Source organism: Anser cygnoides, chromosome 3, assembly GCF_040182565.1.
Source record: "Anser cygnoides isolate HZ-2024a breed goose chromosome 3, Taihu_goose_T2T_genome, whole genome shotgun sequence".
In the NCBI taxonomy this organism is placed as follows: Eukaryota; Metazoa; Chordata; class Aves; order Anseriformes; family Anatidae; genus Anser; species Anser cygnoides.
Genome location: NC_089875.1, coordinates 4,453,416 through 4,524,119, shown reverse-complemented (window position 1 = coordinate 4,524,119; position 70,704 = coordinate 4,453,416). Strand labels below are relative to the sequence as shown.

General features: G+C 43.4%; 1 protein-coding gene and 1 long non-coding RNA gene across 8 annotated transcripts; both read left to right on the top strand.

Moving 5' to 3' along the window:
* The first annotated feature begins 23,986 nt into the window (after nucleotides 1-23,986).
* On the top strand, nucleotides 23,987-47,335 carry BTBD3 (BTB domain containing 3). Of its 5 annotated transcripts, none has more exons than XM_013182210.3 (5): nucleotides 23,987-24,071; nucleotides 39,243-39,510; nucleotides 40,035-40,125; nucleotides 40,605-40,723; nucleotides 44,697-47,335. In XM_013182210.3, exons 2-5 carry the CDS (start codon nucleotides 39,368-39,370, stop codon nucleotides 45,727-45,729), a joined length of 1,386 nt encoding a protein of 461 aa, XP_013037664.1. In that variant the 5' UTR covers nucleotides 23,987-24,071; nucleotides 39,243-39,367; the 3' UTR covers nucleotides 45,730-47,335. The 5 variants fall into 5 exon arrangements, with proteins under 5 accessions (XP_013037664.1, XP_066849533.1, XP_013037661.1 ...); XM_066993432.1 differs by lacking the exon at nucleotides 23,987-24,071 and adding an exon at nucleotides 27,612-27,717; XM_013182207.3 differs by lacking the exon at nucleotides 23,987-24,071 and adding an exon at nucleotides 28,108-28,393.
* A 4,034-nt stretch (nucleotides 47,336-51,369) lies between these two features.
* Nucleotides 51,370-67,608, top strand: LOC106036598 (uncharacterized). Of its 3 annotated transcripts, XR_007162173.2 has the most exons (10): nucleotides 51,370-53,033; nucleotides 56,605-56,720; nucleotides 57,551-57,672; nucleotides 58,819-58,940; nucleotides 60,123-60,258; nucleotides 61,310-61,486; nucleotides 62,252-62,663; nucleotides 64,328-64,499; nucleotides 65,580-65,678; nucleotides 66,936-67,608. It is a non-coding gene; the product is annotated as an uncharacterized lncRNA (long non-coding RNA). The 3 variants fall into 3 exon arrangements; XR_010830002.1 differs by lacking the exon at nucleotides 60,123-60,258; XR_010830003.1 differs by lacking the exon at nucleotides 60,123-60,258 and having other exon boundaries at nucleotides 58,819-58,947.
* The last annotated feature ends 3,096 nt before the right edge of the window (nucleotides 67,609-70,704 follow it).

Below are 70,704 nucleotides of genomic sequence, written 5' to 3'. Positions count from 1 at the left end.
TATAGAAAAGGAGCACTGCCTGAGGTGTGTGCTGCTCAAGTTGCCTGAGGATGTTGTAATGGTATTTTTGGCCAGAACCCTCTTGTGGAGTGATTGATGCAGTCGGCTCTGTGAAAACCATGGGGCTAGAGGATTTGTGAAGGGGAACAGCAGCAGCCCCTTAGGGTTTCCAAAGTCCTGGGCTGGTTTTGTCCTTGCCCTGCTGCTGGAGTCCCCAGGCTGCCCTTACATCCAGCCTTAAGACTTCCCAACTTGCAGGGGACAGGTAGGCCTTAACTGATTATAAAGCCTAGCACTCCCCAAAGTGGCATGCTCTTGCTTAGGGCACACTTGGGATGGCACAAAACTGGTGGTTCCATCTCCGGCTCGCAGAAGTATGTAGCAGCAGAGGCCGTAAATAATTTTTCTCTGAGATGAGCTGACACTTGGCTGCAAAACGGGAAACCATCCAGAAAGAAGGCGGCTGCCAGCCTGCTGATATCCTTCCCTGGCCAGCTGCTTTCCAGCAATCCGTTGCTGGGATATCTCATGCGTGTGCTTCAGTTGGTTATAAGAGCATATCTTTCCCAATGTTGTCTTTTAAGACCGTTGTCCCTTTTCTGGTCTCAGTGTTTGTAGCTGAGTTTCTAGGCCAGGAGTCACAAGGAAGGAGATCTAGAAGCCCCTGAGAAGGTATCTAATGAGGCAGATGTGCTCCAGCCAGGTCAAATGCCCAAGTACATCTTCCTTCACCCAACCCTAAGATAACAGCCAGTACTCCCTGGGCCAAAACAAACAAGCCCCAAACTTGTCAGCCCATGCTAGATGCTTAACTGAAACAAACTGGCAGCATCTTGCTCTTGGGGTGCACATTGGTCCCATTTCTTGAGCCCTGGACATCCTGTCAAGTTCCTTTTAGTTGCTCTTAGCTTGTTCGGTCTGGCAAATGTTAAGCTAATCCTAAAAATCTTTGCTTCTTAACAAGCACATTATGCGGCATCTCGATGGAAATTTAACGAGAGGCTGAGGAGCAGAGCTGACAAAGCAGTGACCTTTCCTCCACGGTTAGCCAGACCCAGTTCATCCTGAGGTGCTGAGATTAATAAATATGGTGCTTCCAGCCAAAAGCAAATGGGCCTTATTTATCTCATAGGGCGATTTTATTGGGATGCAAATTTCGTACTGCTGAACTCTTTGCTTGAGAGAAGCCTTGAGCTGAGACAGCACAAAGAATCACTGAGTTATCCACTGTTCCTAAGGCAAGTGTGCTCCAAGGTCATGGCTGGAGCAATCTATCCGAGCCTCGGGTTGGCCATCTGATATGACTTAGCAAATAACTTACTGAAGAGGAGGACAAGTTTTCTGTACTTCGGTTTTCAGCATGAAGTAATCTACAGATATTTTAATCAAAAGAAAAAAAGTTTATACCTCTATATTAATAAAGAGGAGCTGTTACTACAAGGACCTCTGAGCCATCTGTGTCTTGCACACTAAAATCTTCCCATTGTTCATTAAGTGCTGATGTTTAGCCCTTTGGTCTGCAATGTCTGTCCCGTTTTGCTTTAAAGATTTTTTTTTTTTTTTTTTTTTTTTTTTTGTCTGCAACTTATCTGACTGGACATGCTCTAGCCCAGAAAGCAGAAAATCTCTGAAGTTCACTTGATGCTTGTATTTGCTGCAGCGTACTTCTGGGCTCAACGCTGGGAAATGAGAGCAGGGGACTTATTTCTGTGGTGGCTTCAGAGCTTCCTCATTGGCAGTCATTACCCAGCAAGGGGAGCAATGCTGCCAGCAAGCAAGAGTTGGATGGATGGGGAGGGGCACTGAATGGCAAAAAAAGAAAAAAGAGTAAAATAAAAATCCTAGCATGGAACACAAATAGGGGCCAAGAAGACAACACTAAAAACAAAGGGCAGCCCTGAGATTAGAGGCATGGAGGTGAGGTGTGGTGTGAAGGTGGAAGGGTGAATGGGGTGGAAAGAAATCTAGGAAAAAGGTCTTTGTGTACAGAGTTAGTGGGGAAACTAGCATGGGGACAAAGCCCATGGAGTGGCCCAATGGTGTAGAGGCTGCTTGTCTGGTATTGACTTGGGTCAGTGGGGCATCTGCACCAGGAAAAAAAAGTGACCCCTTGTTGAAGTCCTGCTTTCTTAGGGTTAGGAGTTCAAAATTAGCCTTTATTTACTGCGTGCTGCTCAGACCTTGGCAGAGATGGCAAGAGATCAAACAAGAGGGTCAGAGTGGTCCACTTTGGCCTCTTCATCTTCCTGTATGAGTAATTATCTTCTCCAGAAGTCCTTCTTGGCTTTAGACAGGGGTTAAAAAAAAAAAAATCCCCTAAACATCAAAGTTAATGAAATTCTTAATACGTTTAAGAAATAAATTGTTGTATGTGGGGTCAAGTGAGGCAGGATTCCGTGTGCTGGCAGTCGGGAAGGGAAGGCAGCGGGCGGCGATGCTCTGGCGCGCGCTCTTTTGGGTGATGCCCAGCCACAGAAATTGGTGCTGTATTTCTGAGAGGCACCAAAGTGTGTCCTGAGCACGGCTTCATGTCCTGAGCGCCTAATTAAGCACAAGGCCTGTGGTTTTGCAGAGATGATCTACTGCATCATGTACCCTTTCTTTTTAATGGGTTTTACTTCCATAAATTAAGATGCTTTGGGTTTATACATCTTAAGGGAAGTCATTTAGGTGTGGCAGGTCACTTCCAGACACAGCGGTTCTTGTGGCAAGAGGTGTTTGTTTTTTTTTTTTTTTGGGGGGGGGGTTCACAAAGATTAATCTACTCTTTTAAAGTGCTAATCCTTCCATCTAAGCTGATGTGAGGATCCTACTCACCTTCCTATTACACCCCATTACCCAGATACATAAATCTGGGCAGGAAAAATCAGCTTCCAGCAGCTAGAAGCGATTCATTTTTGATGCTAGAAGGGTCCACGCAGGTTTGACATGCAGCTGCAGCAAGGTAACGGGAATTAAAGGGCGCATGTTAAGCTTGTGAGGCACTGGGATATCAGGGCTCTTAACGTTACAGTATAAATAATCTCTTACCACTCCATTAAATGAGAGGCTTTCAGGGCACGCAGCTATTGTTAACGATCACCTCCTAATCCTGATGTTCATGGCTTGGTAATTCAAGGTCTCCTGGTGATTTTTTTCCCAAATGCCACTGTTTGCAAGCGAGGGCTGCGTGGGGAAAGAGGTGCTGGGCTAAATTCAAAATGAGGCCCATGTGTGCAAAAGATCCCACTGCTGTTGCTCTGTGCTTCCTTATCCTACTTGGAGATAGAAGCTGCTGCACAGGGAAAGGAGGGAAAATAAAATAAAAAGCTTTCCCCAGCTTTAGCAAGCCAGCCTTTTGCTAACAGATAGAAATGTCTCTATCATTGAGACAAAGCCAAGTCCAGGAGACCTTGATTTTTTGGTAAGATGTTGAAGTGCTCCTGTAAAGGCTTAATTTCAGGCACTATCTGCAATCCTAATAATCATTTTTCTTCTGCAAAGAAATTAAATAATGATGTGAAGACTAGTTAAATCCAGCAAATATTTGCACTGCTGTAATTCCTTGGGAGGTACTGTGGCTGAAAGCAGTGCGGTGGTGGAAGAAAGCTGATAAATAGTATTCATTTAAACTTGCAATTAAAGGAAAAATCTTCATCTGATGCTTGAAACAGTTTCATGCAGATAGTCAAAATTGTCGGCACATCTTGTGGGTGCTCTTTGCTGTGCAGTGACCATTGTAGGGCCCTTCTGAAGGAAGAGGAGATAACTGTCCCCTTGTCATGCTAAGCATAACTTTTCACCTTTCCCCAAATCCAGCTCTCGCTGCTGTGTCCTTGCAGCAGCCCAGTTGCTGAGGTCCCTCGTGGGGCTGTGCCTGTGAGGTGTGTGTTTTACGGCTGTGATGGCTGTGTTGCTGGGGGACCCTGGTGCTGGCGGTCGAGTGCCCTCTCCTCCCCTTCAAATCATCTCCTCCTCTGAGCCAGGTGGGACAAATGCCTCCATGAAGCAGGGATCCAAGTTATGTGCAAGTCTGCTGGCTTTGCCAGACCTGATTTTATAAATATATTTATATGTATGTATACTTATCTACACATCTTGTTTTGGCTCTGTGCAGGCAGTTTGAGAAGGGGGATGGAAATAGGCCAGAGATGGGATTCGGACACCTCTGCACCCAGGCAGTGGTAGTGCACTGAAACACTCACAGCTCTGTGGAGCCTGGGAGCAGAGCAGAAGGAAAACAGCTCTTTGACTGAGGATACAAAACCCATCTCTGCTTTGCGTGCTCTGAAGGACAGGAGTATCCTGGCTATGCGTGCAAAATGCTGGACCATCGAGTATAGAAATGAAGGGATCATCAAATATAGAAATGAAAAGCTTACTCAGGAGCTGCCTTTTGGGCGATGCACCTACAGGTGTGGAGGTTGCAGCAGCAACCCCGGGGCTGGCCGTGCTGGGTGCCATCGGCCTGCAGCCCTGGCTGAGGTGCCACTGCAGGGTGTGCTTGGTCCAGAAGGTGCCTAAAATTGTGTTGCTGCAAATTCACGTGGCACTGTGTCTTGCAATAACCATAGGGATTTTGATCACAGATGTCATTAAGAACTGCGGGGGAAGGCAGTGTGAAATATGCAGGGGTGATCAGGTCCTGCATTGGGACAGACCAGGTAACTGCAGCAGCAATTATTTTTAATCCAAATCCACTGCAAGTGTCTTACCAATAGCTGCTGTTTGATTTCTCTGCCTTTGTTCGCTCACTTCAGATGAGCATCACTGAGTCCTGAATCAATAAAAAGCTTAATTTAGAAAGCTGGGGCCAGAAGAGAGAGTAAATGCTCTGCAAGAGGCAGAAAGGGTTAGATGGAGCAGCTATGAAATGCAGAAAATTACACACAGCCTTCAGAGACATAAACGTAATGCTATGTCAACATTTTAATTACCCATCTTGTTTTCAGTGTTGTGTGTTTGGATTTAAGAAAAACCAAAGCAAAACTCAATAGGATGTCCTGGGTAAATAAGGTCAGGTCAGGAGCACATTTTCTGCTCTGCAAATGAGTACAGTATAGAAATGTGTCTTCACCTTTGGGCATTTCTGAAGGAGGAGCTGGAGTGGGAGCTCAGCCCCTGCTTGTAGGGAGCACTTCTTGTGCACATCTTCCCCTCTGCCTTTTGGTGGTTCTCCCCCCCCCCCCCCCCCCCCCCCCCAATGGCTTTTGAGCTCTTCTGTGCCAAATGCTCAGAAGTGATGATTCTCAAGGTCTCTTTTCATTAGGTGCTGGGGCTGAGACGGGGCCGCGCTGTAGCCTCGAGCTCCTGTGACAGATTGGATAACTTATTGCAGCAAACAGGAGGCAAAGGTCGTGCGAGGCTCATGGGCTTCTGAAATCCGCCTTGAAACACTTCCTCCCCTCACCTTGCAAAATGCCCTCAGGTCTTCGTTGCAGAAAAGAAGGCAAAAATGTTTTCCTGTAGTGAGAAATATCTGTGCAATATCAGTCTGGAGGAGCTAGACACCACCCTGGTGGAATTTATCCTGTGCTCAGAAGCTGCCCTTTGTATGTAGAAGCGAGGAGCGAAGCCCTCAGTGCTACCATCTGGGCAATTTGACCTGCTGCATGGAAATAGGCTGCTGCCTGCCTCGGCTCTCAGCGGTGTGTAGCGGACAGTAACGAAGGGGATCCAAAGAGCACGCAGAGACCAGCAGTCAGCACTCTGGGTGCTTGTTTTTATAATTGCAGAGCAAAGCACTCTGGGGTTTAATTGTGCTCAGTGATGTTATAGCACCACCACGCTGGCCAGCCATCCCTGCAGAGGGGAGCAGCTCCTGTGCTGGCTCCGGGGGAGCATTGGCAACATCATCTCCCAAAAATTGCTTTTCTCTTCTGGCTTCCTTGAATCCCATGTGTTTCAGCTCAAGGTTTTCCCCTTTCTAGTTACAAATGAGTCTTTTATGAGCCCAAATGAGTTTATTACACCTTCTGAGTTCCTGAACCTCTAAAACTTTCTTATACTGTAAAATCTCCATTACTAAAATCATTGTAAAATCCTAAATTACTGTCTGTAATTGACAGACCTTCTGTTTTGACCATGTTTTTTTGGAGTCCTGGATGACAAGCTGAATTATTTTTTGTGACTTGCATCAGAAGGTAGCAAAACCATCACCACCTCTTTGACAGGTCTGTGTTTAAGTCTAGGCTACCTAATTTCTGTTTTGTAATAAAGAGGAGCACCAGGTGCCTCTGAACAAAATAGAAACGCTGTTAGCTGCAAGTGTGGATGGGAGCTGAGATGCAGCTGGATTTCAAGCACTGGGCATCTCTGCTTAGAAAAAGACCTGCAAGGAAGGAGTGCTGCCCTCCAACCATTCCTGCAGAAATGCAGGGTGAAAGGCATCTTTACCTCTTCCACGGTTTCATTGGAAGCATCTGGTTTAGGGTTGTCACAGTGCAATGCAGCATGGAACTGCCTGACCTAGTTAGCTGCAGACGAAGTGTGGCAGAGATGCTTTATTAGTTCCTGCGCTTTGTGGTGTTCTGTGAGATATCTCTAGGCATCAAATTCAGCAAAACAGGGTGAAATATAAAGCTCGTGATCAGTGCGAGAAGTTCTTTAACTGCGAGCTCAGTGTGCAGCTATCCTTTCTGGGCCAGCTGACTGTTTTCCTCTGAGGGAGTCAGCCCCTTCTGTGGCTGCAGCTACAGCTCGCTGGGTGCTGGTTGCTTTTGGCTAGAGCTGGAGAACAACAGGAACAGGAGCAAACAGCAATGCTCTGGTATCAAAAGCCTTTCAGACCAAGCCCCTTGCCCAGCTCCAGAGGGCGAGTTGCGTTGGCAGCCGGAGGTCTGGGACACCTACTGAGGCCGGAGACCTCATATTTAGGTAGCAAAGGCTAGGCTGGGGTTCATGGCTTCTTACTTGGGAGAGCTGGTGGCCAGAGACCTAGGGCAACTTAAAGTATTTTCTTGTAAGTGATTGTAAATGAGAAAACAAGCTTGTCTGCCTTTTTAAACTGGTTGAAGCTTCCAGGAGTTGCTTTTCAGGCATGTACCTCCTAGTAAAGGATAAGCCATATGGCATTGAAATTTCATTTATGAACCCCCCGAACTTGAAGGGGAGGTTTGATATGTCTCAGCTGAAGTGTAACAGTGTGAGGCTTTCTCTGCCTTCAGGATCCTCAGTTTCTCTCCTGCTATACTTTTCATTGCTGTGGGTAAGAATTCATAAAAAGGATTTGTTTCTATAGGGGAGCTGAATGCAAAGCAGTGGAGGGAAAGCTGAGCTGTGTAGATAAGTCAGGTCTCTGGTCAGATGGATGGAAATGCTATTGCTCCTACTCTGGTTGACTCTGAAGCTTTAGGGGGGCTTGATGTGGAGGGTGAGAAATGCTGGTGCACCAGCTGTGGATCTTATCTTTCACTCATTCTCCTATAGCTGCAATCTTTTTTATTAGTTTGTATATATTTTCTATGTTCCCAGGCTAATATATATGGATTTGTAAGAATTCCTGGGTAGGGATTATCCTTATGAACCTGTAGGGTGTTCATGTTTGAGCACGAATCCTACTGACCGAATGGTGATGCTCTGTGCAGCAGAGATGTGATTTATGCAGAGATGAGGGTCTTGGTTTTGAATCCATTTGGGCGCAGAGGCTCTTGCTGGAGAGGGTCTAGTTGCTAGAGAGATCACCAGGGTTTATATTTGAAGCAGTGCCTCGGGAACTGATGGGGATCGGCAGAGCTTTGCAGGAAAGTCTGCCCACTACCCATTTGCGTTTGTCTGCCTTTAGCAAAAGCTATCAAGTTAATGATAATTTAAATTCTCACTTTGGCATCTGCAGGTATAATTGCATAAAGCACTGTGCATTAAGTTGATTCCAAATCCATGCTTGGATGTAGAGCCTTCAGAAAGACTACATATGTTAGCCTATTTCCGACATACTTCGGCCATTGAAGATAGAAGGTTATTATGTCCTCCTCTTTCACCCTTTTCATTTTTTTTTTTTTTGTCACTTGAAGCGGTAATGATATACATTTAGAGTGGCTTGGTAATACGCTGGTACCAGTTCAGCTGCCAGTGATGTCCCATCAGTGTCCCTGGGAAGTGTATCCCCCACTACTTTTATGAACCATTTTGCTGACAGATCCCAAGTCTGCGGATTACATGGGTTGATCATGCTGGATAAATGAAGCTCACAAACGAATTGAACAGAAACTACTTCGATCCTGGTTGTAACATGCTGTAATTAATCACTGCTGCTGTGTAACACCTGGAACCCAGCAGGAGCCCAAATGCTAAGCAGGTCAGCCAAATCCAGCCTCAAACCTGCATGGAAAGCAAAGCCAGGGGCAGTTCTTACCTGCCTGTGCCTCGTTCTTATGCTGCTGGAGCTGTGCTTTTACTACGCAAAATACAACTTTTAAAAGTGCAACATTAAGGAGAAAGCTACCACTTTCTCAGCTTGAAAAGGGGAGACTGTCCTTGAAACTTTGCAAATTTGATCTTGAAAAATTACTAATTCCTGTGTTTGGCTCTCATCGCAACTGCAGCAGCACTCTGCAAATTTGGGGTTTTCCATTGAAAAGTGTTGTTTTTCCAGTTTATTTCCTGCGCACTGATAGCTGTGTCCAGGGGTTCTGCACTGCTCCAGAAAGCTTTTTGCCAGGCAGCAAGGGCAGCCCAGCCCGTGCCCTGCTGCTCCCAGCGCTGGGTTAATGCCTTCTCCTTTGTGTGCACGGGCATAAATGAAGCTCCTCCTGGGGAGGAGGTTTATGACACTAGTTACTAAATGATCAGCTGAAGAAAGCCGTGAAATGTTCTTTCACTTGGTTTAATCACCTTTGCCAAATGCATGTGCATCCCAGCACTGAGCGTGCTGTGGGAGCTGCGTCTGAAGGAAGGACCTGCCTGTATGTGCCTCCCCACTTTGGTTTTGGGGCACAGTGCTGACCTGAACCCAGTTTATCTATGCCAAAACACCCTGCGTCATTCACGAAAAGTAAAGGGTGGTTTTGACCTGAGGAAGGTGCTGTGGTCCTGGGCAGATCCTGCCTGCTGGGCACGGTATAGGTACTATTGGGGCCTCTCTGAGGAACCCCTCACCTGGGGCAGGTTGTGTCCCCTTCTTTCCAAATGTCCCCGGCCACTGCAGCTCCCCAGGAGCTTGGATGTGGCATCTCAGGATGCCCCAGGGCAGCTGAGGCAGGCAGGGACAGAGCTGCAGAGGCTTCCTAAGCGTGGGTGACGGATGCACAGAGCCGTACCAAATGGGAGAGATGGCACGTCGCTGCCTGTCGCTTTTCCCTTGTCATTCTTTAGTGTCTCCTTTAGAGCTGGGTTACTGTCCTTAAAGCCCCAGCCTTAAGGTTTCTCTGACTTTGTTGGCAAATCTTCTGCCTCGGAGATGCCTCCTCCTTTAATTCCTTCCCTGTCCTGTCAAGTTGCACACCCTTATGTATTTTTAAATCCTTCTTTGGCATTCGAAACTGTTCCCCTGCAAGGCCTCCTCCTACATCCCAGCCCTTCAGAAAGCGCCGGGGATGGGGCTGTTCTGGCTCTGGCTGGGACACCAGGTGCTGATGGCTTTTGGTGAATGGCTTTTCAGAGACTCGTTCTGCTGGCTCTGCCTCTTGCTTTTGTAGGGAAGGATGAATCTGGATACAACAAATCAGCAAGTCTTCTATCTTCTTGGGATGTATTTGTTGTGCATTAATCCCCTCGAGTCATGGTAACTTTGTTCCTCTGCCTTCTCCCCAAGCTACTGCTGCTCTACAGCGCGTTCTTTCTCTCTTTTTGTAGCCTGATCTTGTTTTATTTGGTTATTTATGTTCATCTTTCCCTTTTTTTAAAAAAATTGATATTGCCTTATTTCACTTTAGAACAAAAAAGGCAGATGCTTGCAGCTCAGCCCTGTGTTGTACAGGAGAAGTGGTGGCTGGTGTCGGAGGGGGCTCTCTGCAAGGCTGGAAGGGGAGGCCAGTCTCCACAGGCAGCTTTTGGCTGCTCCATCACACTGATGGGTTTTGGTACCAGTCTGGAAACAGCAAGTCCCTCATTCCAGGTTGGATCTGTTGTCCTTCTTAAAAATGTGCACTTTGGGGTGTACTTATAGGTTTATCCTCATGTCCTCCAGCCTTGGTTCTTACAGGGTTTCCTTCTGAAACCCCACTTTTTGTTGCCCTTTCCCTGCTAACGTCACCCTGTTGGTGTGACTGTGGATAGCCGCAGGTGACGTGATCCAGGTGCTCTTCACTGAGATCCCACTCTGATTTTATGGCACAAAAACCATCCGTGTGTTGTCCCTTCCCTGATAACACCGATGTGGAGCAACACGCGGGCACAGCACACAGTGGGGAGAGGGTTTCATCTGCTGGCGTAGCTCGATGCTGAATGCACGAGGCGGAGCCCCAAGCACTTGATCACCGTGTCAGGGTAAGCTGTGACGGAGCACGCTGACAGCAGCACAGTGGCTACATGACAGCCAGGATCAGCCTGATATACGAAGGGCTTAATACCTCCAGCAGCGACGCTGCCATGGAGCTGAGCCCCAGCCTGTGCCCAAGATAATCCCTGATCCAGGGAGAGCGTTGGTGCTTGCTCCCCGCAGGGTGCTCTCAGCAAGCATTTGGGGGTGGCAGCTGTGGGCCAGAACCCAGCCTTGGCTCCGCAGTACGGGATGAGTCGATGAGGGATTTAGAAGAAAAATCGTCGCAATGTATTTGTTGGCCTTGTTTGAATAAACCCCAAGAGAGGCCCACCTAAGGTGGCTGCTGGTGATTTGTGTTTTTAATAAAGAAAAGCAAGATGTCTTCACTTTATCTATAAATATGTTATTAAGAGGGCTCCAAAGGGAAGATAAATGTCGGGTTGATGTTTGACTAGCTGTTGCTAAATTCATAGATGTAAGATCCGTGTACGTTTAATGCCACTCACGCCTGACTTGGATAGACCATGAACAAACCATGCTGTGATCCTGTATCAGCCATCAGCATCAGGGCTGGATCTGACCAAGTGACACCCCCGACAGCAGAGAGGAGAAAAAAGGGGTTAAACTGTAGGCAGGAAGGGGAAGGCAGGAACAAGGCAGCAAACAATTGGCATCTGGACTCTGTGGACTAAAAGCTGGGGGGAAATATGGCTTAATTGAAAAATCTGCCCATTGTGTGTGGCTGCCGGCCTCCAGAGGGAAACAAAAAGAGAAAAAACAAACAAACAAAAAAAAAAAAACAGTCAAAGTGGGGAGCAAGGAACTGGGAAATCCTGCACAGGCTTAGGCAAGCACTGCCAGCAGCTCAAAGAGCCCTGGGCTTCAGCAGGTGAAATGCTGTTTGCAGCCCTGTGCGGGCACTGAGCCCTCCAAGGGGTCAGTTCTTTCTGCAACGCTACAGGTGTCCCCTGTGTTGCTTACTCTACCTGTTAGCTTTTCGTTCACCCAATTACTGAGCTGCTCCTCATGCGTTTTTATAAAATATTTGGATGTGACTGATTTGCAGGTGTTTTTAAGTGTGTCTCTTTGGGGTGTCTTTCCTTGTGTAACCTTGCTGTTGGACAAAACAAAGTCTAACGTGGACAGTGTCAAAGGCTAGGCAAGTAGCTAATTTTAGACTTTTAATAGTTGAAAGCATAAGACTTTCTCTTCCAAATTTGGTAAAATGAGCATGAAGCAATTGGTTTTGTCTGTTGTAAGGTGTCTCCAGCAATGGCCTCATTAGGCAGTAAATTTCTCTATTTTTTCTATAATGCTTTGGGGGGCATAGTATTTTTCTAATATATTTTTATATGCCTTTTGTAGCATGACTAATTGTTTTAGACATTTTATGGTGCAAACTAGAAGAGATTTTCTTTTGCATTTTCCTCTTCGGTTTGTCTTTGGCTCTGCTAAAGCAGTTGTGCTGATTCCGAGGTTTTCTGTGCACAAAATAAGGTGTGTGTGTATCCCTATTATGCTGGATTCCTCTAGCTGTGTTTGGAGCTGCTGCAGCATCTTTGTGACACTCAGATTTTTTGTCTTAATCCTGTTCTATTAAGCTCACAAGCAGTGCTGTAATTTCAGAGGATCAGAAAGCCTCGGATCAGGTCAGTGCTGCCATTGCACAAGTTTGTAACCCAAGCCCCAGTCTCTGTGCCCTGTGCTATCAAGAGCCCCTTCAAGAGGCTTTACCTTGAACTTCCAGAAAGGCTGCACTACAGTACCCTACCAGGAGGATGATGTTATTAGAAAAGCTTTTAACTAATTGTATTTAAGAGTCCCCAAGAAAAAGGGCTATGGATCACATCTGCTTCAGCACCAGCCCCAGCTCACCACTGGTGCTGCTCGATGGGATCGCTCCCTCGGTCCTCAAGGCATCCTCCAGGAGCTGGTTGGGAGCAGGACTGAGCTTGGCGTGGAGGGAGGGAAGTCACCGCCAACGTGGCAGCTGTTTGTCACTTCAGATGACAAGAGTGAGCAGCAGCTCTGTGGCAGGTGAAAGCAGCCCATGTCCCGCGTGGTCCCGTAAATGCTCACACATCTGCTGAGTGCTGAAAAGGCAATTCTAGCTCTGTATTCCCCTACAAACTGATATGAATGGGGAAATGCATCGACTTGATCTCGTGTGTATTTGCATTAAAAGTTAAGGATCCTCTGTTAGGATGCGATGGTGTGCAGCGCGCAGTCTGAGCATGTATTTTTAATGCAATCTATTTGGCTGTCATTCTAGAAAGTTACACGAAGATGGAGTTAGGGTTGAGCTTGTGTGTAAAGCACACTGCTGGGATCTTCCAGCCCCAAGAAAATGCACACTGCAGATTTTAAATTGAAACCTAAATTTAAGTTTCCAACATTTTAAAGAGAAACACAGAGATGTTAAGACAAATGCAAAAATAAGCACCCAAGCCACCGTAACTCTGCCCTGGAGTAGCGTTGAGTAGAAATGTTGATTTGTGACTAATCTTTTTTCACTATTCTCCAACTAAATTGGCTTAGTCATGGTTACTTGTCTAATTTGTGATGAAGGAAGAATTATGGTGGTTGGCTTCAATCCCAAACCAGAAAAAATGAAGTTGTTCCCAGCTCCCACTATTTGAAAACAAGCTCGCTTTCCAGATTGCCGGGCTTACTTTGCTGTTGGCTGCAGCCTCAGATCAGAGGGAAGCAGAGCTTGCTCTGGAAGGGGGGTGAAAAAGGTGAGTGATGTTGATAGCAGAAGTTTATGCTGGATTATATCAGGTAGAGGCTGATGGGGCAAACTGATCCGCAGCCAACCCAAGTGTTCTGCTTTGCCACAACCTTGTTCTGGGGTCTGGGGGCACCTCTTGTGTGTGCTCCCCCCGTGCTGCTTCACACCAGCTCCCACGACAGCAATCCTGCTGCGTCCCGCCAGAGCCAGCTTGCTCCTTGGAGAGCAGCTGCTCCTTTTAGGAGGAGAAATCACTCGTTAGCTTATTTCTCTCCACAACGTTACATTGCTCCTTAGAGTCTCTCTCTTTCAAGATACTCTCTGCTGCACTGGTACTTATTAAAGAAAAAAAAAATGAAAAATTCATATATAGAAAACTGAGACATAAAAATATTATGAATAACGGTGCAATAGTCTCTTCTTTTTTCTTCTTTTGTCATTTTTATAACCTCTAAAGGAAGGTTTAGGGAGCTGTTTTGTCTTTAGAGCATACAGTAGCCGTCTGCTGTCAGAAGACGTGTGCTGCCTGCATCATGTCGCGGAGACTTTCAGTTTGCTCTTTTGTCCTCAGTGTGAAGGGAAGGGCTGCGTGCTCTGCAAGGCTGCTCTCTGAAGGCTGTGGCAGAGAGCTGAGCTGCCGTAACCTTCCCCAGGTTGGAAGGTTGGTCCGAATTTAGATCTACAGGTGTCCAGAATTGTGGTTCTGGAGTCCACTGACCCCACAGACACCTCCTTTCTTGATTTGACACAGCCCAGGGCATGCACAGGTGTGAGTCAGGTATTGCATTCCTTCAAACCCAGGATCTGGCTCCAGTTGGAGCAAGCAATGGCCACTCTTGCTGTTAAATTCACTCCAGAAGGATTTTTCTGATTTTTACAGAATTCTCATTACTGAATCCTCTCTTCCCTGTCCCTCAACATTTTAATACTATTAACATCCTCCTTAATGTATTCTGTTTTCATGGATCACATCATGAGGTGTCCAACTTTTCTCTTTGGTAGAGGCTGCTGGGTTCCACTCCAAGAACTGTGTGCCTAAATCTGAAGCAATGCAACGATGAAACCCCTGCTTGAGAACACAACTTAATCTCTGCTGTGAAAATCATCCATGCTCTTGTCTTGCTTAATGGGAAAAATATTTTCATGAGCATGAGTGCTGCAAAAGAGCTTGAGCTGAGTGAGGAGGATCAACCTACGCATTAGTCCCTTCTAGCAACACAGCATTCAGGCAAGAGTAGGAACAGGACAATCATTCATGATGCTTCTTCCAGAATCTCTACAAGCCTATTTCAGTCGAGGGGTTCATAGCCTGAAGTGCTTTTCCAGTTCGGTAACTTCCTTGGGATTTCCAGGTGCTTGGAAGCCCCAGATCTTCTCCCTCTTGTTTGAAGAACCACTTTTTTTTTTCTTTTTAGGCTCTTACTAGTGTCATTCAGAGGCACCTCATGCTTGTATTGGAAGAGAAAGTGAAGAACCGATGTCTCTCCACCTGCTCTGCGCCATTCGTGGTTGTGCTCTTGTATTGTAGTTGAGGAGGGCTGGGGAAATGCTTAGACCTTGATGCAGGAAAATGGGTTGCCATTGCCTTTGACCCTTCATTGTTCTCCTTGAGGAGCTACAGCTGTGGAAATGAAGAACAAGAACAGTTATAACACTTCAACAGCTGCCGTTGACAGAACTAATAAACATCATTTTTAAATGCTTCCTGGGAAAAGTAAAAAATCTGTTTCAAGCAGGATGTGATGCACAAAGTGTGGTTTCCCTGAAAAACCCATGACCAAAATCAGGATGTTAAACTTAGCAATATAATTGTGGATGGAAAAATTTTATTAACGCTCTAAGTCTGAAATTTCAACAGAGAATTAGGCAGGGCACTACTACAGGGTCTGCCTGCAAGTGGTTACTAAAATAAAGAAGACATCCAACAGTAAAATGTGAAACTGAATTTTAATCTTTAGACATTTAGTAACTTCTGAGAAAGAATAGTGTTTTTAATTCAGAAATAAGGAGTCTAGTGGTAGTTAGCATCTTTCTTAAAGCACAAGCTGCTCAAATTATAGTTGTTTTTTTTTTTTAGAATGTCAGCTTTCTTTTTTTCTTTCCTTTTTTTTTTTTTTTTTAGGTGAAGAAACACAAGTTTCAAAACTTATGGGGTGGAAAGCTGAAAAAATTACCCAAATATATGATAAGCTTCAAGCGTGTCAGAACATATCCAAGGCAACTCAATTAACTGTTTCTATTTAAGTCACAGCACTTTTGGAGGCTTGTTTTGGCACTACCAATTGTTCCTCTGTGCTTTTTCACCTTTGGCAAAAGCAGTGGGAGCTTTAGCAGTACTGTTTTATAATCCTCAAACAACCTACTAATGCTTTCGTTTCCCATCTATTTGTTGCCAGGCACAAAGGGGTTTAATCACAAAATGATTGATAACTCTATTTAAACAGAGCATTAGCCTAATGACGTATGAAACTGTAGCAGAGTTGTTAGCTGATGTACAAATGTATTCCTTGAAGAGGGACTTAAGTTGCCTTGTCTTGCGTCCGAATCGGTTCACTAATCTCTCTGCAAATTCCTCCTTTGCATTAATCTTTTTGCTGATGAATGCTTGCTGGGCACATTGCAAGCGATTGCTCGGTGCCCACAGACATTAGCGGTGTCCTGGCCCTGAGCAGTACCTGAGAGGTGTCAGAAGGGACCCGGCTGGCAGGGGACAAGAGGATGTCCACGTTAACATGGCGAAGGAAAACCACACATAGCCCAGAGCATCAGCACAGCCTGTGTTTCTCCATACAATACACAGAGAAGCAACAGCATCCTGATGCTACATTTCAGCTTACCCAAAAGTCCCCTAGCAGCAAGAAATTTAATGATGAACTTGGCCAACAGGACAAGGTAGTGGTTGCAGTTGTATTTGGGATACACCTGGGTTCATCTCAGAAGCAGATGTTCTCTGTATGGATATATGGAGCATATAGAGATGTTCTCTATATGCTCAGATGCTCAGAAGCATTGCTCTCTATAGGTACCTTAAAGGAGGCTGTAGAGAGGTGGGGGTTGGTCTATTCTCCCACGTGCCTGGTGACAGGACGAGGGGGAATGGGCTAAAGTTGTGCCAGGGGAGGTTTACGTTGGATGTTAGGAAGAATTTCTTTACTGAAAGGGTTGTTAGGCATTGGAACGGGCTGCCCAGGGAAGTGGTTCAGTCACCATCCCTGGAGGTCTTTAAATGACGTTTAGATGTAGCCCTTAGTGATATGGTTTAGTGTAGGACTTGTTAGTGTTAGGGCTGAGGTTGGACTAGATGATCTTGGAGGTCTCTTCCAACCTAGGTGATTCTGTGATACTGTGATGTTTCTGCTTAGCACTGCATTTACCATCTTTAATGGGAAATGCTCCATGAAAGACTCGCAGCTGCAGTGGAGTCAATCTTTGCCTGAACCAGAACTCACCTGACCTCCATTTGAGGCTGCTGGTACTTTTCCATTATCACATGCTTGGAGCAAATCAGGTTTTTTTAGCCAATGCATTTAGTGAGATTATGCAGTCCACATCACCATTTTAGAAACACTTTTCACTACGCATTTATTTTTCTTCATTCCTTCTAATCAGTATCTGGCCAGGGAAAGCTCCAGCTCCATTTCTACTGCTACTTGTCCCCGGGTGACTTCACACATCACTACGTGGTTATCCTCTCTCCTCACCCTAAATATCTCACTCATGGATGAAAGGATCCCTCTAGGTAGCTGATCCCTGTGCATCCTGACAAGTCAGTCAATCCTGCTCTGTAAAATATGTGTCCATCCCAGATACCCGATGACAACGAACTATGATTGATATTCCCTTTATATCCTACAACAGCAGCCATTAGCCCTGCCGGAGTTGTCCTGTCGTTATAAAGACTACTAGGAGGATGGTTTGCAAGTTTTTTATATCTGAAACATGGCTATTTATATCCTGACTACTGTACAGCAAGGATGGGAAGTGAGTCATCAAAGATGTTTGGATTACATGAATAAGATTCAATTTTGAGTTTATCCTAATGATGCAGCTATTCTTCCCTGGAGATGTACGCCTAGAGCCTCTTTCCGTGCTGGCAGCTGAACAAGGCAGGGCTTTGCCCCTTTCAGCTCTGGCTAATTAAAGAGAAAGACCCCATCAGTAATGTGGTGGGAGACCTCTGGCATGAGGGAGAGCCGTGACTTTTACTCATTGTGTTAACAGATTTTTCTATCCGAATTCATACCAAACCTGCAAACCGTGCTGACCAGGAAGGAAGTCAAGCCCCAGAGGGCTGGAGCCATCATCCATGGTAAGCAAGACAGCAGTGCTTCCTTCTGCTCAGCTTTCTGCCCTGCTCCTACCGTCTTCCAGCATCTTCCACCTCGGTTTCCGTGCTGGTTCAGCTGCTTGTGAAGACCAGCTGAGCCCAGCCTGGGAAGGCAAAGCCATGCCGAGGAGCAGAGCAAGGGCTTGGCCAGCTGAGGGACCTGGGGCCACCCCGAGGTGAACCACAGCCTCCTGACATGGCCGCTGGAGATCTGGGTGGGTTTTCTGTGACTTGAGCCTTCCCAGCACTGATACCCTGCTTTAAGTGTTACTGTAGGCAGGCGCGTGCTGCCTCCCACCACTCCGACTCTCAACCCAACACAATTTTCTCCTTGTGTTTCAGTGCTGCAGAAGCTGATGAGGGGCTGAGATATGGATGCCCCACCCCTGGAGGTGTTCAAGGCCAGGCTGGATGGGGCTTCGGGCAACCTGGTCTGGTGGGAGGTGTCCCTGCCCATGGCAGGGGGTGGAATTAGATGGCCTTTAAGGTCCCTTCCAACCCAAACCATTCTGTGGATCTAGGTTTCAGCCTGAAGCTGGTGACTGCAGGCATGATTCCTATACAGCAGATGTTATCTGCCTGTATTCATAACAGTCACTTGTTATCCTCTTTGCAATAAATTAATAAGACCCCACTACTAGAAGAGATCAAAAATAGGCTACTTCAATATGCGGTAGGATGAATTCTTGTGGGAAAATCCTGAGGAAAGCATAAGAGATATATACAAGATTGCTAGAGGGGCTTGTCCTTCCCCCACCATATACAAATAGCCTCATGCTGGGAGCTTGAGGGGGAGGTCTTTAATTAAACAGGATGATTTATAATATTATCTGAAAACATAAGTCTGGAGATGCTGATGCATCGTCTGGATATTTCCTGCTATTGTCCTGGAACTCGGTCATCTTTAACCTTTAAAATATTGAAAATACTTTAGACAGAAATAAGGAGAGGCAGGTAACTCGCTCTCTGTGTGCTCCCAGGTGGGGAACACCTATATCAAGCACACAGAGCAGGGACGCGAGCTTGAGGTGCAGCCTGTGTCCCACAGTCCCAACACCTTTGACAAACCATTTCCCATCAGTGCCAGGCTATGTCCAAGATACAAATTGATGGCATTTCTATCTATGAGGAAACAATCAAAGTTGTTTTTTTTTTTTCCTTTTAGTTTCACTCCTCCTTTCAACACGCTTGCCTATAGCAAATACTTAATTTCGTTCTTATAAATAGTCAGCATTGTGTTAACAAGATAGGGATGGTTGCTACAGTACAGCAGTCTTTTTCTTGTTTTTAACCCAACTACAGCTATGAGGATGTAACACCTGAAGCCATGTTGACTGGCACCCACTCCTTTTGTTCCTATTTTCCTCTGGCATTTTTGACACACATCCATTTTTTTAACTTTTTTTTTTTTTTTTCTCCCGGATCAGTGTTTCCAATTTGTGTCTCATTGTAGACTAAGCAGCAATGCCTCAAAGTCTGCACTGGGCTCATCGGGAGGTGACCTGGCTGTAAGCAGAAACAGGGAGAATTCAAGGCACCCACCCACGTGTGCCACTGCTGCACGTGTGGCAACAAGGGCCACCTGATTTGAGACAGCTCCCAAACTACTATTTTTATATATATATATATACCTGTTGAGGACATTAGTTGTCCATCATTCTGTGTTTTCTGATTTGTCTCTCTTCTACCATAAAGCTCTGTTTAGAAATAATAATTTAAAAAATAATAAAAACCAAACAAGAAAATAAAAGGAATGCTTGTTTCTGTGGAAGCGTTTACTGCATTGTGCAGGCTGCTGCAGGTCGATCAGCCTGCTTTCATGCAAAGAGAAACTGTTCTGGTGGTGATGTTTCTCCACCTGCCTGCAGGAAGAAAAGAAATCCATTTTGAACTCAGAGAATAGAAAGTCGATGTTGGTTTTACTGGCTGTAGTTCAGCTATAGAAAAACTTCAGCCAAAATCTCTGCAGGTGAAAAGTGATGGAGCTGGCACACTTGTGCCAGCTGGGTTGTATTGCTTTTTTAGCACGGGACAGGATAGTTCACTTGGAAAAAGACCTGCAGAGATCATCGAGTCCGACTGCCTGACCTCTTCAGGGCTAACCAGGAGTTAAAGCATACAAGTGAGGGCATTGTCCAAATACCTCTTGGTTCACCTCCAGCATTTACCGTCCTGTAAAATCCTGCTCATGGGGAGCAGGCAGTGATATGCTACTGTCCTGACCCAGGAGGAAAGTTCCCTGTGACAATCAGGCCAGCCAAAGCCTGTGGGGACCTTTACGGTTTCCCATTCCTCTGCAGAAAACCAGCTCAATGCTTTCCCCGAACCCAGATGAGCAAACTAGGCATTTCTTTGTATCCTTGAAAACCAAACAGAAACTGCGGTGTATCTTCCTGCAGGTGATGAGTACGATTACGATGCTTTCTTTTATTTTCTTCCAAAGCAAAAAGCACCTTTCGCTGCTGAGAACTCGTCCTTCAGGTAGCGGAGCTGGCAGCTCTTGGGAGAGGAAAGCTGCAGCTTGACAGAGGAAAGAAACAGCGAAAGAGCTCCCAGAGCATTGTGCAAAAATCTTAAGATGTTGACCTCTCACAGTAGTGTGCATAATCAAAGAAAAGCAGCAGTATAATGTCTTGGTTTTCCCTGTATCACCAAGTATCCCAGCCCAAGAGTGTGAAGTAATATTTTTCTTGTGATTTTCCTCCAGAAAAGGAGATCTCACATGTTTAGAGGTCGCTCCCCTTATTCTTGAAACCCATTTCACTTTTTTTTTTTTCTCATATAATTTCTTCATCATCTTACACTCTGTTTTTATTAAATTACTTCAGGGAGGGTAATCTGGGAGAGCTCTGGTGCACTTGTGTTAAATCTGTGACCTGCGTGAGAAAGTCTATACCGTAGCATTAAAACCCAAGTAATACAAAAAAATAATAATTTCTTCCTTCTCCTCCTCCCCTTGAGCTCCTTTAGTATTTGGATTTTTCCTCGGCTTTAATATCCTTTCTGTCTATAATCAAGTTCACTTTCAGACCCTGCTGTTCAGCTGTTACTGAAACGTTGTCTTCAGAAACGCCGAGTGGGGAAATGTTGATTTGTTTTGCTCTCAGGGGAAATAATGTAACTCGGTGACAAGCTCACCAACAGCAACTCTTAACACGTATCAAGACAACTTGCACAAAATCACCTTGCTGTTAGGCTGCATACACATATTTAATTGCATTTAATTCTCGAATGCTGATACAACTCATTTCAGCGATACGAATAATGGGTTTTCTGGTTCACTGGCTGAACCAATGCAGACTAGAGGAAAAAAAAAAAACATAAAATGCTTAGTTTCGTTTTTAGGGTCTTTAAACCTCTTCAATACTTGGACTTTTAATTATTAATAATTTTGTTTAATTTTCTGCAATGCTTTTGGGGTATCAGAAGCTCTGCCAGTCAAGAATCATAGAATCATAGAATCATAGAATCATAGAATCATAGAATATCCCGAGTTGGAAGGGACCCATAAGGATCAACTCCTGGCACCGCACAGGTCATCCCAAAAGTTTAGACCATGCGACTAAGTGCACAGTCCAAACGCTTCTTAAATTCAGACAGGCTTGGTGCAGTGACCACTTCCCTGGGGAGCCTGTTCCAGTGCGCAACCACCCTCTCAGTGAAGAACCTCTTCCTGATGTCCTGCCTAAACCTCCCCTGCCTCAGCTTAGCACCGTTCCCGCGGGTCCTATCACTGGTGATAACGGAGAATAGGTCACCTGCCTCTCCACTCCCCCTCGCGAGGAAGTTGTAGACCGCGATGAGGTCCCCCCTCAGCCTCCTCTTCTCCGGCTGAACAGGCCAAGTGACCTCAGCCGCTCCTCATACGTCTTCCCCTCTAGGCCCTTCACCATCTTCATTGCCTACGAAGGGGTTGGCAGGATCCTGCTGTCTCATCACAAGGCTGCCTGATGACCCAGATTACTCTGAAGATTTGTAGTTTGTTTTCCAAAAAACACATTACACTTCTCACACTGTTTTTCTTACGAATGTTCTGTTCTCAGGCCCTGTGGACTCTCAAAGACTTTGAGCTGTGAGTTTGTAAGGCATAATGGAAATGCCATTTTAATTGGCCAGGGCAGAAAATTTGGCGCGCAGAGCTAGAGGCTGAAGCTGCAAAACTTAGAAAACCAGACTGCTCTTTCTAGGACTAGCTCGTAGAAAAGAGCAGGGCTGTGCATGGACTAACGTGCAGCTTACCAGCTTTCTGCTCTCTTATGCAAGGATTTCACGTTATTACATGAGGAACTTCAGGAGTAATAGATGTCTTTCTCCATCTGTCACTTCTGTACCAGTTTTAGTTCTCTTTTTAACCTATTTTATACAGGGAGACGGAATAGCAGGTCCCACTTCAGGACCCCCTCCTGCACATCCTTAACACCACAAAGGCTGAATGCGTCCGGCTTCCATAGCAGGTGGAGCTGAAACATGGGCGCTTCGATACCCCTGAAATCCACCCCAGGGGCAGGTTCTTCCCTCGGGTCTGTCCCCGCTTGTCCCCAGGCTGTGGACAAGCACCGACAGCCCAGGGAGCAGCTGTGAGCTGCCAGGGAGCAGATGGGCAGGGGTAGAGGAGAGGAGAGGGTGGCAAATGCAGTGTGCAGGAATTGGAGGGCTGCAGGACAAAGACGTGAGCTGGCAGCCAGGTTCACGGACCTTGGAGCAGCTTGCTACAAAAGGAAAATAAATAAACTCAGGATTTTAATTAACGTGTGCTTTCGTTCATGCACAAAATTAAAAAACCATCCATCCTCAATCATCATCATCTTTTTTTTTATTTAATTAGGAGGTTTTGCTATACTAATTGTTACATTCGTCCAATTCCATCAAATCAAATCAAACTAATGACAGCCAGATGGTCGCGTCTCTCAAGATGCCTTACTCAGGGCTAATCCGTGCCCTCTGCTGTGCAGACACAAGGAGCAGAGGGAGCCTGTGCTCTTCATCCAGGCACCAAGAGGACAGGATTAAAGATGCAGACTTATTTGGCAGGAGGCAAAGCTGGTGAAGATCGCTGCGACCAGTTCTCCCCATGGAGCTGAGGTTTGATTATCCACCCTGTTTGTATGCTGCAGTCAAAAACACGCAGTGGGTTAACTGGGGAAGAAGAAGCTGATGTCTCTGGAGCAGAAACGAGGTGAATTTGACCTCTTCAATCAATGCAAAGGATGTGAAGATTCATACATGCCCTCTCCCTGTTGTGACGTGTAGACTTCTGCATCCTCTTGCCCACCCCCTAGCTCCTGCTTCATCCCTACCCTACACACACAACATTATTCAGAGCACGACTGGTACCCACGGTTTTTGTTCCACAATAACAGGCTCAAGATGTTGTTCCTGGCACCTCCTGATAATGCATGAGTATTACTAATTACAGCAGTTTATTTAAGAAGCGGTGGGTCAAATCTGTTGTGATCACTTGAACGATACTTGAAAATTATTACAGGGTGCACCCATTGTAAGTTAGGATAATTAAGGCTGCTGGTATTAACACTCTGCCCTTCCTTATTTCCAGCTTAATTTCCTTGAACATTTTTACATCCTACTCCTCGTTCTGCCTTGGGGCTTTGCAGTAAAATTCAATAACCATTTTCCTTTCTAATTTTCTATTAAAGCACCACCTTATTTCGCCATCACGGCTTAAAGCTGAGGTAAGCCTCTCTGCTTCCGTCTGCTCAGGGCGGGCTGCCTGTCCAGAAACCAGGGCAGCCTGTGTAACTCCTCCGTCACGTCCTGCAAGCACCTCTCTTCGGAGTCCATCCCAGCTAATAAGAGCCTCTCTGCGGACTTTGAGGCAGCCGCAAACACCTTCACATTTCAGAAGGGTTGACTATTCAAGCGCTGGAGTAGACTTTTCGGAGTCATCAGTTGGGCTTATTAGTTTTGCCAGATACTTTTTACTAACTTCATCCTGGCGGACACAGCGAGCACATGCTGCCAGAAGGACACCACCAGTCCTATGCATCACCCCCGTACAAAGCCGGGAGTCCTCGATAGGGAGCACTCATCCCCACCAGCACAGCTTACTGGGATGGGGGCTCGCACACCCTGGGCATGGCTTTGCCCCCAGCCACATTGCACTCATAGCCATATCCCAGGACAAAAACGTGCCAGTGGAGTGATTTTTCACAAAAGCACAAGTGCTTGATACAGCTGCAGAAGGACAATTTATTTCCTCATCTTAACAAGCACTTCCCATCCCTGCACAGCCCCAAAACCACCTGCCTGCCACAGCCACGTCTCATCACTGCTACCTTTATCTGGAAAACCTCATTTTGCATCTTTGCCTTTTTTGATGGACAACCCTGTTAGGAAAAAAAAAAAAAAACATATGACCACCAGTCTGGTCAGAAAGAAATATGATTGCCCTCCTGAGACAGATGAGTAAGGGTTAAAGGCACCTGGGACTGTTGCATCTGGGGCCTAATGATGGGGTGCTGGAGCTATAAAAGGCCACAGAAGGAAGTTGAGCCCTTGAAAGGGAGACTTGGAGGTGGTTTCTGATGTAACTTGGCCACAGACAACACAGCTGGCTAAGAGGAAAGGAGGTGTGAGAAGTGACTGTGCCGCTAAAAGTAAGTGATTTTAGTGGGGAAAGGGCTGAGGTGCAATGTCTGTGTGCTGGAGATGTTGGCTGTCTGATAGGAGTCAAAAACTCCTCAGGTTGCTTGTAAAAATCTTTTCTTTCCACAGTGTCCAAGGGAGGAGAAAGTCTCAGAAGCCTCTTTTCTAAGCCTTTCTGTGGTCCCTTGCCAGCAGGGTGGCAGCTGAACCCACAGCTGATCCTACAGGTGTGTGGGGTGCTGGACCAACCTGCTCCTCATGGGCAAAAGCAGGAATTATGAGACCTGTGCCATGGGTGGGATAGCGCAAGGCAGTGTTTGATGCTCCCCATTAGGTATCTTGCAAGTAAACGATGTGTGTGCTGTGGCAGAAGGCATGCAGAGCCTGCATAGCCAGTGCCTGATGAACGTTTATCAGTCAGGGACATCCTGGTCACCTGCCCAGCTGCTAAATTTGGTGTGACATAGTTTGAGAGTGGTGGCAGCAGTTGGTGTGGCTGCAGGGAAAGCTGACGAAGGGGAGAAAACAAGCTGCTGCTTTTTTCCAGGCTTGCAAATAACAATTCTAAAACAAGGTATGGCTGCTCCATGGAGGCTACCCTTTATCCCATAGGGCTCTTGAGCAAGCTGAAATTACAAGATATTAAAGCAGCCTGAGTGCAAGTCATCTTCCTCTGGATTAAGGCCATAATTCATGCTGAGGGTTCTGGTATTTCTGTGCATTTACCTCTCTGTTATTATCTTAGCAGGTGATGACAAATGAATACCTGCTCTGCAATGGACACCCGTATCTACTAGTCCATGTATTTTTGTTTTGGAAAGGCTGATAGCAACTTGCTTAATCCTAAAGGAGATTCTGCCCCAAATCTTTGGTGGAGGGCAGAACTGGGAGAGATGAGGAAAACTGTATGTGCCTGCATGCTAGACTGGAAATCATGGTCTTCTGGCTGTAGCTCCATAGCCTGCATGTCCTGACCTTATGGGTTAAAGGGCAGACAAAATTCAACACCCTCTGCTCTTAGTGAGTTAATACTTAACCCAAAAATCAGGGTCACCAGCCTCAATGAGCTGCTGTAGATAACACAGCATAGATTTTAGAGGCATCTGATGCCTAAATAAATGCAGGGGACATGGCACTGCACTGGGGATGGCAGGATGGGGATGAGCTCCGCTGGCTCGGTTTTGTCCACATCCTTGGCTCTGGGAAAGCTGCTAGTGCATCTCCCTCCAACTGCTCCTGGCTCGGGTGCCCAATTTCTAGCCTGAATATCTGAAAAACCCCTGGGGGTTTCACCCTGTGCTGCAAGGGCCTTGTCCTGACTGCCAAAAAGAGCTAGCAGCAGCTGCAGAAGTTAATTTTACAAGTCAGGTGTCTGCCTCTGACAGGCAGTTCTTCATATCTTTATGGCTAGACATTATTATATTGTTCTTTCATTTGATAACTGCTCTAGTAATGGCTTCCACTTGCAGTAAATCTCTTGTGCTCTCTTTTCTCCCCCTATTAAATATAAGATGATAACCTTTCCGGGAAGCTGTGTGGAGAGACTCAGGGCAGCTTTAAGAGGGGAGGCATAGGGTGGGGGCATGGTCAGCACTAGCAAAGCACCTGGTGGGATGATGCTTTTGGAGAAATTGTAATTATACCCTCCAGCACTTGGGAAAACCTCCCCAGCATGCAAGCTGAACTGGAAAATGAACATTTTAAATGCCTCTTCAATTTAGTGTCTTTGGGAAGTGCTGCTTAATACCTGGAAAATATGCCTGTGACATGAGAACAGACAAGTCTGAATGTGACTCAACACAAATATTTGGTTCCGTTTTCCTACCACCACCATGTAGCAGAACCTATCCCAGTTAAATGGCTTTGCAAACACTGATGAAAATACTTCGGCTCTCCCATGCACAGCTTTACCTTTCTTGGCAGCACTGGAGCTTGCCTGGAAACCTGGATGAGAGCAGACAAGACCCCAAAGCCATGAAGGAGCAGCCCAAAAACCTTCACTGCAGCTGCTCTTGGGCTATGGGTGCAACAGCTTCAAAACGAGGAGAGGGGACATCAACACCCAGCCCCACCAGGGCTAGAAACCCCCCAAGAGCTGTGAGGGCCCCAAAAGTAAAACTAGTGTTACTGGAAGGAGCACTTCATTTAGGGACTACTCAGTGACTTTCTCCATCTGAAAGCCACCTGTGAACACTGAGTAACCTTCAGACTGCCCTGGGGAACTGAAACTGGGAATATGATCTGTACAACATATAACCTGCAAATGGGAAGCATCCAAAAGCAATCAAGCAGTTGCACTTCAGCAGCTGGCAGGCCTGCACGCTGCCAGTGCGTGTTGTACCCCCTTGGTTTACCACCAAGCCGTGACCAAGCTCTAGTAGGCCTTCGCTAGTTCTAGGGCACCAAGGCAAGAGTGAGTTTAGCCCTGGTCTGTAGTGTCCTCTGTGGTTTTTAAAAGAGGACATGTGAATCAGGTGAGCGTAATGAATGACTCCATGGCCAGAGCACACTTCCACTATGGGATCACAAATCCAGGTTGCGAAACAAAGCCTTTCTCTGAACTGGAGAACAGGGCTTCTCTCTGCCACTTGCCTGACTCAATTACCTGAGCTGCAAAAGGGACTTTTCCCTTCCCTCTGAAAACAGGATGGAAAATCAGTGGTTATCTAGGCCTAACCCTGCTGTTTAAATTCAGTTTAGACAATGAATATTTTCATTAGCTTCCCAAGTCCCAATTAAATCATTGTTTGCACGCTATAATTTAAAGCATGTACTCTATTGGTAAAAACCATAAGAGCTATAAAGCGTATACATATATGGTTGCTACTGCTGCTGGGTAGCTTCTTATCTATTTTAATAGCTACAATATTAAAACAGGGAAAGCGAAGCACTGATTATCCACAGATACGCCTAATTTCACTTTGCGAAGGTTATCTGTTGAAATAACATCTATAATGTAGGTAAATGAATGTACATGAGGGACCAAAGCTGGAGCACAACGCTGATTCCAGAAATAATTGTTTCATTGGGGTGGGGGAAACAACACTAAAGCTTGAAATAAAGCCTTTTGTTAGGCTTTTAAAAATAAACGCCAGCAATACATCTTAATTTCCCTTGTGGCCTGGTAGAGCAGTGTTATGAGGAGCCCTGTATTTATGAAATCCTGGATAAGCCTGGCTACTGACCCCGGCAACGCGGCTACGTGTTTCTGAAGGGGCTCGGGGGCTTGGCGGTGGTTTGGGCCCAAGGCCATGCTAGGCTGCCATGTCAGGGCACCCAGGGAGGGTTGCAGCCCTCTGGCCCCTCACGTTTATTTATCTCTGAGGTGGGGCTGGTGCCCTATGGTAAAACCAGCGTTTTTGAGACTCCCTAACCCCGCAGCGGGGTACTTTTCACGTGTGTGGGTGTGTTGTTTTTTTTTTTAATTTTACGATTTCTGTCAATTTTGTGTGTTCATTTGCTACTTTTGCCAAGTTAAAGCCGCCAGAGGCGCCCACCGCGGCCCGCCTCCCCCTCAGCCCGCCATGGAGTTGTGAGGGGAAAGAGGGAGGGAGGGGGGAGCGTGCGCGGCGTGCGCGTGCGCGCGGGGCGGGCGGGCGCGTTCCCGAGGCGGGGCCGCGCGTGGCGCTGCGAGGGGCCGCGCCGGGAGCGCCTCAGGTCGGTCGGGGTGGAGGGGCCGGGGCGGGGGGGGCACGGCCGGTACCGGGCGGTGCCGGGGGGCGGCGGCGCTGAGGGGGCCGGGCCGGGCCGGGCCGGGCCCCGGGGGCCGGGCCGGGGCCGCAGGGCCCCGGGAGGGGAAGGAGCGGAGCGGCCGCACCTGAGCGCTGCCGGGTGTGGGGGGTGAAACTTGGGGGGCTCGAAGCGGGGAGACCCCTGTGGTGTGGCACCGGGAGCGCCGCAGGGGTCCCTGTGCAGCCCTCTGGGGGTTTGGGGTTGGTTTTGGGCCCCAGGGTGTGTGTGGGAGGGGGGTGGGGGTGAACGGGGGGGCTCTCAGCTGCTTCTGGGGAAACGCTTCGCAGTGGGGCGAACCCAAAAGTTGCTTTCTCTCCTTCATTCTCCTTTTTTTTTTTTCTGCTTGAAATAGTGATTTTAAATGATTTTTTAAGCAAAACTCGCTTAACTCTCCATTAAATAAAACTTGCAGAGGAGAGGTTGGTGGCAGTGCCCAGTTTGACCAAAATGCCCTTTCCCTTCCCCTGTTGGCCCAGTGTCCATGTGCTCCCCCAAAGCCCAGCGCCTCGTGTTTCTGCAAGTTTTTGGTCTGAGAAAGTCCGGCGGTGGTACATTTCAGGTGGAGTTTGTAAACTCGTCTGCCTGGATTGTTTCCTCAAAGGTGAGGTGTTTAGAAATAGGGGACTGGGGGTTGTGCTCCCCTGAAGGGGGAAAAGTTTGAAGTTAGGGTATTTCAGTATAACTAACAGGATTGCTAGCGTGCCCACTTAAAACAACAAAGGCTACCTGTGTTACGTCTGAAAGGCTCTGGTGTCAGTTTCCTGTGCTGGTACTGGTCTTTGCAACACTTTCTTTCCAGGGTTTAATCTCTGTCCAACACTTTTTGTTTAGCATTTGCAGAGGAAGGTGGTGTTGGGCTGTACGTGTACAGCAGTGTATTGGAGTCGACTGTAACTGTTCCATGCTTGAATCAGGCTTAAAATAGATTTTATTTTGGTATTTTTATTCTGGTCTCATCGTTTCCTGCAGAAAGGAAGTGCAGTATGTCATAATGTGTTGTATCTTGGCATAATTAGGCTATTTAACTTCGCAAATTAAATATCTTAGGACCTTATTCATTTGCAGTAAGTTCTGTAGGATTGCCAAAATCGAATGTAGAATGCAGTACTTCTTTTTTTTTTTCTTTTTAAAATCCCTCGCAGTAAGTATGCCACAACATAATACACGGTAACTTTCCTCGTATTTCCCCTCCAGTGATCCTCAGCTCTGCCCTGGAGGAAACACCTTTCAGAAGCCATCCGGAATTCCTCTAGCTTGCCTTGTAAGGCTGAGGAAAAGGATGCAACTTGCAGTAGTTTTTGTTTTTTTTTTTTATAGCGTGTGTTCTTGCTACTTAGACTGTGTGATAGATTTTTTTTTTTTCTAAAGTTACTAAATGGGTATTATGTTTATGTTGATAGCTTTAGTGCTAGGGTAGGTTTGGTTAAAGCAGAGGTCTGCTGCTGATAGGCTGTGCGTTATGCTGTCAGAAGAAATTTAGGTCTTCATCTCTTTTGTGAAGTTGTGCAAATGACTAGTTATGCAGCGAGACGCTGTTCATGCCCAGCGTTAGCGTTGTTGGGTCACTTAAGGTAGTTCTCCTGTGATATTCTCTCTACTAGCTCCTGAAACTTTGCAGGCTGTTGATTTGTTTTACAGAAGCATTTAGATACCTGAGCTGGCAGGCAAGCCCCATTTTTTGAGGCACTACATAACTAAGCAACAGTTTTCCTTTCAAGGAGCTGCTGGATAAGGCAAAATATGGAAATAAGAGATGGCAATCTTGTAAGGAAAAGATTAAAAGCTTTGTGCAGTGCAGGTTTTATTCCGTTCTGATTTATTCTGTAAAGTTGAATTCCGGTCCTGTGCCTCAATTCCAAAGTGCCTTATATGTATGCATGTCAGAAAGCTGGGGGAAAGTGTAGGTAAAAGGTCACTTCATTTGTATTTGTGCACTTTCTGCTTTTCTGGCCTGGCTCGTCTCTTTTGTGATCCTACCAGCCCATCTGAGTTTGCTAACTAAGCATGTTGGAGTAAAAAGACCAAGTGAGGGCAACGTCTGCAGAGTGCTTGCTATTTGAAACACTGATGGGCAGATGGGTGATCTGTGAACGTCTGCTGGCCATCCTGGGTACACAGGGTGTAAAAATCACAGAAAACAGGTTTGGAAGGCACCTTGTGAAACCTTCTTGTCCGAGCCTGTTACCTGCATCATGAGGTTACCTGGCATCCTGAATAAATATTTCAGTCTACCAGAGGATCATGTACCACTTGAGTACACTTCTGAATGACTTGCTGATAACGTATGCCTGTGACAGGATGGATATTCATGTGCCAGGTTACACTTTGTGTCCACCCTAGCTGCAGTTTGTCTTCACGATCTGAAGAACTTAAAGGAGTCATTTTACTTCAGAAAATGACATTTTCTAGAATTATAGCTTTGCTGCCTCGTATTTTGCTCAAAGCTTGCTTGGTTGCAAGGATTTTCTGAGAGCATGAGAAGAAAGTAACTCTTCAGTCAGGTAGCACGTTTGCTTGCACCTGGTAGCTGTGGGATTTTATATGTAGGTTTATGAGTGTTGATGGAACAAAATCCCTTTAAAATCTAATCCCTAATGTGCCACACGCTGCTTTCAGTGTGTCACCTTGCTTACTTAGCACAAGCCGTACTCTTTACAGCTGGGGAGGAGCTGAGGCAAGCTGCTTGTTATTTACAGCCGAAACATGTACGCTGCTCCTTTGCTGGAGTGTTTTGCCTTACTTTAGAGTCCTCAGCATACAGTTTAACTCAGGTGAAAGAAATCCCTGCCCTGTTAGACAGCTTGCTTGGTTTCTGTTGAGGCACGTAGCTCACATGAATGCCACGTGACGTTAGGGTAGTGTAATGCACATATAAGGGTGTACAAAGTACACCTGGGTGCATTTGATTTCTTATTGCTGTTTTGACTGTCAGACTAAGGTGATACTGCTGCATATATACGAAGAAAAGGTAAAGGCTTTCATACTACGGAAGTTTCAAAATACGTAAAACTTATGTACATGTGCATAATACAATCCCTTAAAATACCTTTATGCTCTTATGTTTGATTACTTGCTCTTTCTTCATTTTTTTCCCTGTTCTACAATTCTGAGATGTCACAGGGTTAGTAAGACAGCATTATCATGAAGGAGAGTAAGCACTTAGGATGCCCTAACATTGCTACACAAATGTGTCTTGATGCTTAAAAATATAACCTGAAACCAGCATTTGAGAATATACATGTCCACCTTTCAAAACTTTATTACTGCAAAGTAGCTGCCTTTTACTTGTAAAGAGGAGGAGAAATTAATCAAAATGCTAAAGCATGACTGAATTAATAGGCAAGTGTGGCTGAAGTACTTGCAGCAGAGGAAAGTATATCTGATTTTGTAGAACAGTTGATCTGATAAAACTTTGTCAATGTTTTTATTCCCCTGTGGAATCACCATTATAAATCCAAACAGAACCTGCACGTGCTGGGCAAGTCTGGAAACAAAGCTAAGGGCAAGTAACAAGATCCACAGCTGCTGACGTGTGGTCAAAGAAGGTTAGTTGAGTGCAGTGCAGTCTGATGGATGCAGTGTTTGGTTCTGTTCCTTGAAATATTTGGACACAGCTCAAGTTAGCAGTGATCGGTCCCTCATACCTGAAAAGTGGGGTTATTAAACAATTTAAAAAAAAATCCAATAGTGTTTATTCTTGGGTTTTGAGACCCACTTTTGAGAAATGAGAGCCGCTGTGTTTGAAAATGCATTTCTTATCAGATACTTGCTTTGATAAGGGACTAATCTGTTCCTCTCCCAATAACTGGGATAGTCCTTCTCTTTCATTAGTTAAAATGCATTGGAAACAAGAAGCTGTACCAATTTTTCCCCTTTTTTTGACTCATTTAAAATACTTCTTCTGAATGGTTCCAGGTGTGCTCTTCTACTAGTGTGCCCAGTTACTGATCTGCTTGGGGTTTCTAAGCCAGCTATTTCATGTCTGGTGAAGCTTAGAGTCCAACGGATTGATGTAGTTTCATGATGGCAGACCCTCATGATGTTTGTTACAACACCTAACGTTTCAAGTCTCCTCTGTTTTTCTTAACCTCATTCAATTGTGAACTTGAAGCACTTTAGAGCATGGCGATCTCAGGAGACTGAAGGTTGCAGGCTGCAGAGCAGTTACTGCGTGGGTCTTGGCAATATCCTCCTCCCTCTTATGTCCCACAGGGTACTTCCACACTGTGGTTTGACATGAAAACAGGTGATCTGCATGTGAAAATGTAGTCCTTGAATTCTACGTTAACACATTCAACTGGATCACGTTCTTCCTGTGGTTATTCATGGGGTGGATACTCCTCTAGTGCCATCAGCTCTCAAAAGTGAGGACTCACTGACGAGTTGTCTTTATCATTTTGCAGACTTACTGACCTCTGTGTAGGAGAACAAAGACATCTGGGAACCACTGATGTAATGGAACAGAAGCAGTCATCTTTCTACCTGCTCTTTGTAGATCCTGTATTAATTTAACTGTTCAGTTTTTAAAAAAGTAGTTTCTGAACAAAGTTGAAATTGGTATAAAGGTTTGTCTACATAAGGGAGATCTGTCTGTGAGATAGGAAGGGAAGTCCTGTCTCTAGACATCCGATCCCAATCTCCCCGTTGAAATAGCCAGCATGTGTGTACTAATTGTAGTGGTGGTTTCTCTAAAGTGCACTAAGATCACTAGCTTCTTTCTCACAGGGCACTGAATGATCATTAAATGCTAATGACTTTTGATTACTGTTGACCTCGGTCAATTTAGAATTAGTGACCTAGAGATGAAAACCACTGTATCTCATTACCAATTTCCTGAGCTATCTGATCTTGCCTTTGTAAGTCAGTTTTGATAAGAGGCAGAATAGAATTAAAGTTGACCCCTGTCTTAGGAAAGGGTTGAATGCGTTCAGGTTTGCAATATGTTTAGAAACATACACAAAAGAGGCAGCCACTAAGAAAGAACTTATTTTTTGACCCCACAGTTTGTCATGAGGAAAAAAAACATGCAATGAAATGGGCAAGCTTAGGCAGTAGTGATGGGGAAGAAATGTGTAATTTGTTGCTTTTAAATTATTAGAAGAACAGTTTATGTCCTGTAACCTCGGATAGAATTTCTCATTTTTATGTTGAAGGTTTTCTCATCTCACACATTTATTTATAATTCTTGTTTTTACGTTGAACTATCAAGCAGCAAATGAATGTTCATAGAATACATTGCAAATTCTACTCTGGGTTATTTTCTACTTGCAGTTCCTAAACTATGATGCTAGGAAATGTGTCTCGGCAGGTTGGTAAGATCACTTATTTTGTGTTGTGATGAAGCATTTCACATAATTTCTTTTCATATGCACAAAAGGGAAAGTTTCAGTGATAATTCACTAACAGGATCAAATATGTTGTTCACTATAGGCTGTTTAAACATAAGTATACAGGTATGGTTTATATAGAATGTCATTTGTGTGGCATACACGGTATTGAATTGATAATGAAAATTCTGGGGAAACTTAAACATTTTTTTCCTTTCTCACTTTAATATGCTAGCTATATTTTTATCCAGCTGGAAACAAAACCTTTTAAATTTCAAAGCAAAACTCAAAAGTGTAAAGAAGTCTTTTTTCTGTTATATTAGTGTGTTTTGGGTGTAAATACCAAGTTATTGAACCTCTCACTGCAGTTAAATTGCAAACTTTGGGCAGCTATACAAGAAAAAAATGACAGTAGAAAGTGTTGCACTTGGTTTTGGAACAGGTTTATGGTGAGCCAATTCAAATTCACACAGAGAAAGTGGATTGCATCAGGAAGTAAATATAGGGGTAAGTTTTTTTCTTATTCTTAAATACAGTGTTTTGATTTGGTTGCTTTGCCTCAAAAAGGCTATTGCTGTAAAAATCAAAAAGGGGTAATGAAAATAATTGCAGATACAAAAAGGACATTAGAAAGATCAAGGTTGTCTTGATAGGGAGACCAGTAAGAAGTGATGTGTGGAGATATAGCCTCTATGCTAGCAAATAACAGAATAATGGGAGAATAAAAGACAAAAGGAGTTTATTCTTTAAACTCCCGATTTATAAAAGTTTGTATTCACCTGTTGATTGGGCTGCTCAGGTCTTCCTGCTTTTGTTTCCTTTAAAGCATTTCAGGGCGGCTAGGGAAAAAAATGTAAAAGCTATATTTGTGGATAGAATTATGCAAAGGCTTTAAGTCCTCATTCTTTAAATCCCATAATAAGCACTAGGCAGAGTTGGGAGGAATATTTGCCAACAAGGATGTTGCTAGTATAGCATACCAGCTATAGCAAAACACAATTTAGCTTCTAGCATTAGTTCCAGATGCTTTTCTATTCTGATGCTATTCTGTTCTTGGCTTTTCTGAGAAACACTCTCTCCTTTTCTTTTTTTTTTCCTTTATTTTAGCTTATCCTCTGAAGGTCTTCATAATTTTATCTTTGTTCCTGCTCTAGTCTCCTTTTCACCCTAGCAAACCTTACTGAGGAAGACTCCAGGGCCAGCTTTTCCATGCAACAGACAGAAACAGTTACCAGTCCTGGTTAGCTTCAGTGCTGCCAAACAGAAACTTGGGAGAGAGCAAGGAGGTTGGAAAACTTTGTCAATTCTAATGTGTTTTTTACTTGAGGAAGTCGAGAGCAGAGCTATCAGTCTCCTTTCCAAGTGAGCATTTTTACCAACAGAAGAGTTTGAATGGTGAAGGGGAAGGATTCTTCCAAGTGACTAAATAATTCATAAATAGGTAAACAGAATTAGGCTCTTCAGCTGTGTGGGTTGGTTTTCTTGGTTTTATTGTTTATTTGATCTTAGAATTAAACACTGATTAAAAAATTGTGTGTAAAAAGTCAAATTAAATGAGAAGTAGCAGTGGACAGGTAGATTTGTTAAACATTAACACTGTGTATTTATTTTGGTTAATAGAGATGTACCATCTGAAACGTGCTTCACTGGGGAATCCAGAATTTAAACAAAGAATTTTAATAATGCATAGGCATAATGACAGCCCAGGGAAAGACTTGGCAACTTTACAAAAAAAGAAATATATGCATTTTCTCAATGCCTACTTGGAATTCATTCCTCAATTCAGGATTTGGTTGCGACAGACCATTGGGAATTTTGATGAAATCTTGTTTTTTAGGGATTTGTCTAGTTCCTATTACTACATGAAGAGCAGAGCTGTAAATATGTGATACAGGAAAAGCACAACCTGTTAGAAGAAAAAACAGAAAATTTTGGATATGCTTGCTATTGCATAAGGAGAGACTGATGTAATGTGAGGAAGAGTACCCCCATCAACCCTGGAAATTCCATGATTTCTTGAGTGTAAATTACCTTTAGAAAGGCATAATCGTGTGTGTGTGTGTATATATATATATATATATATACACTCACAATTATTACATAATATATATATTGCACCAAGAGTTGGGCAATACGATTCCTGTGCCGGTCCTCACAATGGTTTCAAAGCATATTACTTAGAGGTCTTAGAGGATAATTGAAACTGGGATTGCAGGTATGTTATATGCATTTGGATTTAAACTTAAAAATTAATGCTTCAGTTTTTTTGTTTGTTTGTTTTTAAGAATTTTTATCCAGAAGCTGATTTCCAAGGGTTTATAACTTGTTCCCAATTTGAAAGGATGAAACTTGATGCGTGGTTGGACTTCGTGCTTTGGGACATGATTTAGTGGGTTACATTGGTAGTAGGGTGATGGTTGGACCAGATGATCTTGGAGGTCTTTTCCAACCCTAATGATTCTGTGATTCAGCCTCAGAATATATTTTTTTTGCTAAATTCTTCACATCTGGCGTGAAGGATTTTTGTTAGACCTGTGTTAAGACTTAAGGATGGGATTGCCTGCACCCTTGAAGTTAATGTTTCTGGTTTGATTATTTATAAATATTAATATGTCTGAAGAATGAATTTCCTTTTTTTCAAAGTTATATTTATGAAGTTCTGTTACTAAAGAAAAATGTGAATTACTGAAGAAAATAAGGAAAACATCATAACAAGTTTTTGGAAAGGGATAGATCTTTGGGTAAGAGAAGATCAGTTTCCTTGATCCTCTCACCAGAAACAGACTGATTGGAACTTGAGACTATGACTAGCCTTTCAACAGGGAGAAGCTCATAGCTTGCTTTTACTGATTGCTAACGTTGATTTGTAAAGTCATTAACAGTATGTGTATAATAAAAGAAGAAAACTTTTTTATGGGAAAATATGTGGAAGTTGTTGCCAAAACAGTAAAAAATAGCAAGTACAAGTAGCACCAGTTCTTTGCACGTTTTTTCCCCACTTCACATGGGTCTAATAATTGGTATATGTCACTTCGTTCTGAGCTAATAAAGTTCAGTAGAAGGTGGTATAAAGCTTGTAAAAGGGTCATAACCCAGCAGTTCCTATGAAAAAGTTGTGGAGTCATCAACATTTTCCATTTCCAGCAGACCAGGTTTTGATGGGGGACTTAAGAACTGACAGAGCTGCCAGTTGGGCTTTTTACCTACTGGGGTGGATTTTTATCCTTTTACACAGATGTTGTCTTGTCTACTAGGGGTCTGTCTGACTTTCGGGTTCAGGCAGAACATACTTCAGCTGCAGCTTCTTCCTCTCTTCCTTCCCCATGAGAGCACACCATGCTGTAAGTATGTGTGTTGTGTTTTACAGAAGTCAAAGGTATGCCTGACTCCTGGTTCACATTTACCACTAGTCTTCCCCAAACTGAGGTAGCCAGTGAGTCTGTCTGTCATTCCCCTTCCCTTCTGCAGCCTCCCAGTAACCTTATTTACTATGCGTATAATCTTTGGACTCGTTTGGCAAACTAGTTTGCAAAAGTGTATGAGGACCTTGATTTCTTTTGTATTGTTAGTAAGCGAAATGGATTTGTGGAATCAAAACCAAATCTCCCATACGAATCTCCTAACCTCTGTTACCTTTCTCCTACTGCCAATGGCAGTGCTGAATTTCACTAGATTTTCTGACGAATGCACGGCTATTGAGTATCTCTAAGGTTTTTACTTTTTTCCCAGTGCAATGGCAAACAGGTTATTACTGTAACTAGAAGGGACGGAAGTTTGCCTAAGGAGGGGAAAAAAAAACTTATACAAACCCAACAAGGTCACATTTTGTGCTGAGAATACTTGCTGTGTTCCCATTGTAAATCCTTTGCTGTGAGCAATTATAAACATCCCATCTGTGGGATGAGTTTCTTTCCCTTTTACCTCTTCTTTTACTTCCACAATTTAACGCGGCTAAGATTGTTAGTTTCTGACCCAAATGAATCTGTCACATGTCAAAAAGAAAAATGAGAGAGAATAAGGAAGGGGGAAAGAAAGCTTGCTTGGAAATTGCTTCACCTGTCTCTTAATCTGTTTAGGAATGTCTCCCAGCTTTTTCAGCCACAGCACCCGTAACCCACCATCTTCTTTTACGTTACCAGCGAAGGTGATTTTGCATTGAGATGCTGGGCTGTGAAATGCAGCAGCTGAGCACGGACAAGCATCTTTCCCTGTGAGCTTCAGACAGAGGAGAAAGATGTGTGTCTGGAAATAATATCTTATCAAACCACTGCAGCCAAGCCTTGGGATGGCCGCTGGCCAATGGTTTTAGTTAGTGCTTAACGTGGAGCATCTCTTCAGGAGACCTGATAATCTCTGCAATATCTGCACTTGAGGTTTTTACAGTCCTTGGGTTTAAAGACGTTCTGAGATTACATGTTATGGAGCCGTAGCTGCAATTCAACCAATCCCAATGGGATTTTCAATAAACAGCCTGAGTAACTTCTGTGCCTCAGTGTAAGTCAGTGGCAGACTGTCAGGGATTTCAGCAAGGTCAACTGATTCTCCACCAACTTTTGATCTTTTTTTTTCTTTTGATGTTGTATTCTTGTCCAGCAAAATTAGTTAAAGCTACATATGGCTAAGCTTGCATTAAGAGGAAAGAGGATTTTTTCTTTAAAACTTGAAAATAATTGGGATGATGTTTGAATTGTCAACCCAGCCAGTATTTTAAGGTGTGAAAAGTTGGCACCTAATACTGAGTATTTCTTCTCTGCCTTTTTTTAAGTGGCAGTGTTTTCCCATTTTTATACACTTGACCTACTATTAAGGAAATCTGTTCTGTATTTAAGTTCTAAGTAAGCTAATGACTGAAAATTAGTCTTCTTTCTTATTTAAATGATTTGGTTGGCATAGCTTATATCCTGTTTAGTTCAGAAAGTACCTGTTAATAAAATCAGGATGCGTTTGCATCTCAAGGAACAATTTCTGCCTGAGACTCGCTAAATTGTTCAGACTTTCATTTAATGCTTTGAAACATTGATTAAGTATATTCACTCTGATTTGCTTTAATCTGATTGCACATCTAGAAGTTTTCTTCTGATGTGGTGCAGCCACGTCTGGTGTAAGCTGGCCTAATTAACGCTGCTTAGTGATTTGAGACCCCTGCCAAAGGCTGTTACATTATCGAGAAACATAAGGAGTTAAAGCTGAAGCTGTGACCTCATCTCTATTCATGTTACACTGGGGTATAAACTCCGCTGAAAGGGATTGTTTAACCGCATCGCCGTCTTTTCCGCTGCTAGCTGATTTGCTTTAATTTGGCTCGGATATTTATAGCGGGCTCTTTCTGCACAACTGTTCCAGGAGGGGTTGTGGGACTACCAGCGGCACACGTGGGAAGAGCTCCCACGGAAACGCTGAGGCTCAAATACGCCTCGCTACCTGATTTCAACTCTTCATCGCTTCCCCCGTGCAAATCCAGGCAGCGTCCAGGAGGGCAGAAGCTCCCCGGCCAGCCGCGCCCGGCGGTCCCCTCCTTACCCGGCGCCGCGTCCCTGCCGGGGCGCGCCACGGCTGCGGCTTCAGCGCGGGCACCGCGCGCGTTCCCATCGGTGTCACTGCGCGGCTGGCTCCAATCGCTGCCGGTGGCTTCAGCCATTGGCTCCGAGCGCCGGCTGACTCCATCCGCAGGGCTGCAGCACCGGCTCCGCTCGGAGCCCTCCGTCGCGCGAGTTGAGCTCGCGGAGCGACAGGACGCCGCGGGGCCGGGGCCGGGGCCGGGGCCGCCGTCGGGAAGCTGCCGCCCTACCCTGCCGGCGGGGCGCAGCGCTGTCGGGTGGCGCGCGGTCGGGAGACCCGGCAAGAAAGAAAGAAAACTGGCTGGAATGATGGGGATGCGTTTAACGGTTCGAGTACTGGATCAAACTTAAAGGCAGTTTCGTAGTCGGTATGCTGGAAAGGTCACCTTGCCTTGCTGGAAGAGAAACAAACCCTCAGCTCTGCTGCCCTGTGTTTAACAGCTTACATGTGCATTTTTTAATGTTCTTAGCTAGTGAGGCTATCTAGCAGTACAGATAAGTACACTCATGGTAGATGAGAAAGGAAAGAACATGAAATGTCTCACCTTCTTCTTGATGCTTCCAGAGACGGTCAAGAACAGGTCCAAGAAGAGCTCTAAGAAGGGAAATAGCAGCAGCAGCAGTAGTAGCAGCAAATTGCCTCCAGTTTGCTATGAAATCATTACCTTGAAGACCAAAAAGAAGAAGAAGATGGCTGCTGATATTTTTCCCCGAAAGAAACCAGCCAACACTAATACAACTGCTGTCCAGCAGTACCACCAGCAAAATCTCAATAACAACAACACTATTCCTGCACCAAACTGGCAAGGACTTTATCCAACCATCAGAGAGAGGTAAGTTCAGGACGCTTCATTTTCGTGTTTTGGATGGAGTGGTGAGAAGTCACAAAATGTGTCCTTTTAGTTATTTATTAGCTGAGAAAAACACTGTTCTATCATTTTTTTTTTCCATGGTGTGTGAAAAATGTATTTGGCTAATGGAAATTATTTTGATAGCTCTTTTCCAGACAATGCAGCTGTTTGTGTAAATAAAAATGTTGCTGCAAGCTGTAGCATACCCATAAAGATTTGCTTGTAGACCTTAGTGGGGGTTTTCAGTGATACATGCTCTTGACTGATTGCCACCTTTTGAAAAGTTTTTATAAGTTTGGTTTTTTTTTTTATTTCTCCCCCCTCCCCAGCTTTGCTTTTTCCCAGTACACTTGTGCACTGATGTGTAAAGTAGCTTAAAACTGTTCGACCTGTTTCTCAGTCTATTATCATGTAACTTTAACGTGTTAAGAAATTTGATTTCTTTAGTCCGGGGCAAGCGCGGAGTTACGAGGCACCATAAATTAACACGCTGCCTCTGTTTGTAGAAATGCAGTGATGTTCAACAATGACTTGATGGCAGATGTTCATTTTGTGGTCGGGCCACCAGGTGGGACCCAGCGGCTGCCAGGACACAAAGTAAGCAACAGCTGCATTATCAGTTTTTGTGCGGGGGATAGCAGGAGAGCTCCCACGGTTATGCCAGTATGTAGCAAAGGAGACTCAGCTCTTCTGAGGCAGGCTTAGTTCTGTATTTTAAAAGGCTTCATGCAGTGGAATGCTGTCCCTTGTTTTTCTTTGTGGTATCTGAGGCAGTCATTGTAAAGTTAGGAATACTGCTCGTGCTGTTGATTAATATTACTCTTGAGACTGTCTAGAAATAGTTAACTTCTGTAGTGGATATGAGCTTTTTCCAGTAGCTAATGCATATACGCCCATGAGAGTAAAACGAAGGGGAAAATGTGCAATTCTGTTTTTAACTTCGACTCCATTTCTTACTGAAGTGTGTCTATTGCCTGTCAGTGAAGCCTGGTATGTTCAGAGTGGCTCTCCCACATTGTTTTTGTTGGCAGTGCTTTCGGCTTAAAGCATGAAATAAGATTTCCCTTTCTCAACAGTATGTCCTGGCTGTTGGGAGCTCGGTATTCCATGCGATGTTTTACGGAGAGCTTGCTGAGGACAAAGATGAAATCCGTATACCAGATGTTGAGCCTGCTGCTTTTCTCGCAATGCTGAAGTAAGCATCATTCATCTGCTGGATATATTTTTGTTTATGATGTACACATACTTCAACTGTGACATTAGCAATGTATTAGAGTTGTGTGTAAACAGAACGAAAGCAATTGCTTAAAATATTCCTTTTCTTGTGTTTCAAGTATTTCAAACTTTTACCTCATGTTGGTCTCCCCCTCTACTTCCAGGCACGCATATATTAGGCTAATGTAGGCAGTTATAAATAATGGCTTTGACAGGGGATCTTTGGGCACATTGTATACTGTAATGCCTATTGATTTGATTTGTCACCACACATTACACAAAGGAATGGAGTTACTAAAAAGAATTGTCAGCTGTAGAAAAAAAAAAAAAACACAACAGAACACAACAGCACTGTTATACTTTGCAAGCAAAGTGAAAAGTTAAAAAGAAAAACAAAAATCAGAATTGCTGTGTTTGTATATCAACATAGTTCCAGCTCTTCTTTAAATGTGCTACATGTCTCTTGTTTTAACCACAAATTACTGAAAATTAAATTGCACTGGAAATTAAATTTCCTCTCATCTGTTATATATATGCATCTGGAAAGTGCTAAAAAGGCTGTTTACAAGAATAGGGTGGTTTTTACTCCAACTGTGTGTGGGGGGTGAGAAGTCAGTTTACATGATCATTATTTATCTAGGTCTTTGATTTCTTCTTGCAAACTGCATAAGAAATGCTATCGTTTCCAAGTGAACACAATGAAGCAGTTTCCCTGCTGAGCTGTCCTTGAATGTATCCATAAACTCTGATTTTTCAAGAGAAATTCCCAGTTGCAGAACTGCTGTGCCTCTGAGGCATTTTTCCCTTCAGCTTTAGTAACAGCTTTAGAATATACGTTAGTATCCAATGGTAATCCTTTTAACGTGCTGTGGGGTTTATTGCATGTAATGGTATAATCACTAGCGAACCATTTATTATATTCCATAGATTGTTTTGGCTAGCATGTGATTACAGAAAGATTTCTTTTTTTTTTTTTTCTTCTGTGTTTCCGTGGCACTGTAGAGGAGCAGTCAAAGTTGCATACAGCGTTTGTTGCGTACCGGTTTTTATAGGTTATTCTGAACATCAGAAACATTCTGTGCAAGTAACTGCAAGGAGAAGCTGAAGTCAGAGCTTTTGCATAGACCTGGAACGTAGGACAAAGTTAGGTCGTTATATCAGTAGGTGCGTTGCAGATCCCTGCTTTGGGCCTTTCTGTTTTTGCAGGTGTTTTCTGCAGAGCTCAGACTTGGGCCTTACTTTCATGCAGAATTTTACAAGGCACAAACGCAAGATACTCAGAGTCCTGTCCTACTTTCTTTTTGAACAGCAAATCTATATCGCTGTGACTAAATGTGATTTGCCATCTAAAAACTGAATGCTTTTTGAATTTATCATTGTCATGAAAAAATACGTTCAGAGACCAAACCTAGAAAAGAGAATATCAATACTGATAACCTAAGTCTTGGCAAATTATTTAGCCCATGGTAATTTGAGAAAACATCTTGGAGAGCATGGCCAGAACCACGGAATTCATCACCCTGTAAGCTTTTACTTAAAAAAGCAGAAGACCACACAAACTTTTTGTGGTCTTTGTGGATGTTGAGCTAACCTTCCTAGCGCTAACTGATGCAGTGTGTCTGCAGAGTGCTCCAGTGTCTGCGAATGCCGGGGCTGCCTGCAGCCGTGATGGTGCAGGGATGGGGAAGGGATGTTGCTCAGCAGTGCAGCATTCCCCTCCTTGCACTATCCCGAGCATGTGCTGCACTGGGCGGAGCTTGGGGGAGCCTTGTCCCCCTTCGCTCCTCAGCCCCCAGGAAATCTTTCCCACGAGTGTTGCCTGCAATTTTTGTGAGAAGCGGATGGTATAAAGCTCACGATACTGATGCTAAAGAAAGAAAAGACTTTTTGTCCATTCCAAATCAGTCTTCTCCTTCATATACTCCTTCCCGTAGTCAGGAGGAACCCATTATAATCTTTGTAAGAATATATATTCTTTTTCCTTAGACAGTGAATTCTTAAATATTTTCCGTGTTTTACTATATAGTGTGTTTACTTACAGTGAACATCGGACAAGGTATTGCAAGATATAACATAGGAAATATTGACTGGTGGATAGTAATTATTCTCCAAGTAAAATTGATTTTGCTGTTCTCTATTGTTTTAAAAATAGGGTTAAGAGGTTGTTAAAATTCATAATCCTGCTGACACACCGAGTTGGTGTCCTTAATGCATTATGTCTTACCTTAATATTGACTGTTGAAGTTAGAACTGCAGTCTTACTTTAACCTAGAATGAATGTGTTACTAAACCATCAGCCCTATGGTCTAGCAGAATCCTCTGTTTAAGAATAGGGTGAGACTGGGATATCAGTAATTGTCAACCAGAATCGAGGTACATTGGCAGAGTGCGAAGTGTGGAATATTGCTGACAGCTGATCTGCACTGTGTCTGTTGTAAATCAGTGATATTAGTTCCTCGCTTTCATGAATATTAAACTAGCAACTTCTGTACTATTTCAATTTAAAACAGATGTCATCATTCTCTGCTGTACTAGCAGGCAAAGAGAAGTAATAGAAGGGAGAAAAGTGTTGGAGAGCAAAGAGGAGAATCATAAAACCCAACAAACTGAAAGCTTTTTGGGACAGTAAAGGACGTAAGGCCTAAGCCCTTGTTGTTGCAAATAGCCCAGCTGAAACCAAGTAATAAAGGTGGGCTTTAAAAAAAGGGGGGGGGGGAGAGATGTCTGTATGAGTATTCTGTTCTCTGTAGCCTCTTAAATTTTATTACATTGTTCCGTCAGTCTACTCTGAACACATTTTCTTGGTGTGGCTTGGAAGATATCACCCGAAACCTGCAAACCATCCAAATAAAGCTATCTGCAACTACAAACAACCTACTATGTAGGTACTAGTTCCCCTTGATAAGCACATTCTGTAGTGCCAAAAATGCATTGTGTTGGGAAACCTGCTAGCTAAAACATATTAATTAGTACAGGGTTGCATACAACTCCAACTTCACTGGAGGAAGATGTTTTTATCAACCATAACCATCAAGAATTGCTTATCCCTGTGAAGAGTAAAATTGCATTTGACATGGTTTTAACACATTGCATTCACTAGCTGCAAATGGGTCCCTGAAGCATGAGATATTAAAAAGAACAAACTGTACAATGCTTCATTTCTCCAAGCAATGAATCCCAGCAGTTTAGTCACATAAATAGAATTTCACCTTCATCTCTTTCATGACACTAGCATGGCAGTAAAAAGCGTTTTTTTCTCCTTATGCACTGAGACTGAAACAAAATGCTGTGTTAGTGGAGCTAGGATGTTGTAAGCATTAATAAACCTGAAAATTAGTTTTCTGTGCCTTTTGCTTTTCCTGTGTGTTTCATTGCCTTGTTAAAATGCTAGTAATTACAAAGATGGGTAGCACCTGATATGCTTTGATAGCATTTCTCTTCTGAGAGACCAGCTGGTTATTACCAATAAACTTGTTCTCGCTCTTGTATTTATATATACCTCAATGAATCATCATCATTCTCCATCTTGGGACATCCAGTCCGAGTACTGTTTGTAGCACCTGTTCCAGACTATTGCCTTAGCCAAGTAAGGCAGTACTTGAAGAGCTCCCTCTTGGGGAGGATAGTCTGTCATTAGCCAAAGTACCTACGGAAGGAAAACAGAGCTGGAGAGGGGACCGTGCTTTGGAAACATAACCATTGTCTTACAGCATGTGCCCCAAATGTGAACTTTTATTCACCTTAGATTTAAGCATGTTATCTCCCATCATCTTACGTGAGTGGTGAATTTAGCTGGTTCCTTATGAATTTACTAAAAAAATTGTTCCTGAAAAGCAGTGCTTAGTTTTAACTTGGAACAATTTAAATATTCGTTGTTTGTAACTTTCAGGTGTTACTGACAAATGATCCTTGTGCATTAAGCAGCAGCATTACATGCTTGTGTTTCCTTTCAGATACATCTATTGTGATGAAATTGATTTGGCTGCCGATACCGTACTGGCCACTCTTTATGCTGCCAAGAAGTACATCGTCCCTCATCTTGCCCGTGCCTGCGTTAACTTTCTAGAAACAAGTCTAAGCGCAAAGAACGCCTGCGTGCTGCTTTCCCAGAGCTGCCTGTTCGAGGAACCTGACCTGACCCAGCGCTGTTGGGAAGTGATTGATGCCCAAGCCGAGCTAGCTTTGAAGTCTGAGGGCTTCTGTGACATTGATTTTCAGACGCTTGAAAGCATTCTCCGAAGGGAGACTCTGAATGCCAAAGAAATTGTCGTTTTCGAAGCGGCTCTGAACTGGGCCGAAGTGGAGTGTCAGCGACAAGAGCTGACGGCTACCATAGAGAATAAGCGCAAAGTCCTGGGGAAGGCTCTGTACTTGATTCGCATCCCCACCATGGCACTCGACGACTTTGCGAATGGCGCTGCTCAGTCTGGGATTCTGACCCTCAACGAGACCAATGATATCTTCCTTTGGTACACAGCTGCCAAAAAGCCAGAGTTGCAGTTTGTCAGCAAGCCCCGGAAAGGGCTCGTTCCTCAGCGGTGCCACCGCTTTCAGTCCTGTGCTTACCGCAGCAACCAGTGGCGTTACAGGGGCCGGTGTGACAGCATCCAGTTTGCTGTTGATAAAAGAGTGTTCATCGCTGGCTTTGGGCTGTACGGCTCCAGCTGTGGATCGGCAGAGTACAGTGCCAAGATTGAACTCAAACGGCAAGGAGTTATCCTAGGCCAGAACTTGAGTAAATATTTCTCAGATGGTTCTAGTAACACTTTTCCTGTGTGGTTTGAATATCCAGTGCAGATTGAGCCTGACACCTTCTACACAGCTAGCGTGATTCTGGATGGTAACGAACTCAGCTACTTTGGACAGGAAGGAATGACAGAAGTTCAGTGTGGGAAAGTGACTGTTCAGTTTCAGTGCTCTTCGGACAGTACAAATGGCACTGGGGTACAGGGGGGACAGATTCCCGAACTGATATTTTATGCTTGAATGGAAGTGTGTGGAGATAAAGCATTTTCCTATGAAGAACCTGCCTGGTTCAGACCTACTGATGCTTAGCTTTCTGTCTGCAGATATATGATCAGTACAGGTAATATGTCACAAACGCTGTGGGCAAGTTACCGGCTTGCTATACTTGTAGCATTGTTGGTGATAAAGTTTAAATGTTATATTCAACTTTAAACTGGAAGCTCCTTGGGAACACACAAATGTTAAAGGCTTTGTAAGAGAGGTGCCTGTTTGCTGGTGATGCTGATCCTTGCTTTGATGCACCTGTGAATCACCAGAGGATGCCCCCCTCTTGTATCTCATGGATTCTAGGACTCCTTCCACTAAACACTGTCTTTATTGCTCAGTTTTCTTTCTCTGTTTCCTCCTCTCTGCTTGTAATTATTAGGGGAGATAGGGGTAGAAAATGGAAAGCCTTTTTTTTATAGTTCTCTTCTGTCTGCTCTTCAAACTTACGAAATTCCAATAAGCTGAGCTGCTTTTGATCATGGGAGCTGAAAGAAGTGCTCCAGTTGTAAACCGAAAAAAATATAGGTTTATACCTTTATCCTGTGAGATTCTCCTGTGGCCAGCTGTTGGGATGGCTGCAGGGGAAGAGGAGACAGTGAGCAGCTTTCAGGAAGCCACGCAGCATGCTGACCGCAGTGCATGGACATGTTTACAGTGAGGAGGGATCTGGGCTTGGCAGCTTACCCTCGGAGTTCATCTTCTAGTAAACCCACCTACAAGGCAAGGAAGTACTTGAACATGTTCAAATTGTATATGCAGGTTTAAGCCTCTACTCCCATGACCTAATTTTGCTACATTGAAGTTGATTTGCTATTTAAATAGATTTTCTTTGAACCCACGCTGAATAAATGGGGGTTAATATCTAGAATTCAATGCAGGACCGTTCTGTTTGGTTTTGGTTTTGTTCTTATTTCTTCCTCCTAAATGTTACAGAGACAGATTGTAGAGGAACAAAAGAATGTACCAATCCTGACTTGGACTTTTTTTTTCCTGTAATATGAGCTTTCTTCTTTTTATAACCATACATTATCAGTGGAATTTAGACAAAGACAAGAAGATTCCCAACTGTGATCATATTACAGTTAGCCTATATCATCAGATAAAAGTCAGGAGGAGAAAGTCTTCTCTAATGTGCTAATGGTGGATCTCTTGCAACTGCCTATAGTCAAACATCAATCAGGGGATTACGCAGTGTGGAACCTTTCCCTTATCTGAATTCTTTCTCAAGCTTCCTGTCATATGTCTGCATCATTTCTGGAAAAGCATTAGGGATCACAACTCTATCAGGGAAGGAAATCAGTGTAAATAAGAGATACAGGTACTATTTAAACATGAGAAAATCTTTCACCCTTGCATTGTGACAGTTGCATCTCAAAGGGACACTACCTATTGTAATGTATCTCATTCTTATTTCATCTCTGAAGTGGGTTCTTTTTGTTGTATACGTTTTAAGAAAATGAGAGGACCAAATGATTCTCTGGACAGTCTCAAGGTTAATGTTATGTTATATCAACACATTAATGTAGCATAACCCTATATTCACTTGTCAGTTTTATAATAAAAATGTTTTCCCATACGATCTCTTACCAGTTCGATACTATTACTTTTAAGTGTTTCTTGACAGTTGAAACCCTGGCCTTTGGCCATCATAAAGTGCCAATACATCTTTGCAGTTTCCAAAACACCATCCAAGGTAAGGAAAACAGGAGTATAGACATCAAATACATTATGGCCAAAGCTCAGCTCTTCCCTCTAAGTAATAAAGGAGAGCCTTGATGAAGAGGCAGATGAAGAACTGCTTACAAGTTCTATGCTTTTTACCCATCTTAGTGTTTAATGTTTTATATACATACATACATATATGTGTGTATGTATGTGTAAGCAACATTCTTTCTGAAATGTAAATACCCTCAAAATACATAGAAAACGTTTTGGCTTTTTTTTTTTTGCAACAGATGTACATAATCCAGACTGTTAGTGAAATCTAAACAGAATGCTCCATGGAAAACTCCCAGAGAGATTTAAAAAAATCCCTAGTTAATTATATTTAGATGTGCAGCCTAAATTAAACAAGAATACAGTTGCATGGACTGGAGGAAGAGTTGAAGAGACTGCAGAAAAGAATCTAAGATTGTTGAGAAGTAACCGTCATCTACTTGTAGACAACGTTTTGAGCAGCAGTTCCGTTTACTTAAATACATTTGGAAGCAGAGCAAGACACTAATCAGCTGATTAAGTTTTCTTACAGCAAGAGGTTGACATAGATGTAATCATTCCGAGTGATTATCAGACTGACAAGTTGCTTGCAGAAGCAAGCTGCATTCTGAGTTGTTCAGGGGAAAAAGCAGGTGCCTCAGCTGGTGGGACTAATCAGTACTGCACTGGTAGAGCTAAACTCTGGTTCTCACTTGTTTTTTGTTTATCTGCAAATAAAGGTAAGCTATCTGCTACTGCGGCTGGAACAGATAGGAGATCAGAATACTGTATAGCTGTAATATGTAGAAAATGAGCTATTATTTAATTATTTTTATTTGCTGGTTTTGTTAAATCTTTTTGACGAAGTAGGATCAAAGCTACCTATAGCTTAATTCCTCTGAGTCCTTTCCAGGTTTTAGGAGCTGCTGCATGTAAAGTGTTTTGTTTTGTTTTGTTTTATGTGGATGAATAAATAAAAGGACCACGGAACACCTTTTGATGCCTACAACGCAGCTTGACTCTGAGCCCTGCTTGATACTGACAGGTACTGCCATATGAGAAGGTGACTACTTCCAGTCACCGTAGACATCAGGGCATTTAAATAGGTGTCCAGGTGTGAATTTGGTCAGTTTAGCAGTAGTATCCAAGCTTGAACACATTGATATGGCTGATGCTTGCAGAACATCAACCTGGCACGTAAGCATAATGTTAATGCAGAGAATTTCTTAGGTTGTCTTAAGCTGTACGCAGCCACCTCTGCTAATTGTACGTTTGATTTTCCTGGTGATGGGAATCTGTGATAGAGAGTATAATGTAATATACTTTCTGCATATCTAAAATAGTATTTAAGTAAGCATTTTAATTTCTACATCCATATTGCACTGAACTGTTTTGTTGTTTAGTTTTTGTTTTTCTTTTTTTTTGTAATTAAATACAGCTAACTTCAGATCACAGCACTCATTTGTGCTGAAGCAGTGTTTGACCTTAGCAAGCTTACAGCATTATTTATAAAGGACAGATATATAAATATGAAGTACCTCATGTTGAATGTTATTGTACTGTATCTTTAATGTCACAGTGCAGATCTTGTTGGACTAATGAATGTGTATAATCGCGTTAAATATACAAATAAAAATGGTTCTTAAATGGTTGTTTCCTGCAGTACCTTTGAAGTATGAGCTGTGAAAGCCTTTACTTAGCTATCTTTTAGTGATTTCTATTGTACAGTTGGGCACAGATATTTGTTGAGCTTATGTATTCAGAGATCTTTTGATCCCCAAAGAAGTAAAAGTCTAAGGAAAAACAAGGAAGAACAATGAAAATGTTAATCAGTTACATTGTAAAAAGGTTGACGATTAAGCTAATGAGCTAGAGTGAATGAATTCATTTATGTGCTTTATGAAAGACCTTGTCTGCTAGCATTAATATTTTAATGCTCTATTAATATTATTAAGTATGTGGAGATGAAGGGGGAGGGTCTGGAGTTTATTCTAAGAGACAGTTGGCACAGGGAAGGCCATGGTTTTCAGTCTCTGATCTGTAAGAATAAAGGACATGGTTCATGCAAAGGGGCTGTTCTCTGCTGAAAAGTTAATTATGTCACGTTAGTCAGAATTCTGATTGTTTTCTTAACAATCTTCTTCCAGCAGATTTGAGTCTTCATTTAAACTTTTATTATCAGTGAAGCTGAAGCCCCACTTCCTTGATGTCCATATCCAGAACCTCTCATATATTATCAGCTAATTATAAAAAAATACTCCACAGCGCCATATGGAGACATGGAAATTTAATTGAGGAATTCTTCCCAAATAAAAACAGTAACTTCAGGTTTCATCTAAAATCCTGATTAAAGCATGTTTACAGGCATCAAGCTTGTCTCTTTTGGTAAGTTTTCCTAAAATTCTTGCTGCTGTATTTATTACTACACTGCTGTATACGTGATCCAAATTCCCTTTTGTGTCCAGTGCTTCTCATTAATTTGGAAGAGGCTTCAAACAGGAACTGATCATGCAGTTCTGTACTAATAATGCAAACTCTTAAATGTGTGGTAGGTACCGGTGTGGTCTGTTGCAGGACCACATCTGCAGCAGTCCAGCTAGTTATGTTACAGGAGATAGGTCATTATTTATTCAGGTTGTCCACTTTATTTATCAGAGAAACTGAGGCTGCGAGCAGCACCTATCTTATCCAAAGGGACATTCTTCATTTCTGGCTGAAACCTAACAGAAGGAAGTGCTAGAACACTTGCTTTGGAAATCGGTGTTAGCGTGGCAGTCTCTTGCTCTGTGTTCATTGATGCAAAGAAGCGAGCGTGTATTCACGCCAGAAGGAAAGGATTTTAAAGTGGCAGGAAAAAACTGACGGGGTCTTTCAGGATTTGGGAGGAAGACGACTCCAAAAGCTGAGTTCAAGCTTTGTCACAGATAAAATCTTGCTAAGTGGGGCTCTCTGTTCCCTTTTAGTTGGAAATTCCTGAGGAGCTGACAGCCGCCACCTCTCAGGCAGACAAGGTCCCACCTACACCAGGCTCCCTGTGAGTGCTCACCTCTCAGGTACAGGACCCCAGGATTTCTTGGCCTCTGAGAGTCAAGAGACCTTGTCCATGGCCCACAGCGAGCCCGTACCTCCTTAGGGAAGCCAGTTGGTCCTGCTGTAAGCAGGAGGGTCTTGTTGGACCTCCCTGGCTCAGCACGCAGTGGAAGCCAAGGCCACAGAGCCAGCTCCTGGCACAGGAGTGGGATAGGGACTTCAGCCCATCTCAGCAGTAGTTGGCCCCTGAAAAGCAGCAGGTTTTAAGCCAGCCTGTTCTACCGTGCCTTCAAGCAATCAGTGGGAGCACAAATACCTGCTGATTTCCTGAAGGCAATGAAAGGAGCTGTTTTCTCAAACATGGCAGTGTGACTGTGTTCAAAATAAAATTACAAAAAAGGCTTTTTGGCATGCTGCTCCATTTCCAGAACTCTGATTTTTTTTTTCTCCCTAAGACTTCCCCACAAAGTGGGACCCTGGCCCAACTGAGATCAGTAGGCATTGCCCTAGTGACCTCAATGAACCCAGGATTTTCATTTGCAGTGTTCAATTTTTGTGATTATTCCCAAAGAACTACACAAGAAAGGGAAATTAATTTTGAAATCACACTGTAATCTGATTATCTAAAATATAGGTAGAAACATTTCTATCAAATCTTATCAAAAGTCCTGCTCATAAGGAGATTTTATGTGCCCCTGCCAAAGCCTTCATACTAATATGAAATGCTTTATCTTCAGTCATGAGTCTACAGGCAGAACAGTAAACCTGTTTGAGGTTTGATGTAGATTTTTTGCAATCTACATTTGAAATTCATAGCACATAAGACACATAGATGGCCAAAGTATTTTAAGAAAGTGCATGTAAATTGTCCACAGTCTCTTCAGAATGAAGGAAAAACAAAAACATATTTTGCTTGTAGGCACTTATTTTGAAAGAGATTCCTGAAGTCTGCTGGGTTTGTGGATAGCATCAGAAATGCATTTATATTAAGACCTTAATTGTAGCATTTTATAATTAAATTTCTAATTGTTTTCTATAGACAAAGATAATGTAGTTCTCCTTTGGGAATCCTCCGTCCCTGTGCAATTGGGCTTACGTTTGAACGCATATTGGCAAATGCAATTTTCTAGATCTCATTTTAAAGCCTCACAGCCGCGTTGAGTGCTGCTTGGGGAGCAGCAGTGCTTCAAGACCAGCCCTGACTGTTTCCAGTCCAACAGCAAACAAGGGTTTGCATGGGGGGATTTCTTCAGAGATTATGCTGCAGGTAAGTAGGGAGGAAGAGTTTACATTTCCCTGAAGGAAAGAAACACCTGGTTTTGCCTCATGTTGATGGCCACCACCTGCTGAACATCGCATCCAACAATTCAGCAGCCATGCAGGCATGAACATCAATGGGACACCGCTGCATGAAGGCACCAGTGGGAGCTCCCAGATGCAGGGCTGTTTCAGGTGAGTTGATTCAATGAGCTGAAGAAATGGGATCCCATGTCGTAATGTTCCAGCGACAGAAGGTTCCAGCTCGGCTGCTGAACAGTACGTGACTGTGACTTTTCACTACTGTGACTCCCACGTTGCATTTTATTATTATTCTGAGGGGGTCTCCAGCTCTCCTCTGCTCTGGGCTGCCTGTTCCTGCTCTGTGTCACACATTGCGTGCACCAAGCCCATGCAGTGCTTGCGTGCTGAGACTGAGGGTTCTGGGAGCACCTTTTGGAAAGGACTGGCTGAGAGGGTGGGACAGCCCAGCGCTCAGTGAGCTGCTTGCGTGCCCTTCTAGGTGTGCTGAATGCTGACCACCCGGTGTGGCAGGAGAGGGCAAGGCAACTACTCCCTGTGTGTATATAAATGCATGTATTTCAGCCTCACGTTCTCCAGCCAATTGTTGGTTCTTAAAAAGTAGAAGGAACATAAATTCACCATTTATTTATTTATTTGTTTGTTTATTTTGGTAAGCCACGAGGATTGTGATTCTGACACAGCTAATGTATGCTTCCGTCTTTACGAAGGCAGTGGGCTCGGGGGGCTGGGAGACAGGACTCATGTCTACCTTAAAAGCAAACATGGGAACATCTCCTTTCTTCTCTAATGCCTTGTTCTTAGGAAGATGTCATGCAATAAAATAAACTCATACAGAGCTGGGACCTGACATGTTTGGCTTGTTTCTGTAGCACATTTGTGTGTGTGTGTGAATAAAAAAAATGTATTTAGCTTAGAGATACTAAACTGCAAGAGTATGGGGCTAGCACACAATTAAAGCACTTGCAGATGTAAGGCTATTGCCCTCTGCTTGCATTGTTGAGCTAAGGTGTGCCATGTTCATACTTCTATTCTTACCCAGCAGGGCATGCCAGTAGTGGTACCCACATCAGCACCATCAGCACTTAGGGAGGAGGGATGCAGAGGGAGAGAAATGAAGCTCAAAGCTCTGGAATAAGGAGGAAATGTATCTAATCAGAAATAAAAGCCCTCATCAGGCACAGACAATAGAGAGTAAACTGGCTTCGGGAGAACTGTTCAGGCATCACAGGAGCCAAATCAACAGCCATCAGGTAGGAATACAGTCATGTCAACTACTTAAATCATTCCCAAAAACTGCTTATGCTTGAGACCTTCCTAGACACTACAAAGGAAGAAATTGTTTTGCTGCCTTAGAAAAAAGACCATACATATTTTTCCCTTTTTCCTCCATGCTTCATATAGTAGTTTCCTTACAATATATGTTACAGAAGCTGTTTTTCCTCAGTGCCAGGGTATGAGCAGGCTGGCTGACCTTGCGAGGAAAATAATTCTCAAATATAAGCTGTAGCTGGCGTATCAAACATGCTCCTTCACCCCTCTATGCACAGAGGCTGTTGGCTCATAATAAGATGGCAGAGAGCTGACAGAGAGTAGGAGGCCCCAGACATATTTGGGAAAGGAAGCTTTCCCTGCACCCACACTGTGTTCCCGAGAACGGCAGTAGCAGGGTGCTGTGCTCTTATCAAACACTCGCACGAGTTTCGTGTGAACCAGGCGTGCTCTCCATGTGCCTTTCTTTTGGGTTAGCTGGGACGCGCAGGATGGCTGTTGTGAGCTCTGGGCTCTCTGTGTCATCTTGCTGCCAGCTGCGGGGGGATGGATGAGCCCAGAACCAGCATAAAGCCTGCTGATGTTGTGAGCAAATATGAGCTAACAGTGAGTTTGTACTGGCTCAGCGTCTCATGGCATTTCGGAGCTGGTATTAGGAGCTTTAAAAATCACTGTAATGCAGCATGACATACCTAAAATTTGGGGTTCCTCCCAGCTCCGACAGAACCAGACATGAAGCTCAATCGTTGCTCCAGCTGTCCCGGCCATTTGTCCAAGAGCTAGAATGTGCTCATTTGCAGATGTGGGGTGGTAGCACTAACGCTTGTGATATGCACTAAACCACCCCAGCCTTGTGGCCAGGATCGGAGCTGACTGCCCAGAGAGATGCCAGCCCCACCTCTCATTTGCAGTATTGTCCTTGGTAGTGACAGTGATCACAGGTACCACAAGCTCAGGGGCACTGGGAAATGGTAGAGGCTTAAAACTGAAAACCAGACCTGTAGAGGAGGGCCATGGTAAGTAAAATCAGCTGAAAAGACTGAATGGTTCTGATTCCTGCCTAACAATTTTCAGTAATGCAGCTTGTGGTCACTGGTTGGAGGTGGATTTCCACGTCATAAAATATGACGCCCAGCACCAGCAGGGCTGAGAGCAAGCACCGACTGTTTCTCACCTAGGGAAGCTGGCATTCAGCACTCTGTGTCTGCCTTTGCAAGAAAAAAAAGTAGAGTTTCTCATCAGCACCACACACACACACAAAAAAGTGAAATTAATTGAACTGTGGTGGGTGTGACTTGATCTAGGAGCAGCCTCACAAATGAAATTTGGAGCTATGCGACACAGGAAGGAGCTAGCACATTAGGTTACAGTAGGACTGACGAATTAGTAAGGAGACCCTATCCATAATTTCAGTGAGCTGGGACAGACAGGTAGGAGAGAGAAAGATGTGCACAGAAAAACCAATATTCAGGTAGGCCAAGATCCAGGGACTTCAAAGGGAAAAAAAAAAAAGTCAGCCAAGTTAAGGGAAAAGAAATCTCCTACCCTTGGTTTCTGCCATTTGTCATGCTGCTCGAGTGATTGTGTAGATGATGCACTTTTGCTGAGCTCCTGTTAGGACACCATAGTTAGAGAAATGAATTGCCCCAGAAGGCCAGAATGAGGTCTTTCAAAGGTCATTATCAGAACTGGTTTCTCATCAATACACTACTTGATTGGAGGAAAAGACTCAAAATTGCAGGGCTTTGATTGCTGAGGGGGAAGCTTTCAACTGCTTCCCGCTGTTCTGTCATTTTGTGCTAACCTCCAACGGCCCTGTTAAATTGATGTCCTGTTTCACATTCACTGCCCACAAATCACTCTTCTCCTGCTAATATAGGAAACAGTCACACATGATAGAAATTGGAGTGGCTAAACACGAAAGCCAGTAAAGAACTCAAAAGCATTTCCTTACTGATCATGGTGCTGATTCCCCCCCAGAGCACTTCACAATATTCACTTGTGAACTTCGTTCAAAAATACAGAGCCTCATGTCTGCCTTAACAGACTCTTTTGCACAAATACTGCTCCCAAACAGTGCAACGTGAGGCTGATTTCTGTGAGATAGCTAATTTCTTGCAGCTAGTTGGAAGGAAAAAAAAAAGGCTAGGAGTGATGCAGCTGTTCAGGCAACGAGGTGTCATCGCTGACACTGTGTGCCTCTGAGTACTGCTGCTGTGGGCTAGGTCAGCAATGAAAACAGCACAACAGCCCTGTTTTCTCAGGACTGCCATCCCATGAGAGAGTGCCTGGAGCCAGGAAGTTATTGGGCCTGAAGGGATGCTAGCAGGCAAAGTTCAGAAAGTCTGTGGGGTTATTTCTATTTGGTTTTGATTTTTTTTTTTTTAAATGTGTTTCTGAGCTCACACAGTCTTAGAGATTTGCACATGCTTACAGTCTTGCATCCAGAATTGAGTTGTCCTGCCACTGATGGCATTTTACTGAAGGCCACTTTCATTGCCAGATTAAGCTGAAAGAAGCAGACTGGGCATGGAGAGCCCCACTGATCCCATCTATCCCTGCTCTGATGCAGAGGTCCGCCAGCAGCAGAGGGAGGGATAGACAACTGGAGATCCTAAAACAAGAGTAGGTTATCCAGGAATACCCTTAATAAAGGTCTTAAAGGGCTTCAACACAACTGGAGAAGACAGAGTGAGTGAGCACCTTGCAATCTATAGCATTTGTTGTGAGCAAACAAGAAAAATCAGTCCATTTTCCACTGGCCTTCAAATGTTGTTGTTTCCCTTCACGCCTCCGTGTGTTTCCCCCACTGCAAAAACTGGAGGACGAAACTGAGTGCCTCTGCAAAGCGCCTTTATATCTGCTGATCAAAACTGCTTGGTTTTGGCAGCAGGTATCAGGACAATTGCCACAAAGCCCCACTCTCCTTGGGCAGCCCAGCCCGCAGGCAGGCTCTGTGACCAAAAGATCCCCTTACCGTCCCCAGACTGAGAGAAGGAGCACTGCTGAAAATCAGCAGGAGAGTGGCCTCGTATGTAAATCCTTTCTAAAATATCTGTAAGCCTCAGCTGCTTTAGTTCCAGCAGTTCTGCCCATAACAATGAACTGCCAGCCAAAAGGTAAATAGAAATGCAAAATATCCCCAAAGCAAACACGTTACTGTCTTTTAAAACAAGTCCATTTAAATAATGGGAAAATATATTAAAGAAACAGAATCTATTCGGGTTTATGTTTAAAGATGATTTAATGCAAATATCACAGGTTTATCCTGAGTTGCTCCCTTGAGAGGATTCACTGGGGAAGCAATTTGTTTCTTTTTAGCTAAGACAGGAAGCTTTGAAGTTAGCGAGTTGTCTGTCTCTGCGAGTAGCCCATTTAATCTTAAGGAAAAGTGTCAAATCCAAGTTGGAGTTGTTAACTACTTGTGTGTCGGTGCGTTGTTGGAAGCACTGGCAAGAAGTCGTCGGCAAGCTGTTGACTGGCAGTACAAAGAAGAAAAAAAGTTTATATATATATATATAGGCTATTGACAATTTTTTTTTTTTTTTTCAGAAGCAGTCTCCAGAGTTTTAGGGACGTTTGCCTGCTCCATCTCCCCTGGTACTACTTACTGCTCCTTTAGCTGTGCTAATGAACAGGTTTCTGGAGCTTTGCTGTAACTGGATTAGGTAAATGACCTAGGTTTAATTTCTTTTACTTTCAGCTTGGAATATTTTGCCGATTTCATGCATAGGATTGCCCCACAATGGGCTTGCTGGCACAACTGGGTGAGCGATGAGGTGCGACCAGTCGGTTGATGGAAGCAGGTGCCTCTTGCAGGCTGTTTCCCTGCACAGAAAATTTTAAAAGCTGTTGTCTGAAACTGCCATGGGATTCATGTCAGACTCCACCTTCATCCCAGAACTGTTCTTCTGAAACCAATTTTTCCACTCTTTAGCTACAAATCAGACCCTCAGCTATCAATCAGCACAGCTCCACTGAGCTGGGTTACATGAGCTCTGCACAGTGTCAACTTTTAGCCCAGAGGCACCAGCCTTGGGGCATCAGCTGCAAAGAAAACATCTGCAGTGTGAGTAGCCTATAAAGCAATCCGGGGAGGTCAGCATGCATCTGAAGATAGCTCAAAACAATAACCAGAGGGGGAATATAAACTGTTTACTGCACTTGGATTTGCACTGAAATGTACTGATGCAAAATTCATAGCCAACATGAATTAATTCACTCCTGATCATTTCCTATAAAAACTCCAGCTTCTCCCCACTTCCCCTAATGACTTCTGCTCAACAGCTGTGGATTTGCAAACTGAACTGCAGTAGATGTTAACATTTCAAAACAGTGCTAAAAACAGTGAATTGAATTGCCTTTGAAATTTTACAGTTGCTCCCGGTTATACCAAATTAAACTTGTGATGTTCTTTATGGGCTATACTTAATCTTTGAGCATCTTTCATCTCATTATCACCCGCATGTGAGGGAGATGCATCATCCCTCTTTTGCAGATGGAAAAAAGAAGCACAACATCTGAGAGAGTCCTGGAAATTGCTCTGATCAGTAGCATGGGCTAAACTCACAAGAAGGCCCTTGCCTTTTCACAGTAGCTGAATCAGCTGCAAGATCTCAGGTTGGTTTTCCCAGCGTACCGCAGAATTTAGGTCAAGTTCCCACTGGGGACCAGGCAATGAGATGTGCAAAGCTGTTCCTGCTTTGCAGCAGCTCCTCGGCTGGAGAGGAGAGCTGGGCGCTGCTGTTTAAGATGTTGTTGTCCCTGTTCCTCCTCTGGAGGGTGAGCTGAGGGCTGCAGCTGAGTTAATGGCCTCAACAAATGCACGGTAAAGTCAGTTTATGTAATGACCTGGAATTTATATCTTTGCTCATGAAACAGGAGCTGGTGGCTCTTTTAATGACTAGTGTGTAGTGTAAATACCATCCTGAGCTGAAGTCTTTCCTCAGACAGTCCACGCAAACGCTGATGAAGTCAAGGAGAGCTGGGCTGCTGTCCAAGGACAGAAGGTGGTTGCTTGTGTGCTTAGGATACACCGAAAGCATTAGGAATGAGATGTGAGAACAGAAGAGTAAATAAGCCTATTTACCATGTGGGGAAGGGCTGCCTTACAGACAGTTAGGTGCAAAAGGACTAGTCAAGGACTGCACTCATTTGCCTCTCCCAAAATCACAGGCTCACCTGCCCTCTTTCCCCCCATCAGCTCAGGAGTGAGCCCTGGGATACCCCTTAAAAGAGCAGCTCTACAACAAGGAGGTGTAGTCCTGTGTGCTCTGTTGAAAAGATTCCTCATCTGAAGAACTAAAGGCATGACTGGAGATATTTGAGAGTACAGACTTGTAGTAAGAGGAAAAAAAAAAAAAAAAAAGGCTGCTGTAATAATATTTGTATTTCCATGCTTCTGTAGTTGAAAAGAACCGAGATTATATGTTCATAATGTTTGCTGGAGAAGCCTCTAAGTCAAGTCAAAAGGAAATGAGGTAAAAAGATGTTTTACTGACACTTTTTTTTTTTTCCCTTCAAGTCTGCTTTGCTTTATAAGCTTATGTAAGCAGCTGGTATAGCAGAGCATCCTGCTTCTAAACTCTGACTTTGGTGTGGCTTCTCTGGTAGCAGCAGCTTTCAGTGCAACTAGCTGCAAGAGGAGCAGCTGGGTTCACCCCTGGTTCTGGCAAGCTTCAAGGAAATCCATCGCACCTGGCTGCAAAGCCTGCGAGGTTGAGGAGAGGAAAGCAGGGATTTCAGTGGCTCTGTGCTTGTGTGCAGGATGTGAGCAAAGCTGGTTGCAGTGAATCAATGCAGAGGAGTACCACCTGAACACAGGAATAGAGATGAAGAGGATACATAACGTCCTGCAGAATCTTAATATTCCAGAAATAGGGTATCAGGTATGAAGTAAGTAATGGGGCTGGTTGGCAAAGCCTTGGATTATGCAAACTGACCCTAACTGGTGGCTGCTTCAGGGTTAGAAATGTGTATGAATTTTGTGGCTGCAGTTTACCCTGCAATAGTTAGAGAGCTGTTATATTAATAGTATAAACCAGGCACTGTGCAAATTGGGTGGGAAAAGAGAGCTTGTTTCTCTTGGCTAGAAGAGATCCCTCAAGAAGTGAGATTGCAGGAGCTGTGAGGGGAAGAAAAGAGTGGCACAGGGCCACAGAGTTAGCTGAAGTAGCACCTTCTGTGAGTAAGGCCTTCCCAGCAGAATTAAAAATTCATCAGGCCTAGGACCTTAATAAGCGATTTCAAAAGGAGATGTGGCAAACAGAGCTCAGCAAGGCAGGCAGATCCTGCTGGCCCAAGTGGCTGCAAGCCAGGAGCAGGGGGAGAGTGGGTCCGCACTTCTGCAGGGAAATTATAAATAAAGGAGCAGTGGGAAAAGGAAGGGGTAAGTCATGAAGCAGCCAGAATTTGTTTAATGTTTCTCAGGATTTAAAGCTAATCACAAGCTAAGTTGACACTCATGATTCCTCCTCCCACCCCACACCTCCAGGATCTCCTAATTTATAGGCGACCAGGCTCCTGCGCTTTTCATGAGCATGATGTACGTGAAGGGAGCAGCCTAATACCTCAGCTGCTCCAGGAGCCTGACAGTGTTTTCTCACTGCTTCTCCCTCCAATAAATCAAAGTGTTCAAATCTACAGACTGCACAGCCAGTGAAAGTCCTACAGTAGGGAACAGCGGCTGTTTATGCATTTTTACAGCCGTGAATCTCCTGGATGGCATTCCTGCTGACTGGAATGCCTTGCAGCAGTTATATAATTGCAAGCAAAAATTTCATTCTTTTTGCTAAATTGCTGAACCAGAAGGGTTTGCTTACTAAAGGACCAGAGGGAAGAAACTGGAAGGGAGACGCGAAGGGAAGAAGCCGTATAAACTCTTGGGCTGTGATCAGCATTTTGATCATTTTAGGAATTTGTCAAGGGGAAAAAGGGGAGTTGAGTGGTGAGAGATAGGCGAATAATTAACCATGTATAATTTAGTCAATGAATTTTGCTGATTGAGAACTATCTCCAAATGGGTTTGTGTGTGTATCAAATGTTCTTTAATAGCTCTTTTCTGTGAATAGGTTTTGGATTGTAGCTTTATCCTGAGGAGTTCATTTGGGTATTTGATAATTAAATACTGAGGAAGAAGTGAGACTACTAGCACACGAAAAGGAAATCACGGAAATGGTGCATGTGTAGTCTCATTGATTTCTGAAGGTATGAGATAGGGAAAGTTTGATTTGATCTTTCATGTCTCTCTCTCTAGCCTCTGGAGAGGTCACCTCAAGTTTTGAGAGCAGTGAAATCTGAGGCATTTGGAGTGAATTACCCAGTCCTATCATATATTTGTCTTGCATGAACCCAGTTTTAGGGGAGCTGAGTACCTGTTTGCCTGCACATGGTGATGGGTATGCAATACTCATCTGCAAATCTTGTGCAGACAACCAAGCCTATTTCATTAACTCATTATTACTTTCCCTCTTACCCGCCTCCTATCCCTTCATTAAAGTGATATACTCCTTCTAGACTGTATTAGAGATTATTTAAAAAGCAGCAATTTTCCTGAAAATATTTGCAATGGAGCCTAAGCATCACTATTGCAATTAAAGATCTTAGTAACAATCTTTAGTATTAACTTCCAAGGCTCTGAGGAAGACACGGATGTTCTTTAACCTCCCCTCCTTGTGTAACCTTGAGAAGATAATTGCTTAGAGAAGTTTTATTATCCCCATCTTACAGCTAAAACCCATCTGAATGATAAAAAACACTCTTGGTCATGAGGCAAAAGTCTCAGACACATACATCCCCAAATCTGCAATGGGAGTTAGGAGAACGCCTGCTCTGAGGGTCTGACTACACCATCCATGAAGCTGATCTCGTAGCAAAGTACAGAACACAGTGATCTGCAGATGCTGCTGATGATGTGAAACTGCAAGGTAAAAAATAAAAAAAAAATGCTATGAAAACACATTGTTTAGGTGAAAGTCTTTACTGGATAAAATGTGGATTTTGAAGTAGCAAGTTCAGAAGCTTTGCATCTTTTATTGCACTAGGTCATTTGCATTTTACCTGTTTAATTTAAATTAGTATCCACAATTTATCCCCTCCTTGGGGAGGGGGGAAGTAATTTTGTATTACCGAGTAGCTTTCTCCTGTGAAGTTCCTCCTCCAAGTAGCACGACTGGCTTTTCAGAAAACTCTGCTCAGCTTCTGTGTATGTGTTTGCAGCTCACAAGCAGATTGCTAATGCTCTTTTTGTTTGTTTCAGTGCTTTCACTTAGTGGGTGACATTCCTGACAGTTTGATTACTTGGAATTTGAGGTGAAAGTGCCCAGGCAAAGAGATCAAGTCAAGATAGAGAAAAATGAGGAGCACGTTAGAATAAGAAAATTGGACTTTTTGTGAAGAACACAATTGCTTGTTCATATGTTGCTGAAATGCAAAGGTACTGTTAATAACTCTCTGAATGTCAGCTTTTTTAATTATCTTTGTATTTGCCACCTAGGATCACGAGGTAGGGACTTGTGGCTGCAGTGCGTACAACAGACAAAAGCAAAGCTGCTTGATGGAGCATCAAAAGTTTGTGGCACTGAAGTTTCGTGCAGCCATTGCTAAATCTTTCATGCTTGAAACAATGATGAGAAATGATTGTCAGCTATGAAACCAAAATCATATCAATCCACTGCAGGGTTGTTGTTTTTTTGTTTTGTTTTGTTTTTCTTTTTTTTTTTTCTTCAGTTGAAACCATGACCCAGCCTAGCACAGTTCACTTACCAACCTCAAGTGCTCTGTCAGGTTTGAAAAAGAATAGAAGTGAGTCAGGAAGGGTGAACGTATTTCATGCTTCATAAATGTATGTTGGGCTGGGAAGGAGAGAATGCCAAAAAGTAAAATCAAGCAGGTCAATGCTCGTATACCTCATTCCAATTATCTGTTGCATGTCTTATACAAAGACAGTGTATCTGCTGTCTGGATTTCCAAGGGGCATGTTCAATGTAGAGCAGCTGAAATGGAAGCTAAATATTACTGTAGGCTTTAGTTTCAAAGCAATAGTGCTGCAGGTAATTTTTCTAGCTATAAATAAAATGATCCTTAAAACTGGATGCAAAGAAACAGAAGTTTGGGGGTGATTTGGCTTGCCATCTCCATCACAACCTAGTCTTAATGAATATCTCGTTAGTTATTTCCACACCTGATGTTTCCTATGCAGAGACCTCCAGGATGCACCAAAGAAAGGGACTAAGTACAGAGCAGGAAGATAGATGAAGCTTAAATTATCATCAGCAGCACTGTTTGTCAAGTAGGGTATGCACGTCTGAGGGAGGCTGCGTGTGGCTGCTGCTGCTGACAGAGCCCAGGCAGCGTGCTCTGTGCGTGCACCCCTTCCGGAGGGACCCTGTGAAAGGGAAGTCCTCAGGCCTGGAGGAGGACAAGACTGATGCTAGCCTCTTGGCACCGAAGTCCACCAGGACTGAAGCACATTGACCTGCTGTGGCTGTGCAGAAAAGCTGAACTACTCAGACCCTCACTGCTCCATGGGGCTGCTTGTGTGGTTCGTTCCAGGGGCTCACAAGAAGCAAAACCTCTCACCAGTCATGGGAAAGGGACATCAATTTTGCAGTGTAAGTAACTTTCTGTGGCAGTGGTTTTTGTTGTAGGTGAGAAATAGAAAAGAGATGGGTTGGGTACTTCTCTCCTTGGGCATGAAGGAGAGGTCCCATCAACATAGTGCCCTCAGTGGTCCTGCCGTGAGGGCTCTTTCCGTCCCCAGGCTATATCAGATGCTGATGGGAATCCTAATCTCCCCTACAGAACTCTGTTTTCATCTCACTGATGAATATTTGTTGATCTCCTCCTCCATTTGCTTAGCAAAGTTGTGTTCTAATATCCTGGTTATAACATGAAGCTGATTAGCATACATGCACCCAGTCAGCCTCAAACATATGGGAACCTCTCAAAGATTATGTTAATTCCGAGGCGATGCTGCTCGGCGATTAGTCACAAAGTCTGCAGTATAATTTCATACCTCTATCTCCCTCTGCTCTCCTTCCTGTGCCTGCTCTGTATTTTTTGTACCACCTCTGGCAGAGAAGCTGGAGGTCAGACAAAGAAAGGAATGAAATACCGTCTAGCAAGAAAAGGTTATAAAGATAAATTGTACCACTCAAATGTGAGGCACTTGCAAGTGTGCTGCATAGCACAGAGTTCTGCATGTTGATGAGCTGTGTCACTTTACCTGTTTGCAATGCTCCTTCATCTTCTGTTGTTTTGCTTTAGAGCCAGTGATAATGCTGGCATTAAGCCATTTTTATCCCCAAAACTCCAAATGCTTTATTTAGACAAGGCTTGCTTTGCTCCTTGGCTAGAGAGGGCAAACCTGTGCCAGAGCCTTGAGGATTCTTATTTGAGGAAGAGAATCACTTCAAGCAGCTGGATAGGTGGGTACTGTCCTCTCAGCATTAACCATGTGTACACAACCTCTTCATTTTCAGACACTTTTTGCTCAGAGGAGGCTTCCTCAGTGCACCTCCTGTCACATATGGGCTTATGAAGCCCTGCATTTCTGCTGGAAACTTCAGGGACTGTGCATCTTGGATGTCAGATGCAGAAGTCAGCTTGCCCTTGCAGATAGCATCCTCCAAAGCCAGTCCCCCTGCAGTGGGAATGTCCTGGATGGCGTGGGGAGAAGCACAGGGGTAAAGCAGCTTGACAAGAGCACAAGCCAGCAGCTGGTATTGTTTAGCTTGTGCATCTGTATTATAAGATTTTATATGATTAAATTGTTCCACAAGGTAGCTGTAACTAAGTTATAAAAAGTCTCATAAATGTTCCAGCTGGTAGGTAGCAGACTGTGAGACGCAGCTGATGGTCAAATGTATACTCTAATCGGTCATGAAAAATTATATTTAATTCACTTAGGTTTACTTGAGAGACTTGAAGCTAAAGGATCAGCCAAAATACCCTTCAATTCTGAAACTTTTTTGGCCCAGTTCCTAAACTCTGAATACCCAAGAATTTCATATTTGACATTTCAAGCCAGGACACAGCTGATCCTTGTGGCTTAAACCTTCAGTAATTATATAAATGAACTAACAAAATTATTTTCTTCTACATTGACGTTCCTTTTATCTACATAACTTTCCTAGGAAGCACTGTAACTGTAAGTAAAGGACCTCATGTTATAAGCTTCTGTTTTCAGTCTCAGGGACTTTTAGTTTGGTAAGCCTTTCTTGAAGATGTATGACTTTTTTTTTTTTAATTTTTATTTAATCTTCCTTGCAAGCAGGTTTGTTCTGAGAGCTGTTTTACCAAAGATGTGTCACTGAAAAATGGTACTGTGGACAGCATAGCCTGCTGAACCTGCTCCGAGTGAGAAATAGCTTTCCTCTATCAGCACCATCTCGTCTATGTTGTATGTGAATCAGCAGCACCTAAAAGACAAGAAGCAGTGTGCTTTGGTGAATAAAATGATTTTTCTTGCTTATTTTGGTAGAGGGAAGCATCCACAGGAGCAGTTGACCTTCAGAAATTAGGTTTACGATGTTGTAACTTGTTTGTGCTTCTATCCTGGTGGTCTTTGAGGAAGCTGCATTCTCTCCTACCCGAGCACACAGCATCCCCTGCATTGCTGCCTCACCTCCCACAGTCTGGGTTCCTGGTGTTGGCAGTTGCATTTAAGCCGAACGTACAAAGAAAGAAGAGCATCTTTCAGGCACGTGGTCTCCACCTCATTTTTGGCGGCACTAATAACCCCAGAGAAGGTGTGCTGCTCTCTGTTGGTCTCCTCTTCTGGGTTTGGTTTTAGTCAGTGAAATTAGTCAGTGTTGCTGTAAATATCCTAAGATTATAGTGAATAATAATGATTCAAGCCCATATTATACTGTAGATTTCAAGCCTTTCAGCAGCAATGAAAGAAGAACTGGGGGCTGAGGGAACTGGGGAGAAGCACAGGTTTGCCCCGTTGATTGTATTAAATTCTTTGGGCTGGGTTCTCCTGTCTTCATCTCTCTCTCCTGTCTGCCTCCGTTGTGGAAACTCAATATTCACCTTGGCTATGCCCACATTAGCAAGGCCTGAAGTGCAATGGCAATAGGTTGGTGGAGTGAGACTACTGGTACTGGGACCACCGTGCTATCGGGATTGCAAGTGGGGTTACTCCAGGCTGGTAGTCTCATGTATTAAATGTCCCTTCACAGCTGGGCTGTGTTAGCCACTCTACTGGAGCGTGTCAAGAAAAGCTCCCATTGATTTATTCTTCACAAAAAAAATTGTTTTCTTTATAATGCTTTTTCTTTGTGGAAATAGCCACATTTAAAGTGTTCAAATTTGCAGAGAAAATTGAATCTACTTTTTTTCTTTTCTTCATTAATGTCTCAATTAAAAATCACTTAATTTTCTGTCCTAACAAAAATGGAAGAGCAAAATAACATAACAGGGATAGCAGATGCCAGGCACATATTCTGCCAATACCCACAGTCTTCAGGATGGGCAAATATTTTTCTGCATTTAAAAGTGTGTATTTTCTGTTACTTTCACAGGAATACACTTTCAGGCTTTATATCTTTTCACACCAGTGGACAGTCCAACATGCCTTAAGTGATTGTTCAGAACACTTTATAAAACGAAAAATAAATCAGGTAATATGTCCTAATCAGGTCTTGTCCTGAACTCATTGCCATCTTAAGTCCTTAAGTGAAAAAATATTTTTTTCCCCTTTCATTACACTTTTTATCATTAGAGAATATAACTCTGAATGTTGTTGCTTCAGTAAAATCCAGTCCCTCTTCTAAATCCTTGGCCTCAGTTATGCTGCAGCAATGAGTGCCACTTACAGTTTCTACCTCCAGTTTTGTCTAACCACTGAAAATACCTTCTTTCTTACAAAAAAAAAAAAAAAAAAAGTGTGTGGATAGATAGATAGATTTAAGAGAGTTTTTCATTTAAGACAATCATTTAAGAAAAATTAAATGAAAAATCCAGGATGGACTCTTTCTGTTTCGTGTTCAGGAAAAAGCTTAGTTTGGAAAATGTAATCCAGAAAGATGAAAGCTTTGAAAAGCTCTTGGAGTTTTATTAAAAGCTGGTTGTTATACTCAGAGAACCAAACAAGAATAAATGATCAGAGACAAAGCTTTCTTCCTGGAGACCTCATTGTCTAAATAGAAAAACTGGGGTAGGAGGAAAAAGTTTTGCTGCCATCACCGTTGCATCAAATTCAAGGTTAATATTCTGCAAAGGAATCACAATAGTAAGGAAAACTTAAGTTTTCATCCCAAAGCAAGGAAATTAGTCAACTAAGAATACAGAAACACTAAATGTTCCATATCAGATAGACCTATGGATTTTTTAATTCAGTATCCTCTCTTTTAGCAGAGCTAATTCCAGCTATGTCAAAGATGGTTTAAGAAATTTCACAGTAGGCAACTTATAGAAAAATGTGCCTGCATAGATTTTCTGGCCCTCATTGTTTAGAGCTTGCTTTCTGCTATTCTACCTGTTATATTAAATATGTACTCATGTGTGAGTACAAACAAAAACCCCTGTAGGTGTTTTGTTTTGCGACACTTTTTTTTTTTTTTTTTCTTTTTCACACTTGTTTTGGAGGCCTGCTCTGCTGCTGACCCAATTGCTACTTTTTGGCATAAACTCCTCAGGCAAATAATGCACTATTGAAGAGAGCCTCTCTTCCAGTTGCCTGATTTAAAAATGAATGAATTTAGTTGCCTAAATTAATTTTACTGTTTTCTAGTTGTTATAGTAAAAGTTGAGTAGAGATGCTCATGTAACCTTCATGAAATTTGCATTTTTTGCTTCTATTTCCAAACTATTGTAAGAAACCTATCCTTAATTTAATTTTTTCACTTTAACTTTTTTTGTCTTGAATATTTCAACAGCTGACTGAAATTTTACTGAGAGGCATAGAGAGAAGAAAACCAAAGTCAGCCGTATCAGAGGGAAGCAAGTCCATTTTTCCCCACTAAAGAACTATCTCCCAGCTCACACCTGGTGGAAAGATTGTGAGTTTCAGCGCTGCAGATGAATGTTTCTGGCCCGGAATGATTTCACCTATCTGAAAAGGGAGTTAAGTGTTCGTCAATTTTGTCTAAACTGCCAGGTTTTCCTAGAAATAGTGTTCCAGGTTTTCATAAGCCTGGAGACATTTTTGTCATTTCAACCTCGTTTAGTTTATTATATCCTGCCAGCCATGTCTAGATAAACTGTAATGAAGGCTGCTGCCTCCATTATAAACCCACATCTACTCTATCAACAAGCTTTCAGTACCATGACCATTATAAAAACTCTAAAATTTGATCTGCCATTGATGATAGGCAAGTTTCAATTTGTGGCTACTAGCCTGCACAAAATGATCTACAAATGGCACGTTGCAGGCTGTTATTTTGTATCCTGCAGGATGGTGTGAAAGTCCTCTCCCTTCCCTTCAAGGTGAAGGTCATTTCACCAGATCAGAAATTGCTATTGCTCTAACTGACATGGGGAACTATACCAGAAGCTTAATTTAAAATAAAAATAGAGGCAGTAGAATAATGCTGCATGCCCATTACTTTCCTGTCATTTGACAAAAACATTAATTTTTCACTGAGCTAGAAACCAAGACCAGTTCTTAAGAGAGCAACACATTTGAGAATGTGCTTCTTTATTGTTCAAACTGGTGGATCAGTCCTCAGACAACTCCTCCTTTGTTTTTTATAAGAAATATTTTCTCCTTTTTTCCACTCCTGCTTTGCCATGTTTAAAGCAGCAAAGTGCTTACGGCCCACCTTTGTACAGCTTTTACTTTCACCGGGCTTTCCTGAGACTGTAACCGCTCAATATTACAAATCCATGAATCCTAATATTGATGAATCTGGTTCTTGAAAAGCATGAGTTGCAATGGTTAGCTAGCTGATTAAACCAAAATAAAGTGCTACCTTGAGGGCTTGAAACAAGTGCCCTTTGGAAGATTTAATTTCATGATCTCACTAATGGGTGTTTTGTAAGTTCAGTGTACATCCTATGCACGTATCTTTTAAATCACTGCAGATTGCATATTGGTTTATATTGTTATCACAAATTAGCTCTACGATATCAATTTCTTTGATGCAGGAAACTCTGAACAGGAATCGTTTGCATTTCTATTTGAGTGTCCTGGAGACAAATATAATGAAATGAATAGCCTTTTAATTTAATTGGCTTCCAATGTGAGTCTGAGAATAGAAAGCACAATACATTGCACAGTTACTGTAGAAACGGTTGAGGTCAAAAGCTCAGCATGCAGACCCTACATCAGTCACCACTGCTCTTGTGCAGTAATTTTTTTTAATTTTCACTGCATCTCCATCAGACCCCAGGAAGCCAGATAATTCAGCTTTAGTATTCCAAGTGGAAGTCCTGGGTCGTTTGTCACCGGTCAGATCATGCTATGGAATCCATTTAAAAAAAAAAAGCTGCCAAAATGAAAAACTACGTTGTATCAGTGCTCTTGTATATCACCAACAAGAATACAATCAGGGAAAAAAAAAAGTGAAGAGGAAAAATCTGTTTTCTTCTCATAGAAGAAAAGAGGACAGAACAAGGCAAGAAAAAGCGGTACGAAATGGATAATAGTCTGCCAAGAAATCCTTTTTCAAAAATGTCTTTCTATTACAGATTACAGACAGTTAAGATTTATGTGCTATTTATTGGAGCCAGCCTTACTGAAAGCAATGCAAGCAAAAATGGAGATAATATCTTAGTAATATTCAGAACTCCTACATCCTTTTGAGTGTAGAAAGAAAGAGATACAGCTCTTGGAAAACTTTAGGTAGCCAGGGAGCTCCTCAATGAACACATAAACCCTTCCACACAGTGCTAAATGTAGAAAAGGGACTTCACTATTTTGGGACTGGCTAGTGTGAGATCTGTGCTCCTTTTTCAGCCTGAATTCATTCACCTGTATGCAAAAAAGTTCAGAACTTCTCATCTGTGAGCCCATATGCTTATGTTGGTACATAAATAAATAAAAGGGATCATGTTAACCTCTCTTTTAATTTTTGGACTGTTGATTTTTTAAAACCACAACAACTCTTTTTCAGAACTCATCCATGAAAAGGTTTTGGCACTTTTGATGTTTCCTGTTACAGCACTAACCTATTACAGGTTACTGTATTATTATTGACTCATACTGTTTCACATTCGTGATTTAAACCCATAACTGCTTTGCCAGATTGTGTAAGCACGGAGAGCCCTCTCTTGTACAACAAAGTTTTCAGCTGCTGTGGAAAGCAGCAGCAGTAACGTGTTAAGGTGCCTGAAGGGAGATGCTTACCACACCTTTCAAACCCTTGTGTTTCCCATCATGCTAACAATGTAGGTGCCTCAGAAAAGCATTGATTTCGATATTAACATGAAAGAATCTATGCAAATGGTTTTCAGGCTTTCCCAGCAGCAAGGCTCCTCGCTACCTGTCTTTGCTTCCTGCAGAATTTAGGTGGGACATGCTAGCAGAGAGAACTTCAGACTTGATCCTCTGAAAGATGTGCTTCAGGAGCAGCATGTTAGCTGTGCTCCCAGGCAGCAGCGTAGGCATCCCATGAGCAGTCTGCTTATTTTGGCTGTATTAATTAGCACTAAGAGAGATGCAGTCTTGTGACCAGAGGCTGAAAGCCAAGTTCCCCAGGTAGAGACACGGTGGTTGGGACGTTTGTAACAGGGCTGCCTCCCAAGAGCGGCTACAGTAGGCAGGGATGAGCCTCTGCAGAGAAGGCAAAAAGGGGAAATGTTTGAAAGAAGTTTTTTATGATTATCTCTAGTGACGGAGTGTCTTGGAGCAGATGTGCAGAAGAGGTCTAATCTAAATATAATACTGCATTTGGTTTGATTTAGGCATAGAAGTATTTGACGTGCTTGCCTGCATTGAGGTGAACAAGCCAGTACTTGGGGTTTTTTGTGTCATCACAGCGAGGTTGTCCTGAGCCAACACACTATTGCAGGTTACACGGAAGTTTGACAGCTAATGCACTCAGACACATTGGGTGCACCCAACTCACACAGCCTACATTGTCTGCTGTGGAAACAAACTATTTAATTGCCTTCAGGCTGCTGTAAATGTGAATGGGTAGCCATAATGTGGACTCCTGCAGGCTGAGTCCTCTGCCTTGAATTTACACCCTTAATTAATTTGAATTGATTTCTCTCAAGTACTCTCATGTAGACAACCCTCAAATCAAAGATTTTAGCCTCCAGTTTAACTCCATTTAAAAAGGTAACTGGGGAGAAAATGAAAGGAAAGCATGACAAAGGGGATTTTTAAGGCAAAAACCTTCAGTGCTCTGCTGAAAAAGTGTAATCACTAGGGTGAACTTGAGACGGATGGGATGATACTGTGCCTGCAAGGTAACGTTGCGTAATGTTACCCACCTTTCAAATAGTTTCGAAGTCTGCTATGTTTAACCATGTCTGAAAAAAAAAAAAGTACTTGTCACTTTAAAACATATTAACACTACTGGTAAAACTGTGCTTTTCCCTTTAATAAGTGATATTCCTCAGACAGTACTGGAATGGGAAACAAAGATTTTTCTTTTTTCGATATTCAGTTCTAACTGTTGAGAAATTCTCATCTTCTGCTGATGAAGCCAAGCTTTGCTTAAGATTGTTTTCCCCAAACCTTGCTTAGTCCCCTATTTC

Coding starts and splice junctions, on each gene's coding strand:
- BTBD3 (XM_013182207.3), top strand. CDS start 28,240: ATGCCCTTTCCCTTCCCCTGTTGGCCCAGTGTCCATGTGCTCCCCCAA. Junction 39,511..40,034: donor TATCCAACCATCAGAGAGAG/GTAAGTTCAGGA, acceptor CTCTGTTTGTAG/AAATGCAGTGATGTTCAACA. Junction 40,126..40,604: donor AGCGGCTGCCAGGACACAAA/GTAAGCAACAGC, acceptor CTTTCTCAACAG/TATGTCCTGGCTGTTGGGAG.